The sequence below is a fragment of the Leuresthes tenuis genome, unplaced genomic scaffold, assembly GCF_036924035.1.
Source record: "Leuresthes tenuis unplaced genomic scaffold, fLeuTen1.0.hap1 SCAF_2, whole genome shotgun sequence".
NCBI classification, from domain to species: domain Eukaryota; kingdom Metazoa; phylum Chordata; class Actinopteri; order Atheriniformes; family Atherinopsidae; genus Leuresthes; species Leuresthes tenuis.
In genome coordinates, this window is record NW_027325356.1 from 33,589,792 (window position 1) to 33,661,880 (window position 72,089).

The 72,089-nt window shown below is 46.3% G+C and overlaps 4 non-coding genes across 4 annotated transcripts; 2 read left to right on the forward strand and 2 right to left on the reverse strand.

The window, feature by feature from the left end:
* Positions 1-25,480: 25,480 nt before the first annotated feature.
* LOC140302622 (U5 spliceosomal RNA) lies at positions 25,481-25,593 on the reverse strand. Its single transcript, XR_011915075.1, has one exon. It is a non-coding gene; the product is annotated as a U5 spliceosomal RNA (small nuclear RNA).
* Positions 25,594-26,004: 411 nt separating this feature from the next.
* On the reverse strand, positions 26,005-26,187 carry LOC140302546 (U2 spliceosomal RNA). The gene has a single exon (XR_011915006.1). It is a non-coding gene; the product is annotated as a U2 spliceosomal RNA (small nuclear RNA).
* A 7,515-nt stretch (positions 26,188-33,702) lies between these two features.
* LOC140302530 (U2 spliceosomal RNA) lies at positions 33,703-33,885 on the forward strand. Its single transcript, XR_011914993.1, has one exon. It is a non-coding gene; the product is annotated as a U2 spliceosomal RNA (small nuclear RNA).
* A 411-nt stretch (positions 33,886-34,296) lies between these two features.
* On the forward strand, positions 34,297-34,409 carry LOC140302623 (U5 spliceosomal RNA). Its single transcript, XR_011915076.1, has one exon. It is a non-coding gene; the product is annotated as a U5 spliceosomal RNA (small nuclear RNA).
* Positions 34,410-72,089: the final 37,680 nt, after the last annotated feature.

Genomic DNA, 72,089 nt, shown 5'->3' on the forward strand with positions numbered 1-72,089 from the left:
ACCGAACTCCTCCCAGGCCCGAGTTTTTGCCTCAGCAACCGCCAAAGCCGCGGCCCGTCTGGCCCGTCGGTACCTATCAGCTTCTTCCAGGGTCTCACTGGCCAAAAAGGCCCGATAGGACTCTTTCTTCAGCTTGACGGCTTCCCTCACCACTGGTGTCCACCAGCAGGTTCGAGGGTTGCCGCCATGACAGGCACCGACCACCTTACGGCCACAACTCCGACCAGCTGCCTCGGCAATGGAGTCACGGAACATGGCCCATTCAATGTCCCCCACCTCAAATATGGTTGAAGCTCTGCAGAGGCCCCACCCAATACCCAGGAGGGCCAAGCGCCCCAGACAGCCACAAAGTGGGTCAGCGCCTGCCCCAGCGCCCCTGGCCAAGTGCCCTGGGAGTCAAGACGTGCCCACAGGTGGGTGAAGTCGCGAGCAGTGGGGAGAGGCAACGCTGATGCCCCATCGGGAGAAACACAGGCAGGCCAGGCGACAGCAAGTCCCAGATCCAGGCCCAATCATTACCACACACACTTTCACGTCCCATACATCCACACATCCACACATCCTACCTCCCTCGACTCTGCTGGGGTGTAGTGCAGCGGGCACACCAGGAGGCCAGCAACCCCCCAGCCACCACAGACCCCGAACCAGCAGAACAATTAATTAATCCTCCTGGCCCCTCCTGCCCCGAGCAGACACCAGGAAGCAGGGGTGTGCGAAGAAGACCCCTCCCCTCACCCTTCTGGCTCTTCAATATTTTCTAATAGTGAGCAATTAAAATTGAGGGGCAGCCAAACTTGTAGAACTGGGAGCGCGGCACTCTGGGCAGCCTACATACCCAAAGAGCCCCGCCCACCAGATGCCACTCAGTGTAACCACCCCCCAAGACCTAATGTGTGTGTGTGAGTGTGTTTGATAAGTAGTAATGTCTAAGGTGTAATTAAAACAGGGGCAGGGAACTGCAGAGTGCAACCAAAGGGGACCACCTACGTGGCCCCATCCACTACACCCCACCGAACACACACGCCCCCAAAACCCTTCATGTGTGAGTGTGTGCTGTGTACAGGAGCCAGAAGGGAGAGGGGTATGGGGATATATACCGGGGGAGCTACTCTCCCCCAGAGAGGGCAGCCAGGGACTGGCTGCAATAGGCATCCCCGCTACCTGGGAGCCAACAATGGGCAGGAGGGCCTGATGTCCACCAGGCTCGGGGCCTGCAGCGACCATATTCCGGGAGCTACTGTACCCCCAGAAGGTACCCATCCCGCCCCACCCCACTCAACCCAACCCCACCCAGGAGGACCACTACAAAAAACAAACAAACAAACCACCCGGTCACACCAGTCGCAGCAGCCCGGGCCTGAGACCCACCATCACCCAGCAACCCACCACCACCACTATGTGATAAAACTAATCAGAGGGGACCAGAGAGAATGAAATTCAGCCAATTGATGTTTTGAGGAGGCAGACATTGTTTCCATGCTAATATAATCTAAAAGAAAATTTCTAAACTGGTTAATACACAGATTGTTCTTCGCTTTCCAGTTCATGAGAATAGTTTTCTTTGCGATACATAACACTGTGACAACCATGTGTGCTGAGTTAATTTCCATGTTGATGTTGTCTAAGTCACCCAGTATGCACAGTGTGGGGCATGCAGGGATGCTACACTTTAGCCATGTTGATAGGTCCTCACAGACTTCAAGCCAGAACTTCTGGACAGGCGCAGAAAACCACAAAGCGTGTGCATAATCATCAGGTGTGTTATCTGTGCAATGTGAGCAGATGTTTGAGTGTGTTAGACCCATCCTGAACATCCTTTGTCCTGTATAGTGTGTTCTATGAAGGATTTTGTATTGTATGAGCTGTAAATTAGGATTTCGAGTCTTTATGAAGGTGTTCAAACATATTTGTGGTTAGAAGCTATGACCAGAACTGATGGATAGATCTGCCTCCCATTTTGAGGATGGAAGAGACATTGTGTCATCTATCTTAGACAATAATTTATATATTTTTGATAGTAGTTTTGGGGTACAGATGCTTAGAAATTCTGTTACCCTAGTCGGGGGTTGTAAGTCTGGTTGGTGGAGGATATATCCATCCATCCATCCATCATCTGCCGCTTATCCGGGGGTCGGGTCGCGGGGGCAGCAGCTTGAGCAGAGAAACCCAGACGTCTCGGTCCCCAGCCACTTCCTCCAGCTCTTCCGGGGGGACCCCGAGGCGTTCCCAGGCCAGCCGAGAGACATAGTCTCTCCAACGTGTCCTGGGTCTCCCCCGGGGTCACCTCCCAGTGCGACGTGCCCGGAACACCTCCCCAGGGAGGCGCCCAGGGGGCATCCTAACCAGATGCCCGAGCCACCTCATCTGACTCCTCTCAATGCGGAGGAGCAGCGGTTCTACTCCGAGCCCCTCCCGGATGACTGAGCTTCTCACCCTATCTCTAAGGGAGAGCCCAGACACCCTGCGGAGGAAACCCATTTCGGCCGCTTGTATTCGCGATCTTGTTCTTTCGGTCACTACCCACAACTCGTGACCATAGGTGAGGATGGGAACGTAGATTGACCAGTAAGTAGAGAACTTCGCCTTCTGGCTCAGCTCCCTCTTCACAACGACGGGTCGGTGCAGAGCCTGCAACACTGCAGGCGCCGCACCGATCCGCCCGTCAATCTCCCGCTCCATTCGTCCGTCACTCGTGAACAAGACCCCGAGATACTTGAACTCCTCCTCTTGGGGAAGGATCTCATTCCCGACCCGGAGAGAGCATTCCACCCTTTTCCGGCTGAGAACCATAGTCTCGGATTTGGAGGTGCTGATTCTCATCCCAGCCGCTTCACACTCGGCTGCGAATCACTCCAGTGAGAGCTGAAGGTCACGGCCTGACGACGCTAACAGAACTACATCATCTGCAAAAAGCAGAGACCCGATTCTGAGGTCGCCAAATGGGACACCCTCAACGCCCTGGCTCCGCCTAGAAATTCTGTCCATAAAAGTTAGGAACAGAATCGGTGACAAAGGGCAGCCCTGACGGAGTCCAACTCTCACCGGAAACGTATCCGACTTACTGCCGGCAATGCGGACCAAACTCTGGCACCGGTCATACAGAGACCGAACGGCCCCTATCAAGGGGTCCGGCACTCCATATTCCCGGAGCACCCCCCACAGGACTCCACGAGGGACACGGTCGAACGCTTTCTCCAAGTCCACAAAACACATGTAGACTCGTTGGGCAAACTCCCATGCACCCTCCAGGATCCTGCCGAGGGTATAGAGCTGGTCCACTGTTCCACGGCCAGGACGAAAGCCACACTGCATCTCCTGAATCCGAGGCTCGATTATCCGACGGATCCTCCTCTCCAATACCCCCGAATAGACCTTACCAGGGAGGCTGAGGAGTGTGATACCCCTATAGTTGGAACACACCCTCCGGTCCCCCTTTTTAAAGAGGGGGACCACCACCCCAATCTGCCAGTCCAGAGGCACTGTCCCCGATGTCCACGCGATACTGCAGAGGCGTGTCAGCCAAGACAGCCCTACAACATCCAGAGCCTTGAGAAACTCAGGACGGACCTCATCCACCCCCGGGGCCTTGCCACCGAGGAACTTTTTAACCACCTCGGCAACCTCAGCCCCAGAAATGGGAGGCCCCGTCTCCGAGCTCTCCGACTCTGCCTCTTCCGAGCACGTGTTGGTAGGATTGAGGAGTTCCTCGAAGTACTCCCCCCACCGACTCACAGCATCCCTAGTTGAGGTCAGCAAAGCCCCGTCCGCACTGTAAACAGTGTTGACTGTGAGCCGCTTCCCCCCCCTGAGACGCCGGATGGTGGACCAGAATCTTTTCGAGGCCGTCCGGAATTCGTTCTCCATGGTCTCACCGAACTCCTCCCAGGCCCGAGTTTTTGCCTCAGCAACCGCCAAAGCCGCGGCCCGTCTGGCCCGTCGGTACCTATCAGCTTCTTCCAGGGTCCCACTGGCCAAAAAGGCCCGATAGGACTCCTTCTTCAGCTTGACGGCTTCCCTCACCACTGGTGTCCACCAGCAGGTTCGAGGGTTGCCGCCATGACAGGCACCGACCACCTTACGGCCACAACTCCGACCAGCTGCCTCGGCAATGGAGTCACGGAACATGGCCCATTCAATGTCCCCCACCTCAAATATGGTTGAAGCTCTGCAGAGGCCCCACCCAATACCCAGGAGGGCCAAGCGCCCCAGACAGCCACAAAGTGGGTCAGCGCCTGCCCCAGCGCCCCTGGCCAAGTGCCCTGGGAGTCAAGACGTGCCCACAGGTGGGTGAAGTCGCGAGCAGTGGGGAGAGGCAACGCTGATGCCCCATCGGGAGAAACACAGGCAGGCCAGGCGACAGCAAGTCCCAGATCCAGGCCCAATCATTACCACACACACTTTCACGTCCCATACATCCACACATCCACACATCCTACCTCCCTCGACTCTGCTGGGGTGTATTGCAGCGGGCACACCAGGAGGCCAGCAACCCCCCAGCCACCACAGACCCCGAACCAGCAGAACAATTAATTAATCCTCCTGGCCCCTCCTGCCCCGAGCAGACACCAGGAAGCAGGGGTGTGCGAAGAAGACCCCTCCCCTCACCCTTCTGGCTCTTCAATATTTTCTAATAGTGAGCAATTAAAATTGAGGGGCAGCCAAACTTGTAGAACTGGGAGCGCGGCACTCTGGGCAGCCTACATACCCAAAGAGCCCCGCCCACCAGATGCCACTCAGTGTAACCACCCCCCAAGACCTAATGTGTGTGTGTGAGTGTGTTTGATAAGTAGTAATGTCTAAGGTGTAATTAAAACAGGGGCAGGGAACTGCAGAGTGCAACCAAAGGGGACCACCTACGTGGCCCCATCCACTACACCCCACCGAACACACACGCCCCCAAAACCCTTCATGTGTGAGTGTGTGCTGTGTACAGGAGCCAGAAGGGAGAGGGGTATGGGGATATATACCGGGGGAGCTACTCTCCCCCAGAGAGGGCAGCCAGGGACTGGCTGCAATAGGCATCCCCGCTACCTGGGAGCCAACAATGGGCAGGAGGGCCTGATGTCCAACAGGCTCGGGGCCTGCAGCGACCATATTCCGGGAGCTACTGTACCCCCAGAAGGTACCCATCCCGCCCCACCCCACTCAACCCAACCCCACCCAGGAGGACCACTACAAAAAACAAACAAACAAACCACCCGGTCACACCAGTCGCAGCAGCCCGGGCCTGAGACCCACCATCACCCAGCAACCCACCACCACCACTATGTGATAAAACTAATCAGAGGGGACCAGAGAGAATGAAATTCAGCCAATTGATGTTTTGAGGAGGCAGACATTGTTTCCATGCTAATATAATCTAAAAGAAAATTTCTAAACTGGTTAATACACAGATTGTTCTTCGCTTTCCAGTTCATGAGAATAGTTTTCTTTGCGATACATAACACTGTGACAACCATGTGTGCTGAGTTAATTTCCATGTTGATGTTGTCTAAGTCACCCAGTATGCACAGTGTGGGGCATGCAGGGATGCTACACTTTAGCCATGTTGATAGGTCCTCACAGACTTCAAGCCAGAACTTCTGGACAGGCGCAGAAAACCACAAAGCGTGTGCATAATCATCAGGTGTGTTATCTGTGCAATGTGAGCAGATGTTTGAGTGTGTTAGACCCATCCTGAACATCCTTTGTCCTGTATAGTGTGTTCTATGAAGGATTTTGTATTGTATGAGCTGTAAATTAGGATTTCGAGTCTTTATGAAGGTGTTCAAACATATTTGTGGTTAGAAGCTATGACCAGAACTGATGGATAAATCTGCCTCCCATTTTGAGGATGGAAGAGACATTGTGTCATCTATCTTAGACAATAATTTATATATTTTTGATAGTAGTTTTGGCGTACAGATGCTTAGAAATTCTGTTACCCTAGTCGGGGGTTGTAAGTCTGGTTGGTGGAGGATATATCCATCTATCCATCCATCATCTGCCGCTTATCCGGGGGTCGGGTCGCGGGGGCAGCAGCTTGAGCAGAGAAACCCAGACGTCTCGGTCCCCAGCCACTTCCTCCAGCTCTTCCGGGGGGACCTCGAGGCGTTCCCAGGCCAGCCGAGAGACATAGTCTCTCCAACGTGTCCTGGGTCTCCCCCGGGGTCTCCTCCCAGTGCGACGTGCCCGGAACACCTCCCCAGGGAGGCGCCCAGGGGGCATCCTAACCAGATGCCCGAGCCACCTCATCTGACTCCTCTCAATGCGGAGGAGCAGCGGTTCTACTCCGAGCCCCTCCCGGATGACTGAGCTTCTCACCCTATCTCTAAGGGAGAGCCCAGACACCCTGCGGAGGAAACCCATTTCGGCCGCTTGTATTCGCGATCTTGTTCTTTCGGTCACTACCCACAACTCGTGACCATAGGTGAGGATGGGAACGTAGATTGACCAGTAAGTAGAGAACTTCGCCTTCTGGCTCAGCTCCCTCTTCACAACGACGGGTCGGTGCAGAGCCTGCAACACTGCAGGCGCCGCACCGATCCGCCCGTCAATCTCCCGCTCCATTCGTCCGTCACTCGTGAACAAGACCCCGAGATACTTGAACTCCTCCTCTTGGGGAAGGATCTCATTCCCGACCCGGAGAGAGCATTCCACCCTTTTCCGGCTGAGAACCATAGTCTCGGATTTGGAGGTGCTGATTCTCATCCCAGCCGCTTCACACTCGGCTGCGAATCACTCCAGTGAGAGCTGAAGGTCACGGCCTGACGACGCTAACAGAACTACATCATCTGCAAAAAGCAGAGACCCGATTCTGAGGTCGCCAAATGGGACACCCTCAACGCCCTGGCTCCGCCTAGAAATTCTGTCCATAAAAGTTAGGAACAGAATCGGTGACAAAGGGCAGCCCTGACGGAGTCCAACTCTCACCGGAAACGTATCCGACTTACTGCCGGCAATGCGGACCAAACTCTGGCACCGGTCATACAGAGACCGAACGGCCCCTATCAAGGGGTCCGGCACTCCATATTCCCGGAGCACCCCCCACAGGACTCCACGAGGGACACGGTCGAACGCTTTCTCCAAGTCCACAAAACACATGTAGACTCGTTGGGCAAACTCCCATGCACCCTCCAGGATCCTGCCGAGGGTATAGAGCTGGTCCACTGTTCCACGGCCAGGACGAAAGCCACACTGCATCTCCTGAATCCGAGGCTCGATTATCCGACGGATCCTCCTCTCCAATACCCCCGAATAGACCTTACCAGGGAGGCTGAGGAGTGTGATACCCCTATAGTTGGAACACACCCTCCGGTCCCCCTTTTTAAAGAGGGGGACCACCACCCCAATCTGCCAGTCCAGAGGCACTGTCCCCGATGTCCACGCGATACTGCAGAGGCGTGTCAGCCAAGACAGCCCTACAACATCCAGAGCCTTGAGAAACTCAGGACGGACCTCATCCACCCCCGGGGCCTTGCCACCGAGGAACTTTTTAACCACCTCGGCAACCTCAGCCCCAGAAATGGGAGGCCCCGTCTCCGAGCTCTCCGACTCTGCCTCTTCCGAGCACGTGTTGGTAGGATTGAGGAGTTCCTCGAAGTACTCCCCCCACCGACTCACAGCATCCCTAGTTGAGGTCAGCAAAGCCCCGTCCGCACTGTAAACAGTGTTGACTGTGAGCCGCTTCCCCCCCCTGAGACGCCGGATGGTGGACCAGAATCTTTTCGAGGCCGTCCGGAATTCGTTCTCCATGGTCTCACCGAACTCCTCCCAGGCCCGAGTTTTTGCCTCAGCAACCGCCAAAGCCGCGGCCCGTCTGGCCCGTCGGTACCTATCAGCTTCTTCCAGGGTCTCACTGGCCAAAAAGGCCCGATAGGACTCTTTCTTCAGCTTGACGGCTTCCCTCACCACTGGTGTCCACCAGCAGGTTCGAGGGTTGCCGCCATGACAGGCACCGACCACCTTACGGCCACAACTCCGACCAGCTGCCTCGGCAATGGAGTCACGGAACATGGCCCATTCAATGTCCCCCACCTCAAATATGGTTGAAGCTCTGCAGAGGCCCCACCCAATACCCAGGAGGGCCAAGCGCCCCAGACAGCCACAAAGTGGGTCAGCGCCTGCCCCAGCGCCCCTGGCCAAGTGCCCTGGGAGTCAAGACGTGCCCACAGGTGGGTGAAGTCGCGAGCAGTGGGGAGAGGCAACGCTGATGCCCCATCGGGAGAAACACAGGCAGGCCAGGCGACAGCAAGTCCCAGATCCAGGCCCAATCATTACCACACACACTTTCACGTCCCATACATCCACACATCCACACATCCTACCTCCCTCGACTCTGCTGGGGTGTAGTGCAGCGGGCACACCAGGAGGCCAGCAACCCCCCAGCCACCACAGACCCCGAACCAGCAGAACAATTAATTAATCCTCCTGGCCCCTCCTGCCCCGAGCAGACACCAGGAAGCAGGGGTGTGCGAAGAAGACCCCTCCCCTCACCCTTCTGGCTCTTCAATATTTTCTAATAGTGAGCAATTAAAATTGAGGGGCAGCCAAACTTGTAGAACTGGGAGCGCGGCACTCTGGGCAGCCTACATACCCAAAGAGCCCCGCCCACCAGATGCCACTCAGTGTAACCACCCCCCAAGACCTAATGTGTGTGTGTGAGTGTGTTTGATAAGTAGTAATGTCTAAGGTGTAATTAAAACAGGGGCAGGGAACTGCAGAGTGCAACCAAAGGGGACCACCTACGTGGCCCCATCCACTACACCCCACCGAACACACACGCCCCCAAAACCCTTCATGTGTGAGTGTGTGCTGTGTACAGGAGCCAGAAGGGAGAGGGGTATGGGGATATATACCGGGGGAGCTACTCTCCCCCAGAGAGGGCAGCCAGGGACTGGCTGCAATAGGCATCCCCGCTACCTGGGAGCCAACAATGGGCAGGAGGGCCTGATGTCCACCAGGCTCGGGGCCTGCAGCGACCATATTCCGGGAGCTACTGTACCCCCAGAAGGTACCCATCCCGCCCCACCCCACTCAACCCAACCCCACCCAGGAGGACCACTACAAAAAACAAACAAACAAACCACCCGGTCACACCAGTCGCAGCAGCCCGGGCCTGAGACCCACCATCACCCAGCAACCCACCACCACCACTATGTGATAAAACTAATCAGAGGGGACCAGAGAGAATGAAATTCAGCCAATTGATGTTTTGAGGAGGCAGACATTGTTTCCATGCTAATATAATCTAAAAGAAAATTTCTAAACTGGTTAATACACAGATTGTTCTTCGCTTTCCAGTTCATGAGAATAGTTTTCTTTGCGATACATAACACTGTGACAACCATGTGTGCTGAGTTAATTTCCATGTTGATGTTGTCTAAGTCACCCAGTATGCACAGTGTGGGGCATGCAGGGATGCTACACTTTAGCCATGTTGATAGGTCCTCACAGACTTCAAGCCAGAACTTCTGGACAGGCGCAGAAAACCACAAAGCGTGTGCATAATCATCAGGTGTGTTATCTGTGCAATGTGAGCAGATGTTTGAGTGTGTTAGACCCATCCTGAACATCCTTTGTCCTGTATAGTGTGTTCTATGAAGGATTTTGTATTGTATGAGCTGTAAATTAGGATTTCGAGTCTTTATGAAGGTGTTCAAACATATTTGTGGTTAGAAGCTATGACCAGAACTGATGGATAGATCTGCCTCCCATTTTGAGGATGGAAGAGACATTGTGTCATCTATCTTAGACAATAATTTATATATTTTTGATAGTAGTTTTGGGGTACAGATGCTTAGAAATTCTGTTACCCTAGTCGGGGGTTGTAAGTCTGGTTGGTGGAGGATATATCCATCCATCCATCCATCATCTGCCGCTTATCCGGGGGTCGGGTCGCGGGGGCAGCAGCTTGAGCAGAGAAACCCAGACGTCTCGGTCCCCAGCCACTTCCTCCAGCTCTTCCGGGGGGACCCCGAGGCGTTCCCAGGCCAGCCGAGAGACATAGTCTCTCCAACGTGTCCTGGGTCTCCCCCGGGGTCACCTCCCAGTGCGACGTGCCCGGAACACCTCCCCAGGGAGGCGCCCAGGGGGCATCCTAACCAGATGCCCGAGCCACCTCATCTGACTCCTCTCAATGCGGAGGAGCAGCGGTTCTACTCCGAGCCCCTCCCGGATGACTGAGCTTCTCACCCTATCTCTAAGGGAGAGCCCAGACACCCTGCGGAGGAAACCCATTTCGGCCGCTTGTATTCGCGATCTTGTTCTTTCGGTCACTACCCACAACTCGTGACCATAGGTGAGGATGGGAACGTAGATTGACCAGTAAGTAGAGAACTTCGCCTTCTGGCTCAGCTCCCTCTTCACAACGACGGGTCGGTGCAGAGCCTGCAACACTGCAGGCGCCGCACCGATCCGCCCGTCAATCTCCCGCTCCATTCGTCCGTCACTCGTGAACAAGACCCCGAGATACTTGAACTCCTCCTCTTGGGGAAGGATCTCATTCCCGACCCGGAGAGAGCATTCCACCCTTTTCCGGCTGAGAACCATAGTCTCGGATTTGGAGGTGCTGATTCTCATCCCAGCCGCTTCACACTCGGCTGCGAATCACTCCAGTGAGAGCTGAAGGTCACGGCCTGACGACGCTAACAGAACTACATCATCTGCAAAAAGCAGAGACCCGATTCTGAGGTCGCCAAATGGGACACCCTCAACGCCCTGGCTCCGCCTAGAAATTCTGTCCATAAAAGTTAGGAACAGAATCGGTGACAAAGGGCAGCCCTGACGGAGTCCAACTCTCACCGGAAACGTATCCGACTTACTGCCGGCAATGCGGACCAAACTCTGGCACCGGTCATACAGAGACCGAACGGCCCCTATCAAGGGGTCCGGCACTCCATATTCCCGGAGCACCCCCCACAGGACTCCACGAGGGACACGGTCGAACGCTTTCTCCAAGTCCACAAAACACATGTAGACTCGTTGGGCAAACTCCCATGCACCCTCCAGGATCCTGCCGAGGGTATAGAGCTGGTCCACTGTTCCACGGCCAGGACGAAAGCCACACTGCATCTCCTGAATCCGAGGCTCGATTATCCGACGGATCCTCCTCTCCAATACCCCCGAATAGACCTTACCAGGGAGGCTGAGGAGTGTGATACCCCTATAGTTGGAACACACCCTCCGGTCCCCCTTTTTAAAGAGGGGGACCACCACCCCAATCTGCCAGTCCAGAGGCACTGTCCCCGATGTCCACGCGATACTGCAGAGGCGTGTCAGCCAAGACAGCCCTACAACATCCAGAGCCTTGAGAAACTCAGGACGGACCTCATCCACCCCCGGGGCCTTGCCACCGAGGAACTTTTTAACCACCTCGGCAACCTCAGCCCCAGAAATGGGAGGCCCCGTCTCCGAGCTCTCCGACTCTGCCTCTTCCGAGCACGTGTTGGTAGGATTGAGGAGTTCCTCGAAGTACTCCCCCCACCGACTCACAGCATCCCTAGTTGAGGTCAGCAAAGCCCCGTCCGCACTGTAAACAGTGTTGACTGTGAGCCGCTTCCCCCCCCTGAGACGCCGGATGGTGGACCAGAATCTTTTCGAGGCCGTCCGGAATTCGTTCTCCATGGTCTCACCGAACTCCTCCCAGGCCCGAGTTTTTGCCTCAGCAACCGCCAAAGCCGCGGCCCGTCTGGCCCGTCGGTACCTATCAGCTTCTTCCAGGGTCCCACTGGCCAAAAAGGCCCGATAGGACTCCTTCTTCAGCTTGACGGCTTCCCTCACCACTGGTGTCCACCAGCAGGTTCGAGGGTTGCCGCCATGACAGGCACCGACCACCTTACGGCCACAACTCCGACCAGCTGCCTCGGCAATGGAGTCACGGAACATGGCCCATTCAATGTCCCCCACCTCAAATATGGTTGAAGCTCTGCAGAGGCCCCACCCAATACCCAGGAGGGCCAAGCGCCCCAGACAGCCACAAAGTGGGTCAGCGCCTGCCCCAGCGCCCCTGGCCAAGTGCCCTGGGAGTCAAGACGTGCCCACAGGTGGGTGAAGTCGCGAGCAGTGGGGAGAGGCAACGCTGATGCCCCATCGGGAGAAACACAGGCAGGCCAGGCGACAGCAAGTCCCAGATCCAGGCCCAATCATTACCACACACACTTTCACGTCCCATACATCCACACATCCACACATCCTACCTCCCTCGACTCTGCTGGGGTGTATTGCAGCGGGCACACCAGGAGGCCAGCAACCCCCCAGCCACCACAGACCCCGAACCAGCAGAACAATTAATTAATCCTCCTGGCCCCTCCTGCCCCGAGCAGACACCAGGAAGCAGGGGTGTGCGAAGAAGACCCCTCCCCTCACCCTTCTGGCTCTTCAATATTTTCTAATAGTGAGCAATTAAAATTGAGGGGCAGCCAAACTTGTAGAACTGGGAGCGCGGCACTCTGGGCAGCCTACATACCCAAAGAGCCCCGCCCACCAGATGCCACTCAGTGTAACCACCCCCCAAGACCTAATGTGTGTGTGTGAGTGTGTTTGATAAGTAGTAATGTCTAAGGTGTAATTAAAACAGGGGCAGGGAACTGCAGAGTGCAACCAAAGGGGACCACCTACGTGGCCCCATCCACTACACCCCACCGAACACACACGCCCCCAAAACCCTTCATGTGTGAGTGTGTGCTGTGTACAGGAGCCAGAAGGGAGAGGGGTATGGGGATATATACCGGGGGAGCTACTCTCCCCCAGAGAGGGCAGCCAGGGACTGGCTGCAATAGGCATCCCCGCTACCTGGGAGCCAACAATGGGCAGGAGGGCCTGATGTCCAACAGGCTCGGGGCCTGCAGCGACCATATTCCGGGAGCTACTGTACCCCCAGAAGGTACCCATCCCGCCCCACCCCACTCAACCCAACCCCACCCAGGAGGACCACTACAAAAAACAAACAAACAAACCACCCGGTCACACCAGTCGCAGCAGCCCGGGCCTGAGACCCACCATCACCCAGCAACCCACCACCACCACTATGTGATAAAACTAATCAGAGGGGACCAGAGAGAATGAAATTCAGCCAATTGATGTTTTGAGGAGGCAGACATTGTTTCCATGCTAATATAATCTAAAAGAAAATTTCTAAACTGGTTAATACACAGATTGTTCTTCGCTTTCCAGTTCATGAGAATAGTTTTCTTTGCGATACATAACACTGTGACAACCATGTGTGCTGAGTTAATTTCCATGTTGATGTTGTCTAAGTCACCCAGTATGCACAGTGTGGGGCATGCAGGGATGCTACACTTTAGCCATGTTGATAGGTCCTCACAGACTTCAAGCCAGAACTTCTGGACAGGCGCAGAAAACCACAAAGCGTGTGCATAATCATCAGGTGTGTTATCTGTGCAATGTGAGCAGATGTTTGAGTGTGTTAGACCCATCCTGAACATCCTTTGTCCTGTATAGTGTGTTCTATGAAGGATTTTGTATTGTATGAGCTGTAAATTAGGATTTCGAGTCTTTATGAAGGTGTTCAAACATATTTGTGGTTAGAAGCTATGACCAGAACTGATGGATAGATCTGCCTCCCATTTTGAGGATGGAAGAGACATTGTGTCATCTATCTTAGACAATAATTTATATATTTTTGATAGTAGTTTTGGGGTACAGATGCTTAGAAATTCTGTTACCCTAGTCGGGGGTTGTAAGTCTGGTTGGTGGAGGATATATCCATCCATCCATCCATCATCTGCCGCTTATTCGGGGGTCGGGTCGCGGGGGCAGCAGCTTGAGCAGAGAAACCCAGACGTCTCGGTCCCCAGCCACTTCCTCCAGCTCTTCCGGGGGGACCCCGAGGCGTTCCCAGGCCAGCCGAGAGACATAGTCTCTCCAACGTGTCCTGGGTCTCCCCCGGGGTCACCTCCCAGTGCGACGTGCCCGGAACACCTCCCCAGGGAGGCGCCCAGGGGGCATCCTAACCAGATGCCCGAGCCACCTCATCTGACTCCTCTCAATGCGGAGGAGCAGCGGTTCTACTCCGAGCCCCTCCCGGATGACTGAGCTTCTCACCCTATCTCTAAGGGAGAGCCCAGACACCCTGCGGAGGAAACCCATTTCGGCCGCTTGTATTCGCGATCTTGTTCTTTCGGTCACTACCCACAACTCGTGACCATAGGTGAGGATGGGAACGTAGATTGACCAGTAAGTAGAGAACTTCGCCTTCTGGCTCAGCTCCCTCTTCACAACGACGGGTCGGTGCAGAGCCTGCAACACTGCAGGCGCCGCACCGATCCGCCCGTCAATCTCCCGCTCCATTCGTCCGTCACTCGTGAACAAGACCCCGAGATACTTGAACTCCTCCTCTTGGGGAAGGATCTCATTCCCGACCCGGAGAGAGCATTCCACCCTTTTCCGGCTGAGAACCATAGTCTCGGATTTGGAGGTGCTGATTCTCATCCCAGCCGCTTCACACTCGGCTGCGAATCACTCCAGTGAGAGCTGAAGGTCACGGCCTGACGACGCTAACAGAACTACATCATCTGCAAAAAGCAGAGACCCGATTCTGAGGTCGCCAAATGGGACACCCTCAACGCCCTGGCTCCGCCTAGAAATTCTGTCCATAAAAGTTAGGAACAGAATCGGTGACAAAGGGCAGCCCTGACGGAGTCCAACTCTCACCGGAAACGTATCCGACTTACTGCCGGCAATGCGGACCAAACTCTGGCACCGGTCATACAGAGACCGAACGGCCCCTATCAAGGGGTCCGGCACTCCATATTCCCGGAGCACCCCCCACAGGACTCCACGAGGGACACGGTCGAACGCTTTCTCCAAGTCCACAAAACACATGTAGACTCGTTGGGCAAACTCCCATGCACCCTCCAGGATCCTGCCGAGGGTATAGAGCTGGTCCACTGTTCCACGGCCAGGACGAAAGCCACACTGCATCTCCTGAATCCGAGGCTCGATTATCCGACGGATCCTCCTCTCCAATACCCCCGAATAGACCTTACCAGGGAGGCTGAGGAGTGTGATACCCCTATAGTTGGAACACACCCTCCGGTCCCCCTTTTTAAAGAGGGGGACCACCACCCCAATCTGCCAGTCCAGAGGCACTGTCCCCGATGTCCACGCGATACTGCAGAGGCGTGTCAGCCAAGACAGCCCTACAACATCCAGAGCCTTGAGAAACTCAGGACGGACCTCATCCACCCCCGGGGCCTTGCCACCGAGGAACTTTTTAACCACCTCGGCAACCTCAGCCCCAGAAATGGGAGGCCCCGTCTCCGAGCTCTCCGACTCTGCCTCTTCCGAGCACGTGTTGGTAGGATTGAGGAGTTCCTCGAAGTACTCCCCCCACCGACTCACAACATCCCTAGTTGAGGTCAGCAAAGCCCCGTCCGCACTGTAAACAGTGTTGACTGTGAGCCGCTCCCCCCCCCCTGAGACGCCGGATGGTGGACCAGAATCTTTTCGAGGCCGTCCGGAATTCGTTCTCCATGGTCTCACCGAACTCCTCCCAGGCCCGAGTTTTTGCCTCAGCAACCGCCAAAGCCGCGGCCCGTCTGGCCCGTCGGTACCTATCAGCTTCTTCCAGGGTCCCACTGGCCAAAAAGGCCCGATAGGACTCCTTCTTCAGCTTGACGGCTTCCCTCACCACTGGTGTCCACCAGCAGGTTCGAGGGTTGCCGCCACGACAGGCACCGACCACCTTACGGCCACAACTCCGACCAGCTGCCTCGGCAATGGAGTCACGGAACATGGCCCATTCAATGTCCCCCACCTCAAATATGGTTGAAGCTCTGCTGGAGGTGGGAGTTAAAGCTCCTTCTGACGGGGGATTCTGACAAACGCTCCCAGCAGACCCTCACAATATGTTTGGGCCTGCCAGGTCTGATCGGCATCCTCCCCCACCAGCGGAGCCAACTCACCACCAGGTGGTGATCAGTTGACAGCTCCGCCCCTCTCTTCACCCGAGTGTCCAGGACATACAACCACAAAGTCGATCATCGAACTGCGGCCAAGGGTGTCCTGGTGCCAAGTGCACATATGGACACCCTTATGCCTGAACATGGTGTTCGTTATGGACAGTCTATGACTGGCACAGAAGTCCAACAACATAACACCACTCTGATTCAGATCGGGGGGGCCGTTCCTCCCAATCACACCCCTCCAGGTCTCACTGTCATTGCCCACGTGAGCATTTAAGTCCCCCAGCAGAATGAGGGAGTCTCCGGTAGGAGCATTCTCCAGTGCCTCCCCCAGAGACTCCAAAAAGGGTAGGTACTCTGAACTGCTGTTTGGCGCATAGGCACAAACAACAGTCAGGACTCGTCCCCCCACCCAAGGCGGAGGGAGGCTACCCTCTCGTTCACTGGGGTAAACCCCAATGTACTGGCACACAGCCGGGGGGCAATAAGTATGCCCACACCTGCTCTGCGCCTCTCACCACGGGCAACTCCAGAGTGGAAGAGAGTCCAACCCCTCTCAAGAGTACTGGTTCCAGATCCCAAGCCGTGCGTCGAGGTGAGTCCGACTATATCTAACGGTCTGATGAAGTTTCAACAATAAACAACAAACTTTGTATTATGAGAAAGAACCAGACTCATTCTTCAGGAATCCGAAAATAAGCTCTATTTTACGAGTTATGCACGAATTCGGATTCTCCTATAAAACGAATTCCTTAACTCAAACCAAGTTAAGACTGCTTTGTCCTTCATATTTATTCATGTCTAATCAAGTTTCAATGATAAACAACGTTGGACTTTGTAGAATGAGAAAGAACTTCTTCAGCAATAAGCATCTCTCGACAAATGACGAAATACAGATTTTGCTATAAAATTAATTGCTATCAGCCTGACTTAAAACTGTTTGTCTTCCTTATTTATCCACTTCAAATCAAGTTTCAACAATTAAAAAAAATTTGTAGTTTGAGAAAGAACAACTTAATCTTGAGCAATCAGTATAAAAAGAGGGTAAGCAAAGGTGCGAATGTCAAACCATACATGATCAAAACAGGGAGCGGAGGTGTTTGGCTGAGACAAGGTTTGAATGTCCACCCATAATTAATGAAAAGCGGGCAACAAGTAGGTTCGAATGCCCAACCATACATCATCAAAAGCAGGAGTGGATATGTTCGGCTACAAGAAGGTTTGAACGTCTGACCATAGTTTGTAAAAAGCGGGTAAGAAAAGGTTCGAATGCCCGAACATACACCATCAAAGGAGGGAGCGGAGGTGTTCCGCTGTAAGAAGGTGTGAATGTCCGACCATAGTTGGTAAAAAACGGGTAAGAAAAGGTTAAAATACCCGACTGTACTAAATCAGTAGCGGGTGCGGAGTTGTTCGGCTACTAAAAGGTGTGAAAGTCCAACCATGGTTTGTAAAAAGCGGGTAAGAAAAGGTGCGAATGCCCGAAAATGTATGATCAAAAGAGGGAGCGGAGGTGTTCGGCTGCAAGAAGGTGTGAATGTACACCCATAATTACTGAAAAATGGGTAAGAAAAGGTGCGAATGCCCAACTATACATAATCAAAAGCAGGAGTGGATGTGTTCGGCTCCAAGAAGGGTTGAATGTCTGACCATAGTTTGTAAAAAGCAGGTAGGAAAAGGTTTGACTGCCCGAACATACACCATCAAAAGAGGGAGCGGAGGTGTTCCGCTGTAAGAAGGTGTGAATGTCCGACCATAGTTGGTAAAAAGCGGGTAAGAAAAGGTTAAAATACCCGACTGTACACAATCAATAGCGGGAGCGGAGTTGTTCGGCTACTAAAAGATGTGAAAGTCCGACTATGGTTTGTAAAAAGCGTGTAAGAAAAGGTGCTAATGCCCGACAATGTATGATCAAAAGAGGGAGTGGAGGTTTTCGGCTGTAAGAAGGTCTGAATGTCCAACTATAATTTGTAAAAACCGGGTAAGAAAAGGCTTGAAAGCCCAACTATACACCATCATAAGCGGGAGAGGAGGTGTTCAGCTGCAAGAAGGTGTGAATGTCCACACATAATTACTGAAAAATGGGTAAGAAAAGGTGCGAATGCCCAAACATACATCATCAAAAGCATGATTGGATGTGTTCGGCTACAAGAAGGTTTGAAAGTCCAACCATGGTTTGTAAAAAACGGGTAAGAAAAGGTGCGAATGCCCAACAATGTATGATCAAAAGAGGGAGCGGAGGTTTTTGGCTACAAGAAGGTTTGAATGTCCGACCATAGTTTGTAAAAAGCGGGTAAGAAAAGGTTCAAATGCCTGACAATACACCATCAAAAGCGGGAGCGGAGGTGTTCCGCTGTAAGACGGTGTGAATGTCCGACCATAGTTGGTAAAAAGCGGGTAAGAAAAGGTTAAAATACCCGACTGTACACAATCAATAGCGGGAGCGGAGTTGTTCGGCTACAAGAAGGTGTGAAAGTCCAACCATGGTTTGTAAAAAGCTGCTAAGAAAAGGTTCGAATGCCCGAATATATACCATCAAAAGCGGAAGCGGAGGTGTTCGGCTGCAAGAAGGTGTGAACGTCTAACCAAAGTTCGCAAAAAGCAGTAAAGAAAAGGTTCGAATATCCAAACATAATTAAAAGCGAGAGAGATTGTGTTCAGCTGCAAGTAGGTGTGAATATCCAGCCATAATTACTCACAAACGGGTAAGAAAATGTAGTATTGCCAGACCATACATGATCAAAACAGGGAGCGGAGGTGGTTTAGCTGCAAAAAGGGGTGAATGTCCAACTAAAGTTCAAATATATTAACAAAAGCGGGAGGAGAGGTCTTCAGATTAGAGTGGTTGAGAATTTCCAACCATAATCTATAAAATGCGGTGAAAAAAAAGGTGTGAAGGAATGAATTTTATAGCAAAATCCGAAATCATGCATAACTCCGCAAAAGGAACGTATTGCTCAACCAAAGGGATGCTTCTTTCTCATTCAGGGTAATATGAGGAACTTTTTGCTTGATACATTTTAGACATGGATAACTTTGAAGGACAAAGCAATTTTAACTTGGTTTGAGCAAAGCAATTCATTTTATAGGAAAATCCGAAATCGTGCAGGACTCATGAAAGTAAGCTTATTCTCGGATTCCTGATCCTCCAGTGTTGCTCTTTCCTATACTGCAAAATAAAGCCTTGTTCTTTGTTGAAATCGATATAGACATTGATAAATATGAAGGACAAAGCAGTTTCCACTTTGTTTGAGTGAAGGAATTAATTTTATAGCAAAATCCCAAATCAAGCAGAACGTATGAAAATAAGCTTGTTTTCGGATTCCTGATCCTTCAGTGTTGCTATTTCTTCTACTGCAAAATACAATGTTGTTCTTTGTTTAAGTAAATCTAGACATTGATAAATATGAAGGACAAAGCAGTTTTCACTTGGTTTGAGTGAAGGAATTCATTTTATACATAAAATCCCAAATCATGCAGAACGTATGAAAATAAGCTTATTCTCGGATTACTGATCCTTCAGTGTTGCTCTTTCTTCTACTGCAAAATCCAGTGTTGTTCTTTGTTGAAGTCAATCTAGACATTGATAAATATGAAGGACAAAGCAGTTTTAACATAGTTTGAGTGAAGGCATTCATTTATAGTAAAATCAATAATCGTGCAGAACTCATGAAAATAAGCTTATTCTCGGATTCCTAAAACTTTTGATTTGCTCTTTCTTTACTGCAAAGTACAATGTTGTTCTTTGTTGAAGTCGATCTAGACATTGATAAATATGAAGGACAAAGCAGTTTTCACTTGGTTTGAGTGAAGGTTTTGCAGCTGAAAACCTCCCGCTCCCGCTTTTGATTGTGTATAGTCGGGCTTTCGAGCCTTTTCTTACCCGGTTTTTAGAAATTATGGTTGGACATTCAGACCTTGCAGCCGAAGACCTCCACTCCCTCTTTTGATCATACATTGTCGGGCATTCGCACCTTGTCTTACCCGCTTTTTACAAACTATAGTCAGACATTCACACCTTGCAGCTGAACCACCTCAGCTCCCTGTTTTGATCATGTATGGTCTGGCAATACTACCTTTCCTTACCCGTTTGTGAGTAATTATGGCTGGACATTCACACCTACTTGCAGTCGAACAGCTCTGCTCTCGCTTTTGATGGTATATATTCGGGCATTCGAACCTTTTCTTAACTGCTTTTTGCAAACTTTGGTCGGACGTTCACACCTTCTTGCAGCCGAACACCTCCGCTTCCGCTTTTGATGGTATATATTCGGGCATTCGAACCTTTTCTTAGCAGCTTTTTACAAACCATGGTTGTACTTTCACACCTTCTTGTAGCCGAACAACTCCGCTCCCGCTATTGATTGTGTACAGTCGGGTATTTTAACCTTTTCTTACCCGCTTTTTACCAACTATGGTCGGACATTCACACCTTCTTACAGCGGAACACCTCCGCTCCCTCTTTTGATGGTGTATGTTCGGGCATTCGAACCATTTCTTACCCGCTTTTTACAAACTATGGTCGGGCATTCAAACCTTCTTGTAGCCGAACACATCCACTCCTGCTTTTGATCATGTATGGTTGGACATTCGCACCTTTTCTTACCCGCTTTTTCTCATAGACTATTCTACCATCAACAACTTGGAAACCATAATCGACTCTCTAGATGCAGAAAAAGCATTTGATGGAGTGAACTGGAAATTTTTATTCGCAACATTAAACAAATTCGGGTTTGTGTCACACTTCATCAACTGGATAAGGATATTATATAGCTCCCCAAATGCAAGTGTCAGAACAAATGATCAAACTTCTCCAAAATTCAGTCTGCGGAGAGGTACAAGTCAGGGTTGCCCACTTTCTCCCTCACTTTTTGCTATTTTCATCAAACCTTTAGCAGCTGCTATCAGACAAGATAGAAATATTAAAGGCATCCAACCCCAAAATATTGAGCATAAAATAAGTCTTTATGCAGATGATGTATTACTTTTCCTTCAGAACTCACAGACGTCTCTCACTCACATGATCACACTCATAAATAAATTCTCTGCACTTTGTGACTACTCTATCAACTGGTCTAAGACCACAGTTCTGCCCATTAACTGTAGGGTCCAGAATATACCTGCGATCACTTTACAGTCAGGAAATATTAGATATTTAGGCATAAACATTTCCTCCAGGCTCTCAGAGCTAACAAAGCTAAATTATGTGCAATTATTAAAGAGAGTAGAGGACGAGCTCTCTCGTTGGAAGTCCTTACGTATATCACTTATGGGGAGAGTTACAACCATTAAAATGATGATACTACCAAAAGTTAACTATTTGTTCTCAATGATCCCCTTAAAACCATCTGCTACTTGGTTTAAGTCACTAGATTCATGCATCTCCAAATTTCTGTGGAAAAACAAACCACCACGTATTAGTTTAAAAACCCTACAGAAGACCAAGGACAGTGGTGGATTAGATTTACCTCATTTTCAGCACTATTCCTTATCCAATAGGTTACAATATATATCAAAATGGTTTAAACCTTGTTGTTGTCACAGTTCCCAGAGACGTTGTAATCGTTGAGGATTCTATATTCACCCCCTCATTAGAGGCACGTGTTGCAGATTGATGACACTGAATCTTCTTCTCTGTTCATTGCTGGCATCATTCCCAGCATCGTAAGTGTTTGTGGCATTGTTAGCCTCTTCTTTTGGATCTTGATATCGAGCATCCTTTTGTATTTCTGGTTTGTCAGTCCTCTCTCTTCGTTCACCGGAGTCTTCGTCTCTTTGTCCTTGACTTTGGTGATTTTTTCTTCTTTTGATGCCTTGACACAGTGTGACAGGTGATACCACGTGGGAGATCCTTTAACTTGGACTGCTGTCCCTGTTATGCGAAATGGCTGTGGTGCTCAAATGGTCTCTCCTTCATCATATCACAGTTATTTATACATCACCTTCCACCATGAAGCGTTGTCCCTTTTTGTTTCTCTCTTTGTTCTTAAAATGCTGTCATGCATGTCTAAACCAATCCATTAAATTAGATCATTTTGGCAGTAAAGCGATCTACAATGTGCTTGGTCGCAAAGCTGCTCATCTGTGGTAAACAGTTCTTCAGAAAGGCATTCTTCAATTGATTTCACTAATTTTATGTAATAATTTTGTGATTTCCTACAAAACTACACTTCTTCTCCCATCTGTCTGAGTATTTAATATTGTCTGGGTCCCGTTAAAACATGTATTTTTCCTATCTAATTCCTTGTTTGCTTTACAAAAAGTATTCCCCATTTTCTATCCCTTCAGTATCCAACCAGTTTGTATGGAGTACACTGGAGCAACTTGACTGATCAGAAAAATACTGCTTTTGTTGTCACCACAAGGCTTCCCCCGTCGGTTGTTTCACTGAGACACTACTGAGTAAGTTTATACACATAACATTCATATACATACTAACAAACAAACAAACAATTATTTATCGCAATTTTCTCATCTCTGTTTGAACGTACACCCAGGTAAATATTCCTGTAGTCTTGTCATACCGACTATGGACCCATTCATTGTTTAACTTCACTGTTTTGCAAATCCTAATTGAATATTACACATTGACATTGAACCTTACTGGATAAGCAGGTCTTCATTGCATTCAGCAGCCTATATGTGAGCATCTATGTGTAAGCTGTTCTTCTTTACATTTATCAGCAGCAAGCAATTCTTCATTGCACATGCATATGAAAATAGTACAACAATTCCAATGCGTTAGCGAAACCTTCTATATCAGGAGTGTCCATCATGATGCTGGGAATAGAACCTCTTTCCCAGAATAGTTCATTACTCAACTGATCATAACTCCGCAATGAGCACATTTCAAAGTATCATTCCTCTACATGTATTCAAAAATGTATGTGTAAATGTTTAATATTTCTTATATTTGTTGATGTCATTCTGTGTGCATGTGGCCTAAACCCAATCTCTGTGTGGCTATTTTAATTTAAACAAGTTGAACTCTGCCTCTGATCATTTAAAAAAGGTGTGTACCAATATCAACCTTTCTCAGGTAATTACTGATCCTACAAAACCAATCTTAAGAGATCCTTCAAGGTTGTCCCTGATTGGCTCAATCTTAACAAATCAAAGGTAGAAAATCCGCAGTATATGAACTTGGTGTTAGTTATCACTGCTCAATAGCCTGTATCAGAATTGCAAAAATGAAAACATTAGGTCCACGCTTGGTATCCAGATCCTGAAACATCTCCATGAGCAGGATTTTTTTTTAATTGATCTGTTGAATAGTTATACTCATGACACTGTTAAAATCCCAGATGAAGATCTAGCACTTGACCATTTTTGTAAATCTTCTAATTCCATAGTTGATAAACACGCCCCTTTTAAAAAGTATAGAACTTAGAACAGGTCTAGTCCCTGGCTTTCATCAGAACTGTCTTCTTTACTTAAAATATAAATAAACCTTGGATGCTAGCTGGGCATATGAGGGACCCGGGTCATTGCCTTGCTTTTAGGAAGCTTAGAAATAAAGGTACAGCAGAAATAAGAAAGGCCAAGTCTGATCATTATCTAAATTTGATTCCCAGAGCTTACTCAGATTTCAGAAAAGTCTGTCCTACTGCTCCTGTTTTTAATTAGACTTCTATGCCTTCGCAGTCGCAGCTTTGTCACTCCTTTTAAGCTCACTGTGACTCTGGGAGTACAAATGGTCTTCCATACCTTTTCTCAAATGGAGTTCATCTTGTGCTAGTTGGAGGATGCATTTCTAGGATGGTAAACAGTAAACCCAATATTTCCCATTTCTTCTATGATTTTTTTCAGTCTTGACTTAATTATTCCATTGTGTCTCTCCACGAAACCTGCTGATTGTGGATGATATGCACAGTCGTTTCTAAGGTCTATTTTAAGTTCTTTGCCATCAGTTAGATGACGTTGTTTACAAAGTGTGTCAAATTATCACTGAAGATCTTTTCAGGAATTTCAAATCTAGAAATGATTTATTTTACCCGTGCTTTTGCTACTGAGAGTGCATCTGCTTGTGCACATGGAAATATTTCAGTCCATTTGATAAAAACCTCTGTTGTCACTGAGCAGAATCGTTTCCCTTAACATTAATTTAGTTCACAATAATGAAATAATGAAATCCAAACAAATATGTTGAAAAAGATACACTGGCTTAGGGAATTATCTTCGTTTTGGTCTTAGATTGCCCTGTTGATTGTATTTTGCACATATTTGACCTGCTAGACAAAACTTTATTCATTTATTTATTCTAAAAAGAAATTATTTTAGACCTGGAACGATCCATCTTTTATTTTTTATGGAACTCCAAATGGGAAAGGTTGAGGAGGGAAGTACTGAAGAAGCCAAAAGTGAAGGGAGGGAAAGCAGTACCAGATCTGTATTTGTTTTTAGGAAGTCTCTTTACCTCTGTCCAATTAAAGTGTGCAATTAACCCATCCAAAAACCCAGCGGCAGCTGCTATGGCAAGATTCTGGATGGGGGCCTACATGAGAAGATTACGACTTTTACCATCAGACCTGAAAGTACCTGTGTCTTTTAATCTAACAGAAAGTTATGCTTTTATAAAGACATTTTTAAACCATTTTAATTTAGAACAAGAAGATATACAAGTTTTAACGTGCCATCGATCTTTGCTCTCTGTTGTGCAGGAGCGGGCCCCAGTGAGTCCAGTGCGTGGGCTCACTATTGGCGAGCCCTCAACAGTTTGGCGCAGTGTGAACCTTTCAGCACTTCTGAACAGACTTTGGGATTTGTCATGGATGGTGGCTCACGAGATTCTCCCAGTCAGGTCATGCACTCCAGGGGTATGTCGGCGACGGCCACCTGCCCCCGGCCAGGTTGTGGCGCGCCTGAGACGGTGAGGCATTTCTTCTGGGAGTGCAGTGCTGCTGTGGACTTGTGGGCAACAGCCGACTCCTTAAATTTCCCGTACTTACCAGCAAGAGAGGTCCTGTCAGCACAACTGGTGCTTTATGGGGTGAGTCAAAATCAGAACCTCAGGAAAGAGGAATTTGTCAAAAGGTGGCTCACCTTGGCCGCCATCAAAGACGCCATATGGACCTCAAGAAACTTGCTGGTAAGAAGGCACAAGCAGATTCCCCCCGTGGCTGTGATCCAGATGGCAGTAGCAACAGCCCAAGAGGCTGCAGGCCAAGGACGCAGCCACAAAGAAGCATCGCCTCTGTGCTCACTCGGACGAAGGAGCCGGAGTCACACGAAAAAAAGGTCCAAGCAATAGCAGTGGATCACTTGATCTTAGCCAAAAGGCAGAGAAGCAATAACTGTCCACTGGTTCACGTCTGAGGGCCCTTCCTGGCACAATGCGCACTTGTAGCGGTGTTCTTTTTATGGCCATAGGTGGCCAGAGTGTCACTTTGCACCTCCGCCCACCCGCTGCACTGAGCACTCTTCAGCCCTTAAATGGTATAACTTTGCACTCCTGCACGCTCCAGCGAGCACCATTCAAGCAACATCGGCACAGTTGCAACAAGTAAGGCGACTCTACTCAGAGAAGTCACTCTGCACAGTAACAAGATTTCTTTTGCACAGACAGAAAGGGCTTCACCCGCAAAGGTAAAGCCTGCCAAAATTAGAAACAACTCATTAGTGCTGCTCTCCACGGAAGTGTTTAGTAAAAGGCGAAAGACTTGTACGTTATGAAGAGAAACCAGAGTACGATTATCCATCACTGCGGGAGCAGGGCATCAGGCTAGTTGGGATAGCCACCTTCCCCATGGTGAGCTTTGCTTGGTTGAGACGCTTGCTCCCCCCCCTTGCTCCTCGGCTGACCAAGTAGGAACAATCGGGCCCTATTCGATGGCTGCCTTGTCTTTTACTCTGTGCAAAAGACAAGGCAGCCACAAACACCACGGGAACACCGTATTAAGGCTTTGTTCTGACCGCTCATTCGGTGTCACGTTTCTTTCAAGCAATTCTCCCGGTTAGCCCGCACTCGGCTCGCTCCCAGAGTCGTGTTAAAGTCTACTTCGCATTCACTCTCTTTTCTCAGCAGATTAAAAGAAAGTTTCATCTAGGGCTCCCTGAAACTTCCATCCAACACCGCTGTTTGCTTTTTCACAAGAGCAGAGAAGAGCGCACCGTTCCCAGCGGCACTGCAGTACCGGGTCGATGCTAAGAGTGAATGGAGAAGGCTCCTTTTTCAACTTCTATTCCTAAAAATGCATTTAATATGTAGTCCTCGTATAGAGGACATATCAGATATTAAACTGAGTCTTTATGGTGTTATTTCACCCATTAACACTTAAGGTACCTCATACAGTGGCTGTGATATGGTTACTTAACAAAATATCTTTACCAGACATCTCTCCTACATAACTGTTCTTCTTTCACAGCCACACCTTGTTGTCGAGAGATGTGCTACACTTAATCCATCCACACTGCTACCTACCCCACAGATGGAAAGCCTCACGATTGCATGTCAGAAATAACCATCAGTGTTTTACCCAGGCCACACTTAACTGATACAACGTTGTACTTTGTAGAATGAGAAAGAACTTCTTCAGCAATAAGCATCTCTCGACATATAACGAAATACAGATTTTGCTATAAAATTAATTCCTTCTATCAGCCTGACTTAAAACTGTTTGTCCTCCTTATTTATCCACTTCAAATCGAGTTTCAACAATTAAAAAAATTTTGTAGTTTGAGAAAGAACAACTTAATCTTCAGCAATCAGTATAAAAAGAGGGTAAGAAAAGGTGCAAATGCCAACCATACATCACTAAAAGGTGGAGCGGAAGTATTCGGCTGCAAGTAGGTGTGAATGTCCGACCATAATTTGTAAAAAGCGGGTAAGAAAAGGTTCGAATGCCAGACTATATATTAACAAAAGCGGCAGAAGAGGTCTTCGGATGAGAGTGGGTGAGAATTTCCAACCATAATCTATAAAATGCGGTTAAAAAAAAGGTGTGAATGCCCCATAGAACACTAAAAGGTGGAGCGGAAGTGTTCGGCTGCAAGAAGGTGTGAATGTCCGACTATATTTGGTGAAAAGCAGGTGAAGCAAGGTCTGAAACCCAACCTTACATCATCAAAAGCGAGATCAGAGGTGTTTGGCTGCAAGAAGGCCATAGTTTGCAAAAAGCGAGTAAGGTGCGAATGACCGACTAAATATTAACAAAAGTGGGGGCGGAGGTCTTCGGATGCAAGTGGGTGTGAATATCCCACCATACAAGTATGGTTGAGAGGAAGCTGTGAATGGCCGACCATATTAAAAATCGAGTGAGAAAAGGTGCGAATGTCAAACCATACATGATCAAAACAGGGAGCGGAGGTCTTTGGCTGCGACAAGGTGTGAATGTCCACCCATAATTAATGAAAAGCGGGCAACAAGTAGGTTCGAATGCCCAACCATACATCATCAAAAGCAGGAGAGGATGTGTTCGGCTACATAAGGTTTGAATATCCGACCATAGTATGTGGCGGGTAAGAAAAGGTTCGAATGTCGGAACATACAACATCAAAAGAGGGAGCGGAGGTGTTCCGCTGTAAGAAGGTGTGAATGTCCGACCATAGTTGGTAAAAAGCGGGTAAGAAAAGGTTAAAATACCTGACTGTACACAATCAATAGCGGGAGCAGAGTTGTTCGTTTACTAAAAGGTGTGAAAGTCCGACCATAATTTGTAAAAACCAGGGAAGAAAAGGTTGGAAAGCCCGACTATACACCATCAAAAGCGGGAGCGGAGGTGTTCAGCTGCATGAAGGTCTGAATGTCCATCAATAATTGCTAGAAAACATGAAAGAGAATTTTCGAATATCAAACCGCACATGATCATAAGCGGGAGAGGAGTTGTTCAGCTGCAAGAAGGTGTGAATGTCCACCCATAATTACTGAAAAATGGGTAAGAAAATGTGCGAATGCCCAACCATACATCATCAAAAGCAGGAGTGGATGTGTTCGGCTACGAGAAGGTTTGAATATGCGACCATAGTTTGTAAAAAGCGGGTAAGAAAAGGTTCGAATGCCCGAACATACACCATCAAAAGAGGGAGCGGAGGTGTTCGGCTCTAAGACGGTGTGATTGTCCGACCATAGTTGGTAAAAAGCGGGTAAGAAAAGATTAAAATACCCGACTGTACAAAATCAATAGCGGGAGCGGAGTTGTTCGGCTACTAAAAGCTGTGAAAGTCCGACCATGGTTTGTAAAAAGCGGGTATGAAAAGGTGCGAATGCCCGACAATGTATGATCAAAAGAGGGAGTGGAGGTTTTCGGCTGCAAGAAGGTCTAAATGTCCAACCATAATTTGTAAAAACCGGGGAAGAAAAGGCTCGAAAGCCCAACTATACACCATCAACAGCGGGAGCGGAGGTGTTCAGCTGCAAGAAGGTTTGAATGTTCGACTAAAGTTTGTAAAAAGCTGATAAGACAAGGTGCGAATGCCCGACAATGTATGATCAAAAGCGGGAGCGGAGGGGTTCAGCTGCAAGAAGGTGTGAATGTCCACCCATAATTCCTGAAAAATGGGTAAAAAAAAAGGTGCGAATGCCCAAACATATATCATCAAAAGCAGGAGTGGATGTGTTCGGCTACAAGAAGGTTTGAATGTCCGAGCATAGTTTGTAAAAAACGGGTAAGAAAAGGTGCGAATGCCTGACAATGTATAAATGAAAAGGGGGAGCGGAGGTTTTCGGCTGAAAGAAGGTCTGAATGTCCAACCATAATTTGTAAAAACCAGGGAAGAAAAGGCTCGAAAGCCCGACTATACACCATCAAAAGCGGGAGCGGAGGTGTTCAGCTGCAAGAAGGTGTGAATATCCACCCATAATTACTGAAAAATGGGTAACACAAGGTGCCAATTGCCGAACATACACCATCAAAAGAGGGAGCGGAGGTGATCCGCTGTAAGAAGGTGTGAATGTCCGACCATAGTTGGTAAAAAGCGGGTAAGAAAAGGTTAAAATACCCAACTGTACACAATCAAAAGAGGGAGCGGAGTTGTTCAGCTAAGAGAATGTGTGAAAGTCCGACCATGGTTTGTAAAAAGCGGGTAAGAAAAGGTTCGTATGCCCGAATATACACCATCAAAAGCAGGAGTGGATGTGTTTGGCTACAAGAAGGTGTGAACGTCCAACTAAAGTTTGTAAAAAGCAGTTAAGAAAAGGTGCGAATATCCAAACAAAACTAATCAAAAGCGGGAGCAGAGCTGTTCAACTGCAAGTAGGTGTGAATGTCAGATCATAATTTGCAAAAAGCTGATGAGAAAGGGTGAGAATGCCCGACTATACACCATCAAATGCGGGAGCGGAGTTGTTCGGCTGTGAGTAGGTGTGAATCTCCGACCATGATTGCTGAAAAATGTGTTATAAAAGGTAAGAATGCCGGTCCATACATCATCAAAAGCGAGAGAGGTGGTGTTCGGCTGCAAGTAGGTCTGAATGTCCAGCCATAATTACTCACAAACGGGTAAGAAAAGGTAGTATTGTGAGACCATACATGATCAAAACAGGGAAGCGGAGGTGGTTCAGCTGCAAGAAGATGTGAATGTCCGACTAAAGTTCAAATATATTAACAAAAGCGGGAGGAGAGGTCTTCGGATGAGAGTGGTTGAGAATTTCCAACCATAATCTATGAAATGCGGTTAAAAAAAAGGTGTGATAGAACACTAAAAGGTGGAGCGGAAGTGTTCGGCTGCAAGAAGGTGTGAATGTCCGACTATATTTGGTGAAAAGCAGGTGAAGCAAGGTCTGAATGCCCAACCTTACATCATCAAAAGCGAGATCAGAGGTGTTTGGCTGCAAGAAGGCCATAGTTTGCCATAAGCGGGTAAGGTGCGAATGACCGACTAAATATCAACAAAAGTTGGGGCGGAGGATTTCGGATGCAAGTGGGTGTGAATATCTCACCATACAAGTATGGTGGAGAGGAAGCTGTTAATGGCCGACCATAGTTTGCAAAAAGCGGGTGAGAAAAGGTGCATATGTCCAACCATACATGATCAAAAGAGGTAGCGGAGGTTTTTGGTTGCGACAAGGTGTGAATGTCCACCCATAATTAATGAAAAGCGGGCAACAAGTAGGTTCTAATGCCCAACCATACATCATCAAAAGCAGGAGTGGATGTGTTCGGCTACAAGAAGGTTTGAATGTCCGAGCATAGTTTGTAAAAAATGGGTAAGAAAAGGTTCGAATGCCCGAACATACACCATCAAAAGAGGGAGCGGAGGTGTTCCGCTGTAAGACGGTGTGAATGTCAGACCAGAGTTGGTAAAAAGCTGGTAAGAAAAGGTTAAAATACCCGACTGTACACAATCAATAGAAGGGGGGGAATTGTTCGGCTGCAAGAAGGTGTGAAAGTCCGACCATGGTTTGTAAAAAGCGGGTAAGAAAACGTTTGAATGCCCGAATATATACCATCAAAAGCGAAAGCGAAGGTGTTCGGCTGCAAGAAGGTGTGAACGTCCGACCAAAGTTTCTAAAAAGCAGTTAAGAAAGGGTTCGAATATCCAACCAAACATAATCAACAGCGGGAGCAGAGCTGTTCGACTGCAAGTAGGTGTGAATGTCCAGCCATAATTACTCATAAATGGGTAAGAAAAGGTAGTATTGCCAGACCATACATGATCAAAACAGGGAGCGGAGGTGGTTCAGCTGCAAGAAGGTGTGAATGTCCAACTAAAGTTCAAATATATTAACAAAAGCGGGAGGAGAGGTCTTCGGATGATTGGTTGAGAATTTCCAACCATATTCTATGAAATGCGGTGAAAAAAAAGGTGTGATAGAACACTAAAAGGTGGAGCGGAAATGTTCGGCTGCAAAAAGGTGTGAATGTCTGACCAAAGTTTGTAAAAAGCAGTTAAGAAAAGGTTCGAATATCCAACCAAACATAATCAAAAGCGGGAGCAGAGCTGTTAGACTGCAAGTAGGTGTGAATGTCCAGCCATAATTACTCACAAACGGGTAAGAAAAGTTAGTATTGCCAGACCATAGATAATCAAAACAGGGAGCGGAGATGGTTCAGCTGCAAGGTGTGAATGTCTGACTATAGTTTGTAAAAAGCGGGTAAGAAAAGGTAAGAAAGCCTTTCAGAGATGTTCGGCTGGTATGAATTCCTTCACTCAAACCAAGTGGAAACTGCTTTGTCCTTCATATTTATCAAATCTAAATGTCTAAATCGATTTCAACAAAGAACAACGTTGTATTTTGCAGTATAGTAAATTGCAACACTGGAGGTTTAGGAATCCGAGAATAAGCTTCTTTTCATACGTTCTGCATGATTTGGGATTTTATGTATAAAATGAATTCCTTCACTCAAACCAAGTTAAAATTGCTTTGTCTTTCATATTTATCAATGTCTAGATCGACTTCAACAAAGAAAAACGTTGAGGACATTCACACCTACTTGCAGTCGAACAGCTCTGCTCCCGCTTTTGATTATGTTTGGTTGGATATTCGAATCTTTTCTTAACTGCTTTTTACAAACTTTGGTCGGACATTCACACCTTCTTGCAGCCGAACACCTCCGCTTCCGCTTTTGATGGTATATATTCGGGCATTCAAACGTTTTCTTACCAGCTTTTTACAAACCATCGTCGGACTTTCACACCTTCTTGTAGCCGAACAATTCACCCCCTTCTATTGATTGTGTACAGTCGGGTATTTTAACCTTTTCTTACCCGCTTTTTACCTACTATGGTCGAACATTCACACTTTCTTACAGCGGAACACCTCCGCTCCCTCTTTTGATGGTGTATGTTCGGGCATTCGAACCTTTTCTTACCCGTTTTTTGCAAACTATGGTCGGCCATTCACAGCTTCCTCTCCACCATACTTGTATGGTGGGATATTCACACCCACTTTTTTTCACCGCATTTCATAGATTATGGTTGGAAATTCTCAACCACTGTCATCCGCAGACCTCTCCTCCCGCTTTTGTTAATATATTTGAACTTTAGTTGGACATTCACACCTTCTTGCAGCTGAACCACCTCCGCTTCCCTGTTTTGATCATGTATGGTCTGGCAATACTACCTTTTCTCACCCGTTTGTGAGTAATTATGGCTGGACATTCACACCTACTTGCAGCCGAACACCACCTCTCTCGCTTTTGATGATGGATGGACCGGCATTCTTACCTTTTCTAACACATTTTTCAACAATTATGGTCGGAGATTCACACCTTCTCACAGCCGAACAACTCCGCTCCCGCATTTGATGGTGTATAGTCAGGAATTCTCACCTTTTCTCATCAGCTTTTTGCAATTTATGATCTGACATTCACACCTACTTGCAGTCGAACAGCTCTGCTCCCGCTTTTGATTATGTTTGGTTGGATATTCGAACCTTTTCTTAACTGCTTTTTACAAACCATGGTCGGACTTTCACACCTTCTCTTAGCTGAACAACTCCGCTCCCTCTTTTAATTGTGTACAGTCGGGTATTTTAACCTTTTCTTACCCGCTTTTTACCAAATATGGTCGGACATTCACACCTTCTTACAGCGGAACACCTCCGCTCCCTCTTTTGATGGTGTATGTTCGGGCATTGGCACCTTTTCTTACCCGCTTTTTACAAACTATGCTCGGACATTCAAACCTTCTTGCAGCTGAACACCTCCACTCCTGCTTATGATCATGTGCGGTTTGATTTTCGAAAAATTTCTTTAATTTTCTCTAGCAATTATTGAAGGACATTCAGACCTTCTTGCAGCTGAACACCTCCACTCCCTCTTTTGATCATACATTGTCGGGCATTCGCACCTTATCTTACCCGCTTTTTACAAACTTTAGTCGAACATTCACACCTTTTTGCAGCTGAACCACCTCCGCTCCCTGTTTTGATCATGTATGGTCTGGCAATACTACCTTTTCTTACCCATTTGTGAGTAATTATGGCTGGACATTCCCACCTACTTGCAGCCGAACACCACCTCTCCCGCTTTTGATGATGTATGGACCGGCATTCTTACCTTTTATAATACATTTTTCAGCAATTATGGTCGGAGATTCACACCTACTCACAGCCGAACAACTCCGCTCCCGCATTTGATGATGTATAGTCGGGCATTCTCACCCTTTTTCATCAGCTTTTTGCAAATTATGATCTGACATTCACACCTACTTACAGTCGAACAGCTCTGCTCCCGCTTATGATTATGTTTGGATGGATATTCAAACCTTTTCTCAACTGCTTTTTAGAAACTTTGGTCGGGCGTTCACACCTTCTTGCAGCCGAACACCTCCGCTTCCGCATTTCATGGTGTATAGTCGGGCATTCTCACCCTTTCTCATCAGCTTTTTACAAATTATGGTCGGACATTCACACCTACTTGCAGCCGAATACTTCCGCTCCACCTTTTAGTGATGTATGGTTGGCATTTGCACCTTTTCTTACCTTCTTTTTATACTGATTGCTGAAGATTAAGTTGTTCTTTCTCAAACTACAAAATTTTTTTAATTGTTGAAACTCGATTTGAAGTGGATAAATAAGGACAAACAGTTTTAAGTCAGGCTGATAGAAGGAATTAATTTCATAGCAAAATCTGTATTTCGTCATATGTCGAGAGATGCTTATTGCTGAAGAAGTTTTTTCTCATTCTACAAAGTACAACGTTGTATCAGTTAAGTCTGGCCTGGGTAAAACACTGATGGTTATTTCTGACATGCAATCGTGAGGCTTTCCATCTGTGGGGTAGGTAGCAGTGTGGATGGATTAAGTGTAGCACATCTCTCGACAAAAAGGTGTGGCTGTGAAAGAAGAACAGTTATGTAGGAGAGATGTCTGGTAAAGATATTTTGTTAAGTAACCATATCACAGCCACTGTATGAGGTACCTTAAGTGTTAATGGGTGAAATAACACCATAAAGACTCAGTTTAATATCTGATATGTCCTCTATACGAGGACTACATATTAAATGGATTTTTAGCAATAGGAGTTGAAAAAGGAGCTTGCTCCGTTCACTCCAAGCATCGACCCGGTACTGCAGTGCCGCTGGGAACGGTGCGCTCTTCTCTGCTCTTGTGCAAAAGCAAACAGCGGTGCAGGATGGAAGTTTCAGGGAGCCCAAGATGAAACTTTCTTTTAATCTGCTGAGAAAAGAGAGTGAATGCGAAGTGGACTTTAACACGACTCTGGGAGCGAGCCGAGTGCGGGCTAACCGGGAGAATTGCTTGAAAGAAACGTGACACCGAATGAGCGGTCAGAACAAAGCCTTAATACGGTGTTCCCGTGGTGTTTGTGGCTGCCTTGTCTTTTGCACAGAGTAAAAGACAAGGCAGCCATCGAATAGGGCCCGATTGTTCCTACTTGGTCAGCCGAGGAGCAAGGGGGGGGAGCAAGCGTCTCAACCAAGCAAAGCTCACCATGGGGAACGTGGCTATGCCAACTAGCCTGATGCCCTGCTCCCGCAGTGATGGATAATCGTACTCTGGTTTCTCTTCATAACGTACAAGTCTTTCGCCTTTTACTAAACACTTCCGTGGAGAGCAGCACTAATGAGTTGTTTCTAATTTTGGCAGGCTTTACCTTTGCGGGTGAAGCCCTTTCTGTCTGTGAAAAAGAAATCTTGTTACTGTGCAGAGTGACTTCTCTGAGTAGAGTTGCCTTACTTGTTGCGACTGTGCCGATGTTGCTAGAATGGTGCTCGCTGGAGCGTGCGGGAGTGCAAAGTTATGCCATTTAAGGGCTGAAGAGTGCTCAGTGCAGCGGGTGGGCGGAGGTGCAAAGTGACACTCTGGCCACCTATGGCCATAAAAAGAACACCGCTACAAGTGCGCATTGTGCCAGGAAGGGCCCTCGGACGTGAACCAGTGGACAGTTATTGCTTCTCTGCCTTCTGCTATTGCTTGGACCTTTTTTTCGTGTGACTCCGGCTCCTTCGTCCGAGTGAGCACAGAGGCGATGCTTCTTTGTGGCTGCGTCCTTGGCCTGCAGCCTCTTGGGCTGTTGCTACTGCCATCTGGATCACAGCCACGGGGGGAATCTGCTTGTGCCTTCTTACCAGCAAGTTTCTTGAGGTCCATATGGCGTCTTTGATGGCGGCCAAGGTGAGCCACCTTTTGACAAATTCCTCTTTCCTGAGGTTCTGATTTTGACTCACCCCATAAAGCACCAGTTGTGCTGACAGGACCTCTCTTGCTGGTAAGTACGGGAAATTTAAGGAGTCGGCTGTTGCCCACAAGTCCACAGCAGCACTGCACTCCCAGAAGAAATGCCTCACCGTCTCAGGCGCGCCACAACCTGGCCGGGGGCAGGTGGCCGTCGCCGACATACCCCTGGAGTGCATGACCTGACTGGGAGAATCTCGTGAGCCACCATCCATGACAAATCCCAAAGTCTGTTCAGAAGAGCTGAAAGGTTCACACTGCGCCAAACTGTTGAGGGCTCGCCAAGAGTGAGCCCACGCACTGGACTCACTGGGGCCTGCTCCTGCACAACAGAGAGCAAAGATCGATGGCACGTTAAAACTTGTACATCTTCTTGTTCTAAATTAAAATGGTTTAAAAATGTCTTTATAAAAGCATAACTTTTTGTTAGATTAAAAGACACAGGTACTTTCAGGTCTGATGGTAAAAGTCGTAATCTTCTCATGTAGGCCCCCATCCATAATCTTGCCATTGCAGCTGCCGCTGGGTTTTTGGATGGGTTAATTGCACACTTTAATTGGACAGAGGTAAAGAGACTTCCTAAAAACAAATACAGATCTGGTACTGCTTTCCCTCCCTTCACTTTTGGCTTCTTCAGTACTTCCCTCCTCAACCTTTCCCATTTGGAGTTCCATAAAAAATAAAAGATGGATCGTTCCAGGTCTAAAATAATTTCTTTTTAGAATAAGTAAATGAATAAAGTTTTGTCTAGCAGGTCAAATATGTGCAAAATACAATCAACAGGGCAATCTAAGACCAAAACGAAGATAATTCCCTAAGTCAGTGTATCTTTTTCAACATATTTGTTTGGATTTCATTATTTCATTATTGTGTAGATTTCATTGAACTAAATTAATGTTAAGGGAAACGATTCTGCTCAGTGACAACAGAGGTTTTTACCAAATGGACTGAAATATTTCCATGTGCACAAGCAGATGCACTCTCAGTAGCAAAAGCACGGGTAAAATAAATCATTTCTAGATTTGAAATTCCTGAAAAGATCTTCAGTGATAATTTGACACACTGTGTAAACAACGTCATCTCACTGATGGCAAAGAACTTAAAATAGACCTTAGAAACGACTGTGCATATAATCCACAATCAGCAGGTTTCGTGGAGAGACACAATGGAATAATTAAGTCAAGACTGAAAAAAATCATGGAAGAAATGGGAAATATTGGGTTTACTGTTTACCATCCTAAAAATGCATCCTCCAACTAGCACAAGATGAACTCCATTTGAGAAAAGGTATGGAAGACCATTTGTACTCCCACAGTCAAAACACAGTCATCAACTGACATGATGAAGAAAAAAAGAAAAAGAGAAGAAACCTTAGCAGTATACAAATATTAACAAGTAGAGAGATCTCTTCTGTTTAGTCTGTTCCAGGTGAACCGGTGAAGGAATCTCTGAAGACAGTAAAACCCGGGGACTGGATCATCATCAAAGTGATAAAGAAAAAGAACTGGTCCAGCCCAATGGGGGGAAGGTCCATTTCAGGTACTACTTACATCACCCACAGCAGCTGAAGGACTTCTTGGATTCACTTATCACATTGTACCACGACCTTCAGAAGTAGGGAAAGATTATTTACCCACCACTGTTTTCTGAGGCAAAAGTCTGACTACAAAGGGGAATTCTCTCAACAGGAGGTGGTTCATCTCAACCTCAGTGAAGAAAACAACGGCTAACATGAGAACATAGGGTGTGACTAAAATAACCATACAGAGTACCACCACTGTCCCCTTGACATAGAAAGTGCCACACTAGTAATAACATTTATTTAAACTTGGAGATAAATGGAGAAAATAATCTCATATACAATAGCTGAGACAAAAAAAAACAAAAAACTTTTGAAGACACGATTAAAACAACATTTAGAACATACAATAAGCTTAAAAGGAGTGACAAAGCTGCGACTGCGAAGGCATAGAAGTCTAATTAAAAACAGGAGCAGTAGGACAGACTTTTCTGAAATCTGAGTAAGCTCTGGGAATCAAATTTAGATAATGATCAGACTTTTGTCTAGCAGGTCAAATATGTGCAAAATACAATCAACAGGGCAATCTAAGACCAAAACGAAGATAATTCCCTAAGTCAGTGTATCTTTTTCAACATATTTGTTTGGATTTCATTATTTCATTATTGTGTAGATTTCATTGAACTAAATTAATGTTAAGGGAAACGATTCTGCTCAGTGACAACAGAGGTTTTTACCAAATGGACTGAAATATTTCCATGTGCACAAGCAGATGCACTCTCAGTAGCAAAAGCACGGGTAAAATAAATCATTTCTAGATTTGAAATTCCTGAAAAGATCTTCAGTGATAATTTGACACACTGTGTAAACAACGTCATCTCACTGATGGCAAAGAACTTAAAATAGACCTTAGAAACGACTGTGCATATAATCCACAATCAGCAGGTTTCGTGGAGAGACACAATGGAATAATTAAGTCAAGACTGAAAAAAATCATGGAAGAAATGGGAAATATTGGGTTTACTGTTTACCATCCTAAAAATGCATCCTCCAACTAGCACAAGATGAACTCCATTTGAGAAAAGGTATGGAAGACCATTTGTACTCCCACAGTCAAAACACAGTCATCAACTGACATGATGAAGAAAAAAAGAAAAAGAGAAGAAACCTTAGCAGTATACAAATATTAACAAGTAGAGAGATCTCTTCTGTTTAGTCTGTTCCAGGTGAACCGGTGAAGGAATCTCTGAAGACAGTAAAACCCGGGGACTGGATCATCATCAAAGTGATAAAGAAAAAGAACTGGTCCAGCCCAATGGGGGGAAGGTCCATTTCAGGTACTACTTACATCACCCACAGCAGCTGAAGGACTTCTTGGATTCACTTATCACATTGTACCACGACCTTCAGAAGTAGGGAAAGATTATTTACCCACCACTGTTTTCTGAGGCAAAAGTCTGACTACAAAGGGGAATTCTCTCAACAGGAGGTGGTTCATCTCAACCTCAGTGAAGAAAACAACGGCTAACATGAGAACATAGGGTGTGACTAAAATAACCATACAGAGTACCACCACTGTCCCCTTGACATAGAAAGTGCCACACTAGTAATAACATTTATTTAAACTTGGAGATAAATGGAGAAAATAATCTCATATACAATAGCTGAGACAAAAAAAAACAAAAAACTTTTGAAGACACGATTAAAACAACATTTAGAACATACAATAAGCTTAAAAGGAGTGACAAAGCTGCGACTGCGAAGGCATAGAAGTCTAATTAAAAACAGGAGCAGTAGGACAGACTTTTCTGAAATCTGAGTAAGCTCTGGGAATCAAATTTAGATAATGATCAGACTTGGCCTTTCTTATTTCTGCTGTACCTTTATTTCTAAGCTTCCTAAAAGCAAGGCAATGACCCGGGTCCCTCATATGCCCAGCTAGCATCCAAGGTTTATTTATTTTTTAAGTAAAGAAGACAGTTCTGACGAAAGCCAGGGACTAGACCTGTTCTAAGTTCTATACTTTTTAAAAGGGGCGTGTTTATCAACTATGGAATTAGAAGATTTACAAAAATGGTCAAGTGCTAGATCTTCATCTGGGATTTTAACAGTGTCATGAGTATAACTATTCAACAGATCAGTTAAAAAAAACTCCTGCTCATGGAGATGTTTCAGGATCTGGATACCAAGCGTGGACCTAATGTTTTCATTTTTGCAATTCTGATACAGGCTATTGAGCAGTGATAACTAACACCAAGTTCAGATACTGCGGATTTTCTACCTTTGATTTGTTAAGATTGAGCCAATCAGGGACAACCTTGAAGGATCTCTTAAGATTGGTTTTGTAGGATCAGTAATTACCTGAGAAAGGTTGATATTGGTACACACCTTTTTTAAATGATCAGAGGCAGAGTTCAACGTGTTTAAATTAAAATTGCCACACAGAGATTGGGTTTAGGCCACATGCACACAGAATGACATCAACAAATATAAGAAATATTAAACATTTACACATAGATTTTTGAATACATGTAGAGGAATGATACTTTGAAATGTGCTCATTGCGGAGTTATGATCAGTTGAGTAATGAACTATTCTGGGAAAGAGGTTCTATTCCCAGCATCATGATGGACACTCCTGATATAGAAGGTTTCGCTAACGCATTGGAATTGTTGTACTATTTTCATATTCATGTGCAATGAAGAATTGCTTGCTGCTGATAAATGCAAAGAAGAACAGCTTACACATAGATGCTCACATATAGGCTGCTGAATGCAATGAAGACCCGCTTACCAGTAAGGTTCAATGTCAATGTGTAATATTCATTTAGGATTTGCAAAACAGTGAAGTTAAACAATGAATGGGTCCATAGTCGGTATGACAAGACTACAGGAATATTTACCTGGGTGTACGTTCAAACAGAGATGAGAAAATTGCGATAAATAATTGTTTGTTTGTTTGTTAGTATGTATATGAATGTTATGTGTATAAACTGTGTTGAGTTGTTGTTACTCAGTAGTGTCTCAGTGAAACAACCGACGGGGGAAGCCTTGCGGTGACAACAAAAGCAGTGTTTTACTGATCAGTCAAGTTGCTCCAGTGTACTCCATACAAACTGGTTGGTTACTGAAAGGATAGAAAATGGGGAATAATTGTTTTAAAGCAAACAAGGAATTAGATGGGAAAAATACATGTTTTAACGGGACCCAGACAATATTAAATACTCAGACAGATGGGAGAGGAAGTGTAGTTTTGTAGGAAATCACAAAATTATTACATAAAATTAGTGAAATCAATTGAAGAATGCCTTTCTGAAGAGCTGTTTACCACAGATGAGCAGCTTTGCGACCAAGCACATTGTAGATCGCTTTACTGCCAAAATTATCTAATTTAATGGATTGGTTTAGACATGCATGACAGCATTTTAAGAACAAAGAGAGAAACAAAAAGGGACAACGCTTCATGGTGGAAGGTGATGTATAAATAACTGTGTATATGATGAAGGAGAGACCATTTGAGCATCACAGCCATTTCGCAGCACAGGGACAGCAGTCCAAGTTAAAGGATCTCCCACGTGGTATCACCTGTCACACTGTGTCAAGGCATCAAAAGAAGAAAAAATCACCAAACTCAAGGACAAAGAGACGAAGACTCCGGTGAACGAAGAGAGAGGACTGACAAACCAGAAATACAAAAGGATGCTCGATATCAAGATCCAAAAGAAGAGGCTAACAATGCCACGAACACTTACGATGCTGGGAATGATGCCAGCAATGAACAGAGAAGAAGATTCAGTGTCATCAATCTGCAACACGTGCCTCTAATGAGGGGGTGAATATAGAATCCTCAACGATTACAACGTCTCTGGGAACTGTGACAACAACAAGGTTTAAACCATTTTGATATATATTGTAACCTATTGGCTAAGGAATAGTGCTGAAAATTAGGTAAATCTAATCCACCACTGTCCTTGGTCTTCTGTAGGGTTTTTAAACTAATACGTGGTGGTTTGTTTTTCCACAGAAATTTGGAGATGCATGAATCTAGTGACTTAAACCAAGTAGCAGATGGTTTTATGGGGATCATTGAGAACAAATAGTTAACTTTTGGTAGTATCATCATTTTAATGGTTGTAACTCTCCCCATAAGTGATATAGGTAAGGACTTCCAACGAGAGAGCTCGTCCTCTACTCTCTTTAATAATTGCACATAATTTAGCTTTGTTAGCTCTGAGAGCCTGGAGGAAATGTTTATGCCTAAATATCTAATATTTCCTGACTGTAAAGTGATCGCAGGTATATTCTGGACCCTACAGTTAATGGGCAGAACTGTGGTCTTAGACCAGTTGATAGAGTAGTCACAAAGTGCAGAGAATTTATTTATGAGTGTGATCGTGTGAGTGAGAGACGTCTGTGAGTTCTGAAGGAAAAGTAATACATCATCAGCATAAAGACTTATTTTATGCTCAATATTTTGGGGTTGGATGCCTTTAATATTTCTATCTTGTCTGATAGCAGCTGCTAAAGGTTTGATGAAAATAGCAAAAAGTGAGGGAGAAAGAGGGCAACCCTGTCTTGTACCTCTCCGCAGACTGAAGCTTGGAGAAGTTTGATCATTTGTCCTGACACTTGCATTTGGGGAGCTATATAATATCCTTATCCAGTTGATGAAGTGTGACCCAAAACCGAATTTGTTTAATGTTGCGAATAAAAATTTCCAGTTCACTCCATCAAATGCTTTTTCTGCATCTAGAGAGTCGATTATGGTTTCCAAGTTGTTGATGGTAGAATAGTCTATGAGAAAAAGCGGGTGAGAAAAGGTGCGAATGTCCAACCATACATGATCAAAAGCAGGAGTGGATGTGTTCGGCTACAAGAAGGTTTGAATGCCCGACCATAGTTTGTAAAAAGCGGGTAAGAAAAGGTTTGAATGCCCGAACATACACCATCAAAAGAGGGAGCGGATGTGTTCCGCTGTAAGAAGGTGTGAATGTCTGACCGTAGTTGGTAAAAAGCGGGTAAGAAAAGGTTAAAATATCCGACTGTACACAATCAATAGCGGGAGCGGAGTTTTTCGGCTAAAAGAAGGTGTGAAAGTCCGACCATGGTTTGTCAAAAGCGGGTAAGAAAATGTTTGAATGCCCGAATATACACCATCAAAAGCGGAAGCAGAGGTGTTCGGCTGCAAGAAGGTGTGAACGTCCGACCAAAGTTTGTAAAACGCAGGTAAGTAAAGGTTTGAATATCCAACCAAACATAATCAAAAGCGGGAGCAAAGGTGTTCGACTGTGAGTAGGTGTGAATGTCAGATCATCATTTGCAAAAAGCTGATGGGAAAGGGTGTGAATGACCGACAATAATTACTGAAAAATGTGTTAGAAAAGGTAAGAATGCCAGACCATTCATCATCAAAAGCGGGAGAAGAGGTGTTCGGCTGCAAGAAGCTCTGAATGTCCAGCCATAATTACTCACAAACGGGTAAGAAAAGGTAGTATTGCCAGACCATAAATGATCAAAACAGGGAGCGGAGTTGTTCCGCTGTAAGAAGGTGTGAATGTCCGACCATAGTTGGTAAAAAGCGGGTAAGAAAAGGTTAAAATACCCGACTGTACACAATCAATAGCGGGAGCGGAGTTGTTTGGCTACTAAAAGGTGTGAAAGTCCGACCATGGTTTCTAAAAAGCGGGTAAGACAAGGTGCGAATGCCCGACAATGTATGATCAAAAGAGGGAGCGGAGGTGTTCAGCTGCAAGAAAGTCTGAATGTCCATCGATAATTGCTGGAAAACATGAAAGAAAATTTTCGAATATCAAACCGCACATGATCATAAGTGGGAGAGGAGGTGTTCAGCTGCAAGAAGGTGTGAATGTCCACCCATAATTACTGAAAAATGGGTAAGACAAGGTGCCAATGCCCGAACATACACCATCAAAAGAGGGAACGGAGGTGTTCCGCTGTAAGAAGGTGTGAATGTCCGACCATAGTTGGTAAAAAGCGTGTAAGAAAAGGTTAAAATACCCGACTGTACACAATCAAAAGAGGGAGCGGAGTTGTTCAGCTAAGAGAAGGTGTGAAAGTCCGACCATGGTTTGTAAAAAGCGGGTAAGAAAAGGTTCGTATGCCGCAATATACACCATCAAAAGCGGAAGCGGAGGTGTTCGGCTGCAAGAAGGTGTGAACGTCCGACCAAAGTTTCTCAAAAGCAGTTAAGAAAAGGTTTGAATATCCATCCAAACATAATCAAAAGCGGGAGCAGAGCTTTTCGACTGCAAGTAAGTGTGAATGTACATCATAATTTGCAAAAAGCTGATGAGAAACGGTGAGAATGCCCGACTATATACCATCAAATGCGGGAGCGGAGTTGTTCGGCTGTGAGTAGGTGTGAATCTCCGAACATAATTGCTGAAAAATGTGTTAGAAAAGGTAAGAATGCCGGTCCATACATCATCAAAAGCGGGAGAGGTGGTGTTCGGCTGCAAGTAGGTGGGAATGTCCAGCCATAATTACTCACAAATGGGTAAGAAAAGGTAGTATTGCCAGACCATACATGATCAAAACAGGGAGCAGAGGTGGTTCAGCTGCAAAAAGGTGTGAATGTTTGACTAAAGTTTGTAAAAAGCGGGTAAGACAAGATGCGAATGCCCGACAATGTATGATCAAAAGAGGGAGTGGAGGTGTTCAGCTGCAAGAAGGTCTGAATGTCCATCAATAATTGCTAGAGAACATGAAAGAAATTTTTCGAAAATCAAACCGCACATGATCATAAGTGGGAGAGGAGGTGTTCAGCAGCAAGAAGGTGTGAATGTCCACCCATAATTCCTGGAAAATGGGTAAAAAAAAAGTGCGAATGCCCAACCATACATCATCAAAAGCAGGAGTTGATATGTTCGGCTACAAGAAGGTGTGAACGTCCAACCAAAGTTTGTAAAAAGCAGTTAAGAAAAGGTGCAAATATCCAACCAAACATAATCAAAAGCGGGAGCAGAGCTGTTCAACTGAAAGTAGGTGTGAATGTCAGATCATAATTTGCAAAAAGCTGATGAGAAAGGGTGAGAATGCCCGACTATACACCATCAAATGCGGGAGCGGAGTTGTTCGGTTGTGAGTAGGTGTGAATCTCCTACCATAATTGCTGAAAAATGTGTTATAAAAGGTAAGAATGCCGGTCCATACATCATCAAAAGCGAGAGAGGTGGTGTTCGGCTGCAAGTAGGTGTGAATGTCCCACCATACAAGTATGGTGGAGAGGAAGCTGTGAATGGCCGACAATAGTAAAAAGCGTGTGAGAAAAGGTGCAAATGTTAAACCATACATGATTAAAAAAGGGTGCGGAGGTGTTTGGCTGCGACAAGGTGTGAATGTCCACCCATAATTAATGAAAAGTGGACAACAAGTAGGTTCGAATGCCCAACCATACATCATCAAATGCAGGAGTGGATGTGTTCGGCTACATAAGGTTTGAATGTCCGACCATAGTTTGTAAACAGCGGGTAAGAAAAGGTTCGAATGCCCGAACATATACCATTAAATGAGGGAGCGGAGGTGTTCCGCTGTAAGAAGGTGTGAATGTCCACCAATAATTCCTGAAAAATGGTTAAAAAAAGGTGGGAATGCCCAACCATACATCATCAAAAGCAGGAGTGGATTTTGTAAAGTGGAGTGGAGTTTGTAAAAAGCAGTTAAGAAAAGGTTTGAATATCCAACCAAACATAATCAAAAGCGGGAGCAGAGCTGTTCGACTGCAAGTAGGTGTGAATGTCCAGCCATAATTACTCACAAACGGGTAAGAAAAGGTAGTATTGCCAGACCATAGATAATCAATAACAGGGAGCGGAGGTGGTTCAGCTGCAAGGTGTGAATGTCTGACTATAGTTTGTAAAAAACGGGTAAGAAAAGGTAAGAAAGCCTTTCAGAGATGTTCGGCTGGTATTTATCAATATCTAGATAGATTTCAACAAAAAACAACGTTGTATTTTGCAGTAAAAGAAAGAGCAACACTAATGGTTCAGAAATCCGAGAAAAAGCTTTTCGTGAGTTTTTCATTATTTGGGATTTTATGTATAAAATTAATTCCTTCAATCAAACCAGGTGAAAACTGCTTTGTCCTTCATAATTATCAATGTCTAGAGCGACTTCAACAAAGAATAACATTGTATTTTGCAGTAGAAGAAAGAGCAACACTGAGGGATCAGGAATCCGAGAATAAGCTTGTTTTCATACGTTCTGCATGATTTGGGATTTTATGTATAAAATGAATTCCTTCACTCAAACTATGTTAAAACTGCTTTGTCCTTCATATTTATCAATGTTTAGAAAGATTTAAACAAAAAAACAACAACATTGGACTTTGCAGTAAAAGAAAGGGCAAATCTAAAGTTTCAGGAATCCGAGAATAAGCTTACTTTCATGAGTTCTGCACGATTTTGGATTTTATCTATAAAATGAATTCCTTCACTCAAACTATGTTAAAACGGCTTGTACCTTCATATTTATCAATGACTAGATAGATTTAAACAAAAAAAAACATTGAACTGTGCAGTAAAAGAAAGAACAAATCAAAAGGTGCAGGAATCCGAGAATAAGCTTATTTTCATGAGTTCTGCACGATTTCGGATTTTATGTATAAAATTAATTCCTTCACTCAAAACAAGTGGAAACTGCTTTGTCCTTGATATTTATCAATGTCTAAATCGATTTCAACAAAGAACAACGTTGTATTTTGCAGTATAGGAAAGTGCAACACTGGAGGATCAGGCATCCGAGAATAAGCTTCTTTTCATACGTTCTGCATGATTTGGGATTTTATGTATAAAATGAATTCCTTCACTCAAACCAAGTTAAAACCGCTTTGTCCTTCATATTTACCATGTTTAGAAAGATTTAAACAAAAAAGTAATTATGGCTGGACATTCACACCTACTTGCAGCCGAACACTCTCTTTGATGGTGTATAGTCAGGAATTCTCACCTTTTCTCATCAGCTTTTTGCAATTTATGATCTGACATTCACACATACTTGCAGTCGAACAGCTCTGCTCCCGCTTTTGATTATGTTTGGTTGGATATTCGAACCTTTTCTTAACTGCTTTTTACAAACTTTGGTCGGACGTTCACACCTTCTTGCAGCCGAACACCTCCACTTCCGCTTTTGATGGTATATATTCGGGCATTCGAACCTTTTCTTACCAGCTTTTTACAAACCATGGTTGGACTTTCACACCTTCTTGTAGCCGAACAACTCCGCTCCCGCTATTGATTGTGTACAGTCGGGTATTTTAACCTTTTCTTACCCGCTTTTTACCAACTATGGTCGGACATTCAAACCTTCTTGTAGCCAAAAACCTCCGCTCCCTCTTTTGATCATACATTGTCGGGCATTCGCATCTTTTCTTACCCGCTTTTTACAAACCATAGTCGGACTTTCACATCTTTTAGTAGCCGAACAACTCCGCTCCCGCTATTGATTGTGTACAGTCGGGTATTTTAACCTTTTCTTACCCGCTTTTTACCAACTATGGTCGGACATTCACACCTTCTCACAGCGGAACACCTCCGCTCCCTCTTTTGATGGTGTATGTTCGGGCAGTCAAACCTTTTCTTACCTGCTTTTTACAAACTATGGTCAGACATTCAACCCTTCTTGGAGCCGAACACATCCACTCCTGCTTTTGATTATGTATAGTTGGGCATTCGCACCTTTTCTTACCCATTTTTCAGTAATTATGGGTGTACATTCACACCTTCTTGCAGCCGAACACCTCCGCTCCCTCTTTTGATCATACATTTTCGGGCATTCGCACCTTTTCTTACCCGCTTTTTACAAACCATGGTCAGACTTTCACACCTTTTAGTAGCCGAACAACTCCGCACCCGCTACTGATTGTGTACAGTCGGGTATTTTAACCTTTTCTTACCCGTTTTTTACCAACTATGGTCGGACATTAACACCTTCTTACAGCGGAACACCTCCGCTCCCTCCTTTGATGGTGTATGTTCGGGCATTCGAACCTTTTCTTACCCGCTTTTTACAAACTATAGTCAGACGTTCAAACCTTCTTGAAGCCGAACATATCCACTCCTGCTTTTGATGATGTATGGTTGGGCATTCGAACCTACTTGTTGCCCGCTTTTCATTAATTATGGGTGGACATTCACACCTTGTCTCAGCCAAACACCTCCGCTCCCTGTTTTGATCATGTATGGTTTGACATTCGCACCTTTGCTTACCATCTTTTTATACTGATTGCTCAAGATTAAGTTGTTCTTTCTCAAACTACAAAATTTTTTTAATTGTTGAAACTTGATTTGAAGTGGATAAATAAGGAAGACAAACAGTTTTAAGTCAGGCTGATAGCAATTAATTTTATAGCAAAATCTGTATTTCGTCATTTGTCGAGAGATGCTTATTGCTGAAGAAGTTCTTTCTCATTCTAAAAAGTACAACGTTGTTTATCATTGAAACTTGATTAGACATGAATAAATATGAAGGACAAAGCAGTCTTAACTTGGTTTGAGTTAAGGAATTCGTTTTATAGGAGAATCCGAATTCGTGCATAACTCGTAAAATAGAGCTTATTTTCGGAATTCTAAAGAATGAGTCTGGTTCTTTCTCATAATACAAAGTTTGTTGTTTATTGTTGAAACTTCATCAGACCGTTAGATATAGTCGGACTCACCTCGACGCACGGCTTGGGATCTGGAACCAGTACTCTTGAGAGGGGTTGGACTCTCTTCCACTCTGGAGTTGCCCGTGGTGAGAGGCGCAGAGCAGGTGTGGGCATACTTATTGCCCCCCGGCTGTGTGCCAGTACATTGGGGTTTACCCCAGTGAACGAGAGGGTAGCCTCCCTCCGCCTTTGGGTGGGGGGACGAGTCCTGACTGTTGTTTGTGCCTATGCGCCAAACAGCAGTTCAGAGTACCTACCCTTTTTGGAGTCTCTGGGGGAGGCACTGGAGAATGCTCCTACCGGAGACTCCCTCATTCTGCTGGGGGACTTCAATGCTCACGTGGGCAATGACAGTGAGACCTGGAGGGGTGTGATTGGGAGGAACGGCCCCCCCGATCTGAATCAGAGTGGTGTTATGTTGTTGGACTTCTGTGCCAGTCATAGACTGTCCATAACGAACACCATGTTCAGGCATAAGGGTGTCCATATGTGCACTTGGCACCAGGACACCCTTGGCCGCAGTTCGATGATCGACTTTGTGGTTGTATCATCGGACTTGCGGCCGTATGTCCTGGACACTCGGGTGAAGAGAGGGGCGGAGCTGTCAACTGATCACCACCTGGTGGTGAGTTGGCTCCGCTGGTGGGGGAGGATGCCGATCAGACCTGGCAGGCCCAAACGTATTGTGAGGGTCTGCTGGGAGCGTTTGTCAGAATCCCCCGTCAGAAGGACCTTTAACTCCCACCTCCGGCAGAGCTTCAACCATATTTGAGGCGGGGGACATTGAGTCCGAATGGGCCATGTTCCGTGACTCCATTGCCGAGGCAGCTGGTCGGAGTTGTGGCCGTAAGGTGGTCGGTGCCTGTCGTGGCGGCAACCCTCGAACCTGCTGGTGGACACCAGTGGTGAGGGAAGCCGTCAAGCTGAAGAAGGAGTCCTATCGGGCCTTTTTGGCCAGTGGGACCCTGGAAGAAGCTGATAGGTACCGACGGGCCAGACGGGCCACGGCTTCGGCGGTTGCTGAGGCAAAAACTCGGGCCTGGGAGGAGTTCGGTGAGACCATGGAGAACGATTTCCGGACGGCCTAGAAAAGATTCTGGTCCACCATCCGGCGTCTCAGGGGGGGGGGGGGGGGGGGGGGGGGGGGAGCGGCTCACAGTCAACACTGTTTACAGTGGGGACGGGGCTTTGCTGACCTCAACTAGGGATGTTGTGAGTCGGTGGGGGGAATACTTCGAGGAACTCCTCAATCCTACCAACACGTGCTCGGAAGGGGCAGAGTCGGAGAGCTCGGAGACGGGGCCTCCCATTTCTGGGGCTGAGGTTGCCGAGGTGGTTAAAAAGCTCCTCGGTGGCAAGGCCCCGGGGGTGGATGAGGTCCGTCCTGAGTTTCTCAAGGCTCTGGATGTTGTAGGGCTGTCTTGGCTGACACGCCTCTGCAGTATCGCGTGGACATCGGGGACAGTGCCTCTGGACTGGCAGATTGGGGTGGTGGTCCCCCTCTTTAAAAAGGGGGACCGGAGGGTGTGTTCCAACTATAGGGGTATCACACTCCTCAGCCTCCCTGGTAAGGTCTATTCGGGGGTATTGGAGAGGAGGATCCGTCGGATAATCGAGCCTCGGATTCAGGAGATGCAGTGTGGCTTTCGTCCTGGCCGTGGAACAGTGGACCAGCTCTATACCCTCGGCAGGATCCTGGAGGGTGCATGGGAGTTCACCCAACCAGTCTACATGTGTTTTGTGGACTTGGAAAAAGCGTTCGACCGTGTCCCTCGTGGAGTCCTGTGGGGGGTGCTCCGGGAATATGGAGTGCCGGACCCCTTGATAGGGGCCGTTCGGTCTCTGTATGACCGGTGCCAGAGTTTGGTCCGCATTGCCGGCAGTAAGTCGGATACGTTTCCGGTGAGAGTTGGACTCCGTCAGGGCTGCCCTTTGTCACCGATTCTGTTCCTAACTTTTATGGACAGAATTTCTAGGCGGAGCCAGGGCGTTGAGGGTGTCCCATTTGGCGACCTCAGAATCGGGTCTCTGCTTTTTGCAGATGATGTGGTTCTGTTAGCGTCGTCAGGCCGTGACCTTCAGCTCTCACTGGAGTGATTCGCAGCCGAGTGTGAAGCGGCTGGGATGAGAATCAGCACCTCCAAATCCGAGACTATGGTTCTCAGCCGGAAAAGGGTGGAATGCTCTCTCCGGGTCGGGAATGAGATCCTTCCCCAAGAGGAGGAGTTCAAGTATCTCGGGGTCTTGTTCACGAGTGACGGACGAATGGAGCGGGAGATTGACGGGCGGATCGGTGCGGCGCCTGCAGTGTTGCAGGCTCTGCACCGACCCGTCGTTGTGAAGAGGGAGCTGAGCCAGAAGGCGAAGCTCTCTACTTACTGGTCAATCTACGTTCCCATCCTCACCTATGGTCACGAGTTGTGGGTAGTGACCGAAAGAACAAGATCGCGAATACAAGCGGCCGAAATGGGTTTCCTCCGCAGGGTGTCTGGGCTCTCCCTTAGAGATAGGGTGAGAAGCTCAGTCATCCGGGAGGGGCTCGGAGTAGAACCGCTGCTCCTCCGCATTGAGAGGAGTCAGATGAGGTGGCTCGGGCATCTGGTTAGGATGCCCCCTGGGCGCCTCCCTGGGGAGGTGTTCCGGGCACGTCGCACTGGGAGGAGACCCCGGGGGAGATCCAGGACACGTTGGAGAGACTATGTTTCTCGGCTGGCCTGGGAACGCCCCGGGGTCCCCCCGGAAGAGCTGGAGGAAGTGGCCGGGGACAGAGACGTCTGGGTTTCTCTACTCAAGCTGCTGCCCCCGCGACCCAACCCCCGGATAAGCGGCAGATGATGGATGGATGGATGGATATATCCTCCACCAACCAGACTTACAACCCCCGACTAGGGTAGCAGAATTTCTAAGCATCTGTACCCCAAAACTACTATCAAAAATATATAAATTATTGTCTAAGATAGATGACACAATGTCTCTTCCATCCTCAAAATGGGAGGCAGATTTATCCATCAGTTCTGGTCATAGCTTCTAACCACAAATATGTTTGAACACCTTCATAAAGACTCGAAATCCTAATTTACAGCTCATACAATACAAAATCCTTCATAGAACACACTATACAGGACAAAGGATGTTCAGGATGGGTCTAACACACTCAAACATCTGCTCACATTGCACAGATAACACACCTGATGATTATGCACACGCTTTGTGGTTTTCTGCGCCTGTCCAGAAGTTCTGGCTTGAAGTCTGTGAGGACCTATCAACATGGCTAAAGTGTAGCATCCCTGCATGCCCCACACTGTGCATACTGGGTGACTTAGACAACATCAACATGGAAATTAACTCAGCACACATGGTTGCCACAGTGTTATGTATCGCAAAGAATGTTCTCATGAACTGGAAAGCGAAGAACAATCTGTGTATTAACCAGTTTAGAAATTTTCTTTTAGATTATATGAGCATGGAAACAATGTCTGCCTCCTCAAAACATCAATTGGCTGAATTTCATTCTCTCTGGTCCCCTCTGATTAGTTTTATCACATAGTGGTGGTGGTGGGTTGCTGGGTGATGGTGGGTCTCAGGCCCGGGCTGCTGCGACTGGTGTGACCGGGTGGTTTGTTTGTTTGTTTTTTGTAGAGGTCCTCCTGGGTGGGGTTGGGTTGAGTGGGGTGGGGCGGGATGGGTACCTTCTGGGGGTACAGTAGCTCCCGGAATATGGTCGCTGCAGGCCCCGAGCCTGGTGGACATCAGGCCCTCCTGCCCATTGTTGGCTCCAAGGTAGCGGGGATGCCTATTGCAGCCAGTCCCTGGCTGCCCTCTCTGGGGGAGAGTAGCTCCCCCGGTATATATCCCCATACCCCTCTCCCTTCTGGCTCCTGTACACAGCACACACTCACACATGAAGGGTTTTGGGGGCGTGTGTGTTCGGTGGGGTGTAGTGGATGGGGCCACGTAGGTGGTCCCCTTTGGTTGCACTCTGCAGTTCCCTGCCCCTGTTTTAATTACACCTTAGACATTACTACTTATCAAACACACTCACACACACACATTAGGTCTTGGGGGGTGGTTACACTGAGTGGCATCTGGTGGGCGGGGCTCTTTGGGTATGTAGGCTGCCCAGAGTGCCGCGCTCCCAGTTCTACAAGTTTGGCTGCCCCTCAATTTTAATTGCTCACTATTAGAAAATATTGAAGAGCCAGAAGGGTGAGGGGAGGGGTCTTCTTCGCACACCCCTGCTTCCTGGTGTCTGCTCGGGGCAGGAGGGGCCAGGAGGATTAATTAATTGTTCTGCTGGTTCGGGGTCTGTGGTGGCTGGGGGGTTGCTGGCCTCCTGGTGTGCCCGCTGCACTACACCCCAGCAGAGTCGAGGGAGGTAGGATGTGTGGATGTGTGGATGTATGGGACGTGAAAGTGTGTGTGGTAATGATTGGGCCTGGATCTGGGACTTGCTGTCGCCTGGCCTGCCTGTGTTTCTCCCGATGGGGCATCAACGTTGCCTCTCCCCACTGCTCGCGACTTCACCCACCTGTGGGCACGTCTTGACTCCCAGGGCACTTGGCCAGGGGCGCTGGGGCAGGCGCTGACCCACTTTGTGGCTGTCTGGGGCGCTTGGCCCTCCTGGGTATTGGGTGGGGCCTCTGCCGGGGGGTTTGGGGGCGCTCGGGCTCCTGGGGCCCAGGTCCCGGAGTGCCTCTGCCCTATGCTTATGGGGGCTCTTTCCGGGGGCTTCCTCTGCAGTCTTCTGGGTGGATGCGTGGTTGCCCCTGCGGTGGGCTGCCTGGGTTCTGTGCTCTGTGGGGGCTGCTGGTGGCCTGGGTCTTGTGGCCCTCTCTGCCTGCTTCTGATTGCTTGGGGGGGGGCTGTGGATTGTGGCCCTGTACGCTTATACACTCATAACTAAGCACGGTTATCATGTAGGTCCTGTGCCATGGGTGTTGCATGTTCTCACACACACACACACACATTCATTAGTCCAGTAGCATGGTCACTAAGCAGTTGATGTATTATCATGTTGTCTCAGGTCATCTATATCCACAGCTGTGTTGTATGCGATTGCCGCTTCTTGTGCTTGTTTTTGTTTGTTTGTGTGTTTGTTTTTTCTCTGCTTGTCTGCTTTCAGGTGCTCCTGGTGGCGCTAAGGCTGGATTCCCCTCATAGGCCATGGATTGTTGTCTGTTTTGTTTTTTACAGGTGTAGCAGCTGGTTGTCTGGTTTTTGTTTCTATTTTTGTTCTGTTTCCTCTTCTTTCCTCTTCTTCTTTCCTTGTCCCCCGGTCCGGTTCAGTTCAGTTCATGTCATATATTGTAAACAGAAATAAATAAATGGGCATCAAGGGGAGCTTTACATTTATAAAACTTCCCTTGGCAAAACAAATCTGTTTGGCATCAAAGGTATTCAGACTACAATTCTTCTGACATAATGCTGAACAGGACAAGGGGAAAAAAAAGTAAAGAAGACAGTTCTGCCGAAAGCCAGGGATAGACCTGTTCTAAGTTCTATACTTTTTAAAAGGGGCGTGTTTATCAACTATGGAATTAGAAGATTTACAAAAATGGTCAAGTGCTAGATCTTCATCTGGGATTTTAACAGTGTCATATAACTATTCAACAGATCAGTTAAAAAAAAGCCTGCTCATGGAGATGTTTCAGGATCTGGATACCAAGCGTGGACCTAATGTTTTCATTTTTGCAATTCTGATACAGGCTATTGAGCAGTGATAACTAACACCAAGTTCAGATACTGCGGATTTTCTACCTTTGATATGTTAAGATTGAGCCAATCAGGGAAAACCTTGAAGGATCTCTTTGGTTTTGTAGGATCAGTAATTACCTGAGAAAGGTTGATATTGGTACACACCTTTTTTAAATGATCAGAGGCAGAGTTCAACTTGTTTAAATTAAAATTGCCACACAGAGATTGGGTTTAGGCCACATGCACACAGAATGACATCAACAAATATAAGAAATATTAAACATTTACACATAGATTTTTGAATACATGTAGAGGAATGATACTTTGAAATGTGCTCATTGCGGAGTTATGATCAGTTGAGTAATGAAGGTTGAACTATTCTAGGAAAGAGGTTCTATTCCCAGCATCATGATGGACACTCCTGATATAGAAGGTTTCGCTAACGCATTGGAATTGTTTTACTATTTTCATATGCATGTGCAATGAAGAATTGCTTGCTGCTGATAAATGCAAAGAAGAACAGCTTACACATAGATGCTCACATATAGGCTGCTGAATGCAATGAAGACCTGCTTATCAAGTAAAGTTCAATGTCAATGTGTAATATTCAATTAGGATTTGCAAAACAGTGAAGTTAAACAATGAATGGGTCCATAGTCGGTATGAGAAGACTACAGGAATATTTACCTGGGTGTACGTTCAAACAGAGATGAGAAAATTGCGATAAATAATTGTTTGTTTGTTTGTTAGTATGTATAGGAATGTTATGTGTATAAACTGTGTTGAGTTATAGTTACTCAGTAGTGTCTCAGTGAAACAACCGACGGGGGAAGCCTTGCGGTGACAACAAAAGCAGTGTTTTACTGATCAGTCAAGTTGCTCCAGTGTACTCCATACAAACTGGTTGGCTACTGAAGGGATAGAAAATGGGGAATACTTGTTTTAAAGCAAACAAGGAATTAGATGGGAAAAATACATGTTTTAACGGGACCCAGACAATATTAAATACTCAGACAGATGGGAGAAGAAGTGTAGTTTTGTAGGAAATCACAAAATTATTACATAGAATTAGTGAAATCAATTGAAGAATGCCTTTCTGAAGAGCTGTTTACCACAGATTAGCAGCTTTGCGACCAAGCACATTGTAGATCGCTTTACTGCCAAAATGATCTAATTTAATGGATTGGTTTAGACATGCATAACAGCATTTTAAGAACAAAGAGAGAAACAAAAAGGGACAACGCTTCATAGTGGAAGGGGATGTATAAATAACTTTGTATATGATGAAGGGGGTGGCAACACCCATTCCGAAATCCCGCCATTCCGACATCCCGCTATTCCGACATCCCACCATTCCGACATACCACCATTCCGACATGCAAACGTCCCACCATTCCGACATCCCACCATTGCGACATCCCGCTATTCTGACGTTCAAATGTCCCACCATTCCGACAAGGCTTTCCGTATAAGGAAATGTGTGTTACTCAACAGGTGAGTCCCTTCTTTCTGTTCATGCAATTTATATGTTTAACACATGTTTATAGACAAGCGTTATTAAAAACACAAAGTCTCGGCAACTGGAGGAGGAGAAGCAGTCCGCGGTGGTTTTCAATCACACACTCCAATGCCACTTGTTTCAACTTCCGAAAATTTAATCCAGGAAAAAAAGGCTTACAAACATGGACCAAAACGGCTCCATAACACGCACAAGAATCCAAAAGAAACGAAAGTTAACTAAAAGAAAGCAAATAAACAGTATGAAGTGGTCAAAATTGGTTTTACGCATGCCTATGTGCGTCTGGCACATGCGTCTTCGGGCTCTCCCACGTTGGTTTGTGGATGAAAGCTATATGTTCAGCTGTAATGTCATGTAAAAACAATCTCTACATGACATTTACTCCCAGGTGTGACCAGTTAGGTCCTTAAGATATCAACAGGCTGTATAAAGCTACAACCATTGCGGCTGTGTGTTTGTGCCAAATGCGCAAAACCCATCCGCGCTTCCCAAAATTGGAGTGAGTACTCATAAATCACGTGAATAACATGAATAAACGTTTTTACTGCATTTTGTTGTGTTTTATACGTTCTATGCTGTCATTTCTCTCTTCTCCTATTGGCAAGGCAAGGCAGAGTGCTCGCAACTGTGTCCTGTGCAGTAGCCGTGATATCTGTAATTGCAATTATTACTTTTGCATATGATGACAGCGTGCAAAAGACGCATGGGCTCTGTGGAGAGCTCCGCTCCAGCTGGCTGCTGTGACAGCTCACTGACACTGTATTTCTGCTTAATCAGTTTCAGTCTCGCCAGAGTTACATTAATATCTGTATTTTTATATTTGAAATTCAGGGGATTTTGATAATAGATTATTAAAGTTTGTTTGCGAGGCTGTGGCCTCTGCATGTGCAAAGCTTGTGCGCCAAACTTTAGGGCGTATTTGCGCCGGCATATCATTAGTGCAAAATGTTTTGGGTAAAAAATAGGCTATTAAAAGGAACTGTCGGAATGGCGGTATGTTAAAAAAAACAAAAAACATACCGCCATTCCGACCATAGGAGGAAAAAAGTGTCGGAATGGTGGGACGTTTGATAAAAAATTAAGTGTCGCCATTCCGACAATTGGAGACCCATGTCGGAATGGCGAGATGTCGGAATGGCAGCATGTAACCATGATGAAGGAGAGACCATTTGAGCAGCACAGCCATTTCGCAGCACAGGGACAGCAATCCAAGTTACAGGATCTCCCACGTGGTATCACCTGTCACATTGTGTCAAGGCATCAAAAGAAGAAAAAATCACCAAACTCAAGGACAAAAAGACAAAGACTCCGGTGAACGAAGACAGAGGACTGACAAACCAGAAATACAAAAGGATTCTCGATATCAAGATCCAGAAGAAGAGGCTAACAATGCCACGAACACTTACGATGCTGGGAATGATGCCAGCAATGAACCGAGAAGAAGATTCAGTGTCATCAATCTGCATTACGTGCCTCTAATGAGGGGGTGAATATAGAATCCTCAACGATTACAACGTCTCTGGGAACTGTGACAACAACAAGGTTTAAACCATTTTGATATATATTGTAACCTATTGTCTAAGGAATAGTGCTGAAAATGAGGTAAATCTAATCCACCACTGTCCTTGGTCTTCTGTAGGGTTTTTAAACTAATACGTGGTGGTTTGTTTTTCCACAGAAATTTGGAGATGCATGAATCTAGTGACTTAAACCAGATCATTGAGAACAAATAGTTAACTTTTGGTAGTATCATCATTTTAATGGATGTAACTCTCCCCATAAGTGATATAGGTAAGGACTTCCAACGAGAGATCGTCCTCTACTGTCTTTAATAATTGCACATAATTTAGCTTTGTTAGCTCTGAGAGCCTGGAGGAAATGTTTATGCCTAAATATCTAATATTTCCTGACTGTAAAGTGATCGCAGGTATATTATGGACCCTACAGTTAATGGGCAGAACTGTGGTCTTAGACCAGTTGATAGAGTAGTCAGAAAGTGCTGAGAATTTATTTATGAGTGTGATCGTGTGACTGAGAGACGTCTGTGAGTTCTGAAGGAAAAGTAATACATCATCAGCATAAAGACTTATTTTATGCTCAATATTTTGGGATTAATTACTCACAAACGGGTAAGAAAAGGTAGTATTGCCAGACCATACATGATCAAAACAGGGAGCGGAGGTGGTTCAGCTGCAAGGTGTGAATGTCTGACTATAGTTTGTAAAAAGCGGGTAAGATAAGGTGCGAATGCCCGACAATGTATGATCAAAAGAGGCAGCGGAGGTTTTTGGCTACAAGAAGGTTTGAATGTCCGACCATAGTTTGTAAAAAGCGGGTAAGAAAAGGTTACCATACATCATCAAAAGCAGGAGTGGATGTGTTCGGCTACAAGAAGATTTGAATGTCCATCAATAATTGCTTTAAAACATGAAAGAAAATTTTCGAATATCAAACCGCACATGATCATAAGCGGGAGAGGAGTTGTTCAGCTGCAAGAAGGTGTGAATGTCCACCCATAATTACTGAAAAATGGGTAAGAAAAGGTGAAAATGCCCAACCATACATCATGAAAAGCAGGAGTGGATGTGTTCGGCTACAAGAAGGTTTGAATGTCCTACCATAGTTTGTAAAAAGCGGGTAAGAAAAGGTTCGAATGCCCGAACATAGACCATCAAAAGAGGGAGCGGAGGTGTTCCGCTGTAAGAAGGTGTAAATGTCCGACCATAGTTGGTAAAAAGCGGGTAAGAAAAGGTTAAAATACCCGACTGTACACAATCAATAGCGGGAGCGGAGTTGTTTGGCTACAAGAAGGTGTGAAAGTCCGACCACGGTTTGTAAAAAGCGGGTAAGAAAAGGTTCGAATGCCCGAATATATACCATCAAAAGTGGAAGTGGATGTGTTCGGCTGCAAGAAGGTGTGAACGTCCGACCAAAGTTTGTAAAAAGCAGTTAAGAAAAGGTTCGAATATCCAACCAAACATAATCAAAAGCGGGAGCAGAGCTGTTCGACTGCAAGTAGGTGTGAATGTCAGATCATAATTTGCAAAAAGCTGATGAGAAAGGGTGAGAATGCCCGGCTATACACCATCAAATGCGGGAGCGGAAGTGTTCGGCTGTGAGTAGGTGTGAATATCCAACCATAATTGCTGAAAAATGTGTTAGAAGAGACTAGAATGCCGGCCAAGACATCATCAAATGCGGGAGCGTAGTTGTTCGGCTGTGAGTAGGTGTGAATCTCCGAGCATAGTTTGTAAAAAGGGGGTAAGAATAGGTTCGAATGCCCGAACATACACTACCAAAACAGGGAGCTGAGGTGGCTCAGCTGCAAGGTGTGAATGTCTGACTATAGTTTGTAAATAAGGTGCGAATGCCCAACAATGTATAATCAAAAGAGGGAGCGGAGGTTTTCGGCTACAAGAAGGTTTGAATGTCCGACCATAGTTTGTAAAAAGCGGGTAAGAAAAGGTTCAAATGCCTGACTATACACCATCAAAAGCGGGAGCAGAGGTGTTCCGCTGTAAGACGGTGTGAATGTCCGACCATATTTGGTAAAAAGCGGGTAAGAAAAGGTTAAAATACCCGACTGTACACAATCAATAGCTGGAGAGGAGGTGTTCAGCTGCAAGAAGGTGTGAATGTCCACCCATAATTACTGAAAAATGGGTAAGAAAAGGTGCGAATGCCCAACCATACATTATCAAAAGCAGGTGTGAATGTCAGATCATAATTTGCAAAAAGCTGATGAGAAAGGGTGAGAATGCCCGACTATACACCATCAAATGCGGGAGCGGAGTTGTTCGGCTGTGAGTAAGTGTGAATCTCCGACCATAATTGCTGAAAAATGTGTTAGAAAAGGTAAGAATGCCGGTCCATACATCATCAAAAGCGGGAGAGGTGGTGTTCGGCTGCAAGTAGGTGTGAATGTCCAGCCATAATTACTAACAAAAGGGTAAGAAAAGGTAGTATTGCCAGACCATACATGATCAAAACAGGGAGCGGAGGTGGTTCAGCTGCAAGAAGGTGTGAATGTCCGACTAAAGTTCAAATATATTAACAAAAGCGGGAGGAGAGGTCTTCGGATGAGAGTGGTTGAGAATTTCCAACCATAATCTATAAAATGCGGTGAAAAAAAAGGTGTGATAGAACACTAAAAGGTGGAGCGGAAGTGTTCGGCTGCAAGAAGGTGTGAATGTCCGACTATATTTGGTGAAAAGCAGGTGAAGCAAGGTCTGAATGCCCAACCTTACATCATCAAAAGCGAGATCAGAGGTGTTTGGCTGCATGAAGGCCATAGTTTGCCAAAAGCGGGTAAGCTGCGAATGACCGACTAAATATCAACAAAAGGTCTTCGGATGCAAGTGGGTGTGAATATCCCACCATACAAGTATGGTGGAGAGGAAGCTGTGAACATCCGACCATAGTTGGCAAAAAGCGGGTGAGAAAAGGTGCGAATGTCCAACCATACATGATCAAAACAGGGAGCGGAGGTGTTTGGCTGTGACAAGGTGTGAATGTCCACCCAAAATTAATGAAAAGCGGGCAACAAGTAGGTTTGAATGCCCAACCATACATCATCAAAAGCAGGAGTGGATGTGTTCGGCTACAAGAAGGTTTGAATGTCTGAGCATAGTTTGTAAAAAGCGAGTAAGAAAAGGGTCGAATGCCCAAACATACACCATTAAAAGAGGGAGCGGATGTGTTCCGCTGTAAGAAGGTGTGAATGTCCGACCATAGTTGGTAAAAAACGGGTAAGAAAAGGTTAAAATACCCGACTGTACACAATCAATAGCGGGAGCGGATGTGTTTGGCTACAAGAATGTGTGACAGTCCGACCATGGTTTGTAAAAAACGGGTAAGAAAAGGTGCGAATGCCCGACAATGTATAATCAAAAGAGGGAGCGGAGGTTTTCGGCTACAAGAAGGTTTGAATGTCCGACCATAGTTTGTAAAAAGCGGGTAAGAAAAGGTTCAAATGCCTGACTATACACCATCAAAAGCGGGAGCGGAGGTGTTCCGCTGTAATACGGTGTGAATGTCCAACCATAGTTGGTAAAAAGCGGGTAAGAAAAGGTTAAAATACCCGACTGTACACAATCAATAGCGGGAGCGGATGTGTTTGGCTACAAGAATGTGTGACAGTCCGACCATGGTTTGTAAAAAACGGGTAAGAAAAGGTGCGAATGCCCGACAATGTATGATCAAAAGAGGGAGCGGAGGTTTTCGGCTACAAGAAGGTTTGAATGTCCGACCATAGTTTGTAAAAAGCGGGTAAGAAAAGGTTCAAATGCCTGACTATACACCATCAAAAGCGGGAGCGGAGGTGTTCGGCTACAAGAAGGTGTGAAAGTTCAACCATGGTTTGTAAAAAGCTGCTAAGAAAAGGTTCGAATGCCCGAATATATACCATCAAAAGCGGAAGCGGAGGTGTTCGGCTGCAAGAAGGTGTTAACGTCCGACCAAAGTTTGCAAAAAGTAGTTAAGAAAAGGTTCGAATGCCCGAATATATACCATCAAAAGCGGGAGCAGAGCTGTTCGACTGCAAGTAGGTGTGAATGTCCAGCCATAATTACTCACAAACGGGTAAGAAAAGGTAGTATTGCCAGACCATACATGATCAAAACAGGGAGCTGAGGTGGTTCAGCACCAAGGTGTGAATGTCTGACTATAGTTTGTAAAAAGCGGGTAAGAAAAGGTGCGAATGCCCGACAATGTATGATCAAAAGAGGGAGTGGAGGTCTTCGGCTGCAAGGTCTGAATGTCCAACAATAATTTCTAAAAACCGGGTAAGAAAAGGCTCGAAAGCCCGACTATACACAATCAAAAGCGGGAGCGAGAGGTTTTCAGCTGCAAATCCTTCACTCAAACCAAGTGAAAACTGCTTTGTCCTTCATATTTATCAATGTCTAGATCGACTTCAACAAAGAACAACATTGTACTTTGCAGTAAAGAAAGAGCAAATCAAAAGTTTTAGGAATCCGAGAATAAGCTTATTTTCATGAGTTCTGCACGATTATTGATTTTACTATAAATTAACGCCTTCACTCCAACTATGTTAAAACTGCTTTGTCCTTCATATTTATCAATGTCTAGATTGACTTCAACAAAGAACAACACTGGATTTTGCAGTAGAAGAAAGAGCAACACTGAAGGATCAGTAATCCGAGAATGCGCTTATTTTCATACGTTCTGCATGATTTGGGATTTTATGTATAAAATGAATTCCTTCACTCAAACCAAGTTAAAACTGCTTTGTCCTTCATATTTATCAATGTCTAGATCGACTTCAACAAAGAACAACATTGTATTTTGCAGTAGAAGAAAAAGCAACACTGAAGGATCAGGAATCCGAGAATAAGCTTCTTTTCATACGTTCTGCATGATTTGGGATTTTATGTATAAAATGAATTCCTTCACTCAAACCAAGTGAAAACTGCTTTGTCCTTCATATTTATCAATGTCTAGATTTACTTCAACAAAGAACAACATTGTATTTTGCAGTAGAAGAAATAGCAACACTGAAGGATCAGCAATCCGAAAACAGGCTTATTTTCATACGTTCTGCTTGATTTGGGATTTTGCTATAAAATTAATTCCTTCACTCAAACAAAGTGGAAACTGCTTTATCCTTCATATTTATCAATGTCTATATCGATTTCAACAAAGAACAAGGCTGTATTTTGCAGTATAGGAAAGAGCAACACTGGAGGATCAGGAATCCGAGAATAAGCTTACTTTCATGAGTCCTGCACGATTTTGGATTTTCCTATAAAATGAATTGCTTTGCTCAAACCAAGTTAAAATTGCTTTGTCCTTCATAGTTATCCATGTCTAAAATGTATCAAGCATAAAGTTCCTCATATTACCCTGAATGAGAAGGAAGCATCCCTTTGGTTGAGCAATACGTTCCTTTTGCGGAGTTATGCATGATTTCGGATTTTGCTATAAAATTCATTCCTTCACACCTTTTTTTTTAGCCACATTTTATAGATTATGGTTGGAAATTTCAACCACTCTAATCCGAAGACCTCTCCTCCCGCTTTTGTTAATATATTTGAACTTTAGTTGGACATTCACCCCTTTTTGCAGCTAAACCACCTCCGCTCCCTGTTTTGATCATGTATGGTCTGGCAATACTACATTTTCTTACCCGTTTGTGAGTAATTATGGCTGGATATTCACACCTACTTGCAGCTGAACACAATCTCTCTCGCTTTTAATTATGTTTGGATATTCGAACCTTTTCTTTACTGCTTTTTGCAAACTTTGGTCGGACGTTCACACCTTCTTGCAGCCGAACACCTCCGCTTCCGCTTTTGATGGTATATTCGGGCATTCGAACCTTTTCTTACCAGCTTTTTACAAACGATGGTTGGACTTTCACACCTTCTTGTAGCCGAACAACTCCGCTCCCGCTATTGATTGTGTACAGTCGGGTATTTTAACCTTTTCTTACCCGCTTTTTACCAACTATGGTCGGACATTCACACCGTCTTACAGCGGAACATCTCCGCTCCCGCTTTTGATGGTGTATAGTCAGGCATTTGAACCTTTTCTTACCCGCTTTTTACAAACTATGGTCGGACATTCAAACCTTCTTGTAGCCGAAAACCTCTGCTCCCTCTTTTGATTATACATTGTCGGGCATTCGCACCTTATCGTACCCGCTTTTTACAAACTATAGTCAGACATTCACACCTTGGTGCTGAACCACCTCAGCTCCCTGTTTTGATCATGTATGGTCTGGCAATACTACCTTTTCTTACCCGTTTGTGAGTAATTATGGCAGGACATTCACACCTACTTGCAGTCGAACAGCTCTGCTCCCGCTTTTGATTATGTTTGGTTGGATATTCGAACCTTTTCTTAACTGCTTTTTACAAACTTTGGTCGGACGTTCACACCTTCTTGCAGCCGAACACCTCCGCTTCCGCTTTTGATGGTATATATTCGGGCATTCGAACCTTTTCTTACCAGCTTTTTACAAACCATGGTTGGACTTTCACACCTTCTTGTAGCCGAACAACTCCGCTCCCCCTATTGATTGTGTACAGTCGGGTATTTTAACCTTTTCTTACCCACTTTTTACCAACTATGGTCGGACATTCACACCTTCTTACAGCGGAACACCTCCGCTCCCTCTTTTGATGGTGTATGTTTGGGCATTCGAACCTTTTCTTACCCGCTTTTTACAAACTATGCTCGGACATTCAAACCTTCTTGTAGCCGAACACATCCACTCCTTCTTTTGATGATGTATGCTTGGGCATTCAAACCTACTTTTTGCCCGCTTTTCATTAATTTTGGGTGGACATTCACACCTCCGCTCCCTGTTTTGATCATGTATGGTTGGACATTCGCACCTTGTCTCACCCGCTTTTTGCAAACTATGGTCGGCTGTTCACAGCTTCCTCTCCACCATACTTGTATGGTGGGATATTCACACCCACTTGCATCCGAAGACCTTTTGTTGATATTTAGTCGGTCATTCGCAGCTTACCCGCTTTTTACAAACTATAGTCAGACATTCACACCTTGGTGCTGAACCACCTCAGCTCCCTGTTTTGATCATGTATGGTCTGGCAATACTACCTTTTCTTACCCGTTTGTGAGTAATTATGGCTGGACATTCACACCTACTTGCAGTCGAACAGCTCTGCTCCCGCTTTTGATTATGTTTGGTTGGATATTCGAACCTTTTCTTAACTGCTTTTTACAAACTTTGGTCGGACGTTCACACCTTCTTGCAGCCGAACACCTCCACTTCCGCTTTTGATGGTATATATTCGGGCATTCGAACCTTTTCTTACCAGCTTTTTACAAACCATGGTTGGACTTTCACACCTTCTTGTAGCCGAACAACTCCGCTCCCGCTATTGATTGTGTACAGTCGGGTATTTTAACCTTTTCTTACCCGCTTTTTACCAACTATGGTCGGACATTCAAACCTTCTTGTAGCCAAAAACCTCCGCTCCCTCTTTTGATCATACATTGTCGGGCATTCGCATCTTTTCTTACCCGCTTTTTACAAACCATAGTCGGACTTTCACATCTTTTAGTAGCCGAACAACTCCGCTCCCGCTATTGATTGTGTACAGTCGGGTATTTTAACCTTTTCTTACCCGCTTTTTACCAACTATGGTCGGACATTCACACCTTCTCACAGCGGAACACCTCCGCTCCCTCTTTTGATGGTGTATGTTCGGGCAGTCAAACCTTTTCTTACCTGCTTTTTACAAACTATGGTCAGACATTCAACCCTTCTTGGAGCCGAACACATCCACTCCTGCTTTTGATTATGTATAGTTGGGCATTCGCACCTTTTCTTACCCATTTTTCAGTAATTATGGGTGTACATTCACACCTTCTTGCAGCCGAACACCTCCGCTCCCTCTTTTGATCATACATTTTCGGGCATTCGCACCTTTTCTTACCCGCTTTTTACAAACCATGGTCAGACTTTCACACCTTTTAGTAGCCGAACAACTCCGCACCCGCTACTGATTGTGTACAGTCGGGTATTTTAACCTTTTCTTACCCGTTTTTTACCAACTATGGTCGGACATTAACACCTTCTTACAGCGGAACACCTCCGCTCCCTCCTTTGATGGTGTATGTTCGGGCATTCGAACCTTTTCTTACCCGCTTTTTACAAACTATAGTCAGACGTTCAAACCTTCTTGAAGCCGAACATATCCACTCCTGCTTTTGATGATGTATGGTTGGGCATTCGAACCTACTTGTTGCCCGCTTTTCATTAATTATGGGTGGACATTCACACCTTGTCTCAGCCAAACACCTCCGCTCCCTGTTTTGATCATGTATGGTTTGACATTCGCACCTTTGCTTACCATCTTTTTATACTGATTGCTCAAGATTAAGTTGTTCTTTCTCAAACTACAAAATTTTTTTAATTGTTGAAACTTGATTTGAAGTGGATAAATAAGGAAGACAAACAGTTTTAAGTCAGGCTGATAGCAATTAATTTTATAGCAAAATCTGTATTTCGTCATTTGTCGAGAGATGCTTATTGCTGAAGAAGTTCTTTCTCATTCTAAAAAGTACAACGTTGTTTATCATTGAAACTTGATTAGACATGAATAAATATGAAGGACAAAGCAGTCTTAACTTGGTTTGAGTTAAGGAATTCGTTTTATAGGAGAATCCGAATTCGTGCATAACTCGTAAAATAGAGCTTATTTTCGGAATTCTAAAGAATGAGTCTGGTTCTTTCTCATAATACAAAGTTTGTTGTTTATTGTTGAAACTTCATCAGACCGTTAGATATAGTCGGACTCACCTCGACGCACGGCTTGGGATCTGGAACCAGTACTCTTGAGAGGGGTTGGACTCTCTTCCACTCTGGAGTTGCCCGTGGTGAGAGGCGCAGAGCAGGTGTGGGCATACTTATTGCCCCCCGGCTGTGTGCCAGTACATTGGGGTTTACCCCAGTGAACGAGAGGGTAGCCTCCCTCCGCCTTTGGGTGGGGGGACGAGTCCTGACTGTTGTTTGTGCCTATGCGCCAAACAGCAGTTCAGAGTACCTACCCTTTTTGGAGTCTCTGGGGGAGGCACTGGAGAATGCTCCTACCGGAGACTCCCTCATTCTGCTGGGGGACTTCAATGCTCACGTGGGCAATGACAGTGAGACCTGGAGGGGTGTGATTGGGAGGAACGGCCCCCCCGATCTGAATCAGAGTGGTGTTATGTTGTTGGACTTCTGTGCCAGTCATAGACTGTCCATAACGAACACCATGTTCAGGCATAAGGGTGTCCATATGTGCACTTGGCACCAGGACACCCTTGGCCGCAGTTCGATGATCGACTTTGTGGTTGTATCATCGGACTTGCGGCCGTATGTCCTGGACACTCGGGTGAAGAGAGGGGCGGAGCTGTCAACTGATCACCACCTGGTGGTGAGTTGGCTCCGCTGGTGGGGGAGGATGCCGATCAGACCTGGCAGGCCCAAACGTATTGTGAGGGTCTGCTGGGAGCGTTTGTCAGAATCCCCCGTCAGAAGGACCTTTAACTCCCACCTCCGGCAGAGCTTCAACCATATTTGAGGCGGGGGACATTGAGTCCGAATGGGCCATGTTCCGTGACTCCATTGCCGAGGCAGCTGGTCGGAGTTGTGGCCGTAAGGTGGTCGGTGCCTGTCGTGGCGGCAACCCTCGAACCTGCTGGTGGACACCAGTGGTGAGGGAAGCCGTCAAGCTGAAGAAGGAGTCCTATCGGGCCTTTTTGGCCAGTGGGACCCTGGAAGAAGCTGATAGGTACCGACGGGCCAGACGGGCCACGGCTTCGGCGGTTGCTGAGGCAAAAACTCGGGCCTGGGAGGAGTTCGGTGAGACCATGGAGAACGATTTCCGGACGGCCTAGAAAAGATTCTGGTCCACCATCCGGCGTCTCAGGGGGGGGGGGGGGGGGGGGGGGGGGGAGCGGCTCACAGTCAACACTGTTTACAGTGGGGACGGGGCTTTGCTGACCTCAACTAGGGATGTTGTGAGTCGGTGGGGGGAATACTTCGAGGAACTCCTCAATCCTACCAACACGTGCTCGGAAGGGGCAGAGTCGGAGAGCTCGGAGACGGGGCCTCCCATTTCTGGGGCTGAGGTTGCCGAGGTGGTTAAAAAGCTCCTCGGTGGCAAGGCCCCGGGGGTGGATGAGGTCCGTCCTGAGTTTCTCAAGGCTCTGGATGTTGTAGGGCTGTCTTGGCTGACACGCCTCTGCAGTATCGCGTGGACATCGGGGACAGTGCCTCTGGACTGGCAGATTGGGGTGGTGGTCCCCCTCTTTAAAAAGGGGGACCGGAGGGTGTGTTCCAACTATAGGGGTATCACACTCCTCAGCCTCCCTGGTAAGGTCTATTCGGGGGTATTGGAGAGGAGGATCCGTCGGATAATCGAGCCTCGGATTCAGGAGATGCAGTGTGGCTTTCGTCCTGGCCGTGGAACAGTGGACCAGCTCTATACCCTCGGCAGGATCCTGGAGGGTGCATGGGAGTTCACCCAACCAGTCTACATGTGTTTTGTGGACTTGGAAAAAGCGTTCGACCGTGTCCCTCGTGGAGTCCTGTGGGGGGTGCTCCGGGAATATGGAGTGCCGGACCCCTTGATAGGGGCCGTTCGGTCTCTGTATGACCGGTGCCAGAGTTTGGTCCGCATTGCCGGCAGTAAGTCGGATACGTTTCCGGTGAGAGTTGGACTCCGTCAGGGCTGCCCTTTGTCACCGATTCTGTTCCTAACTTTTATGGACAGAATTTCTAGGCGGAGCCAGGGCGTTGAGGGTGTCCCATTTGGCGACCTCAGAATCGGGTCTCTGCTTTTTGCAGATGATGTGGTTCTGTTAGCGTCGTCAGGCCGTGACCTTCAGCTCTCACTGGAGTGATTCGCAGCCGAGTGTGAAGCGGCTGGGATGAGAATCAGCACCTCCAAATCCGAGACTATGGTTCTCAGCCGGAAAAGGGTGGAATGCTCTCTCCGGGTCGGGAATGAGATCCTTCCCCAAGAGGAGGAGTTCAAGTATCTCGGGGTCTTGTTCACGAGTGACGGACGAATGGAGCGGGAGATTGACGGGCGGATCGGTGCGGCGCCTGCAGTGTTGCAGGCTCTGCACCGACCCGTCGTTGTGAAGAGGGAGCTGAGCCAGAAGGCGAAGCTCTCTACTTACTGGTCAATCTACGTTCCCATCCTCACCTATGGTCACGAGTTGTGGGTAGTGACCGAAAGAACAAGATCGCGAATACAAGCGGCCGAAATGGGTTTCCTCCGCAGGGTGTCTGGGCTCTCCCTTAGAGATAGGGTGAGAAGCTCAGTCATCCGGGAGGGGCTCGGAGTAGAACCGCTGCTCCTCCGCATTGAGAGGAGTCAGATGAGGTGGCTCGGGCATCTGGTTAGGATGCCCCCTGGGCGCCTCCCTGGGGAGGTGTTCCGGGCACGTCGCACTGGGAGGAGACCCCGGGGGAGATCCAGGACACGTTGGAGAGACTATGTTTCTCGGCTGGCCTGGGAACGCCCCGGGGTCCCCCCGGAAGAGCTGGAGGAAGTGGCCGGGGACAGAGACGTCTGGGTTTCTCTACTCAAGCTGCTGCCCCCGCGACCCAACCCCCGGATAAGCGGCAGATGATGGATGGATGGATGGATATATCCTCCACCAACCAGACTTACAACCCCCGACTAGGGTAGCAGAATTTCTAAGCATCTGTACCCCAAAACTACTATCAAAAATATATAAATTATTGTCTAAGATAGATGACACAATGTCTCTTCCATCCTCAAAATGGGAGGCAGATTTATCCATCAGTTCTGGTCATAGCTTCTAACCACAAATATGTTTGAACACCTTCATAAAGACTCGAAATCCTAATTTACAGCTCATACAATACAAAATCCTTCATAGAACACACTATACAGGACAAAGGATGTTCAGGATGGGTCTAACACACTCAAACATCTGCTCACATTGCACAGATAACACACCTGATGATTATGCACACGCTTTGTGGTTTTCTGCGCCTGTCCAGAAGTTCTGGCTTGAAGTCTGTGAGGACCTATCAACATGGCTAAAGTGTAGCATCCCTGCATGCCCCACACTGTGCATACTGGGTGACTTAGACAACATCAACATGGAAATTAACTCAGCACACATGGTTGCCACAGTGTTATGTATCGCAAAGAATGTTCTCATGAACTGGAAAGCGAAGAACAATCTGTGTATTAACCAGTTTAGAAATTTTCTTTTAGATTATATGAGCATGGAAACAATGTCTGCCTCCTCAAAACATCAATTGGCTGAATTTCATTCTCTCTGGTCCCCTCTGATTAGTTTTATCACATAGTGGTGGTGGTGGGTTGCTGGGTGATGGTGGGTCTCAGGCCCGGGCTGCTGCGACTGGTGTGACCGGGTGGTTTGTTTGTTTGTTTTTTGTAGAGGTCCTCCTGGGTGGGGTTGGGTTGAGTGGGGTGGGGCGGGATGGGTACCTTCTGGGGGTACAGTAGCTCCCGGAATATGGTCGCTGCAGGCCCCGAGCCTGGTGGACATCAGGCCCTCCTGCCCATTGTTGGCTCCAAGGTAGCGGGGATGCCTATTGCAGCCAGTCCCTGGCTGCCCTCTCTGGGGGAGAGTAGCTCCCCCGGTATATATCCCCATACCCCTCTCCCTTCTGGCTCCTGTACACAGCACACACTCACACATGAAGGGTTTTGGGGGCGTGTGTGTTCGGTGGGGTGTAGTGGATGGGGCCACGTAGGTGGTCCCCTTTGGTTGCACTCTGCAGTTCCCTGCCCCTGTTTTAATTACACCTTAGACATTACTACTTATCAAACACACTCACACACACACATTAGGTCTTGGGGGGTGGTTACACTGAGTGGCATCTGGTGGGCGGGGCTCTTTGGGTATGTAGGCTGCCCAGAGTGCCGCGCTCCCAGTTCTACAAGTTTGGCTGCCCCTCAATTTTAATTGCTCACTATTAGAAAATATTGAAGAGCCAGAAGGGTGAGGGGAGGGGTCTTCTTCGCACACCCCTGCTTCCTGGTGTCTGCTCGGGGCAGGAGGGGCCAGGAGGATTAATTAATTGTTCTGCTGGTTCGGGGTCTGTGGTGGCTGGGGGGTTGCTGGCCTCCTGGTGTGCCCGCTGCACTACACCCCAGCAGAGTCGAGGGAGGTAGGATGTGTGGATGTGTGGATGTATGGGACGTGAAAGTGTGTGTGGTAATGATTGGGCCTGGATCTGGGACTTGCTGTCGCCTGGCCTGCCTGTGTTTCTCCCGATGGGGCATCAACGTTGCCTCTCCCCACTGCTCGCGACTTCACCCACCTGTGGGCACGTCTTGACTCCCAGGGCACTTGGCCAGGGGCGCTGGGGCAGGCGCTGACCCACTTTGTGGCTGTCTGGGGCGCTTGGCCCTCCTGGGTATTGGGTGGGGCCTCTGCCGGGGGGTTTGGGGGCGCTCGGGCTCCTGGGGCCCAGGTCCCGGAGTGCCTCTGCCCTATGCTTATGGGGGCTCTTTCCGGGGGCTTCCTCTGCAGTCTTCTGGGTGGATGCGTGGTTGCCCCTGCGGTGGGCTGCCTGGATTCTGTGCTCTGTGGGGGCTGCTGGTGGCCTGGGTCTTGTGGCCCTCTCTGCCTGCTTCTGATTGCTTGGGGGGGGGGGCTGTGGATTGTGGCCCTGTACGCTTATACACTCATAACTAAGCACGGTTATCATGTAGGTCCTGTTTCATGGGTGTTGCATGTTCTCACACACACACACACACATTCATTAGTCCAGTAGCATGGTCACTAAGCAGTTGATGTATTATCATGTCGTCTCAGGTCATCTATATCCACAGCTGTGTTGTATGCGATTGCCGCTTCTTGTGCTTGTTTTTGTTTGTTTGTGTGTTTGTTTTTTCTCTGCTTGTCTGCTTTCAGGTGCTCCTGGTGGCGCTAAGGCTGGATTCCCCTCATAGGCCATGGATTGTTGTCTGTTTTGTTTTTTACAGGTGTAGCAGCTGGTTGTCTGGTTTTTGTTTCTATTTTTGTTCTGTTTCCTCTTCTTTCCTCTTCTTCTTTCCTTGTCCCCCGGTCCGGTTCAGTTCAGTTCATGTCATATATTGTAAACAGAAATAAATAAATGGGCATCAAGGGGAGCTTTACATTTATAAAACTTCCCTTGGCAAAACAAATCTGTTTGGCATCAAAGGTATTCAGACTACAATTCTTCTGACATAATGCTGAACAGGACAAGGGGAAAAAAAAGTAAAGAAGACAGTTCTGCCGAAAGCCAGGGATAGACCTGTTCTAAGTTCTATACTTTTTAAAAGGGGCGTGTTTATCAACTATGGAATTAGAAGATTTACAAAAATGGTCAAGTGCTAGATCTTCATCTGGGATTTTAACAGTGTCATATAACTATTCAACAGATCAGTTAAAAAAAAGCCTGCTCATGGAGATGTTTCAGGATCTGGATACCTAATGTTTTCATTTTTGCAATTCTGATACAGGCTATTGAGCAGTGATAACTAACACCAAGTTCAGATACTGCGGATTTTCTACCTTTGATATGTTAAGATTGAGCCAATCAGGGACAACCTTGAAGGATCTCTTTGGTTTTGTAGGATCAGTAATTACCTGAGAAAAGGTTGATATTGGTACACACCTTTTTTAAATGATCAGAGGCAGAGTTCAACTTGTTTAAATTAAAATTGCCACACAGAGATTGGGTTTAGGCCACATGCACACAGAATGACATCAACAAATATAAGAAATATTAAACATTTACACATAGATTTTTGAATACATGTAGAGGAATGATACTTTGAAATGTGCTCATTGCGGAGTTATGATCAGTTGAGTAATGAAGGTTGAACTATTCTAGGAAAGAGGTTCTATTCCCAGCATCATGATGGACACTCCTGATATAGAAGGTTTCGCTAACGCATTGGAATTGTTTTACTATTTTCATATGCATGTGCAATGAAGAATTGCTTGCTGCTGATAAATGCAAAGAAGAACAGCTTACACATAGATGCTCACATATAGGCTGCTGAATGCAATGAAGACCTGCTTATCAAGTAAAGTTCAATGTCAATGTGTAATATTCAATTAGGATTTGCAAAACAGTGAAGTTAAACAATGAATGGGTCCATAGTCGGTATGAGAAGACTACAGGAATATTTACCTGGGTGTACGTTCAAACAGAGATGAGAAAATTGCGATAAATAATTGTTTGTTTGTTTGTTAGTATGTATAGGAATGTTATGTGTATAAACTGTGTTGAGTTATAGTTACTCAGTAGTGTCTCAGTGAAACAACCGACGGGGGAAGCCTTGCGGTGACAACAAAAGCAGTGTTTTACTGATCAGTCAAGTTGCTCCAGTGTACTCCATACAAACTGGTTGGCTACTGAAGGGATAGAAAATGGGGAATACTTGTTTTAAAGCAAACAAGGAATTAGATGGGAAAAATACATGTTTTAACGGGACCCAGACAATATTAAATACTCAGACAGATGGGAGAAGAAGTGTAGTTTTGTAGGAAATCACAAAATTATTACATAGAATTAGTGAAATCAATTGAAGAATGCCTTTCTGAAGAGCTGTTTACCACAGATTAGCAGCTTTGCGACCAAGCACATTGTAGATCGCTTTACTGCCAAAATGATCTAATTTAATGGATTGGTTTAGACATGCATAACAGCATTTTAAGAACAAAGAGAGAAACAAAAAGGGACAACGCTTCATGGTGGAAGGGGATGTATAAATAACTTTGTATATGATGAAGGGGGTGGCAACACCCATTCCGAAATCCCGCCATTCCGACATCCCGCTATTCCGACATCCCACCATTCCGACATACCACCATTCCGACATGCAAACGTCCCACCATTCCGACATCCCACCATTGCGACATCCCGCTATTCTGACGTTCAAATGTCCCACCATTCCGACAAGGCTTTCCGTATAAGGAAATGTGTGTTACTCAACAGGTGAGTCCCTTCTTTCTGTTCATGCAATTTATATGTTTAACACATGTTTATAGACAAGCGTTATTAAAAACACAAAGTCTCGGCAACTGGAGGAGGAGAAGCAGTCCGCGGTGGTTTTCAATCACACACTCCAATGCCACTTGTTTCAACTTCCGAAAATTTAATCCAGGAAAAAAAGGCTTACAAACATGGACCAAAACGGCTCCATAACACGCACAAGAATCCAAAAGAAACGAAAGTTAACT